Below are 70,497 nucleotides of genomic sequence, written 5' to 3' on the forward strand. Positions count from 1 at the left end.
GGCTCCGTGACCAGCGGGCCGTGCACGCTCGGTTTTCTGTGCCCTGGTGTCACTTGGCGTCGCGTATCCCCTCTCGAATGCGGTGAAAGGCTGGTGAAGTGGCTCCTGCGGCTGAACCTTTTGCTCGTCAGGGTTGGTTCTCTGCTGTCTAATACTATGGTTGAGCACATAGCTTTTCTTTCAGAGTGGTGCTGAGCTGGGGCTTTCTCTCCTCTAATGTCTTCAAGACATCTGTCGCTCTGTCAAATTCAATTAAAAGTTGATCAGAAGTCAGTAGGAGCTCAGAGAAGACACACACACACACACAGAGAGAGAGAGAGAGGAGGGGGTATTACTGCATTATTCTGATTTACTTACAAAATAAGTTAAAGATATGATTAGGACAGATGATTGAATAAAATATCTTAATGAACAAGCCATTCCCAAATGAAGTCATTCTAGTGATCTATGATAATTTGATCGGTATGGTTGTATTTCAGAGCTGAAGAGATGATTTCTCGACCGGGAAGGCGTATGAGGCCGTGATGTGACGAGGCAGAAAGAGCAGAGGCCATGGACAGCCTGGGGCTGAGCGGCCTGGAGGGCCCCCGCAGGGAGGACGGCAGGGACCTGCCACCCGCTCTGCTGCCAAAAAGCCATTACGGCCTTGGAAATACCCCCGGGCCTACTCCCACCGTGAAATGGGCCAAACACCTTGCTGGAAGGCCTCTGCTGAGATGGGTGTTTTGTGGGCAGAAATCCTCCGCAGACACCTGCCGCAGACACCAGCCGTCCCAGCACGAATGCCCGGCAATGCCAGGAAACCCGGAAACACGCCCAAAACGCGGCGGGATCCCAGGCGGCCAGCATGCTGCCCGGCAAGGAAGGCACCACCGAGGTTTTCTTTGTGCTCGCTTTCCTCCTCCTCCTCGCTTGCTTTCCGCCTGAACATCGCGACAGGCTGCAGCAAGCTCCGGGTCTTCCCTGCTCACGAGGGGAGCGCTGAAGTGAGCGAAACGTCACAAAAGGAAGGTCTAAACTGCTGAGAAATATTTCATTTAAAATAGCTTATGCTGTCGCAGGCGGCCCCGGAAAACCTACTAAAACTCACCCGCTCCGGTCCCCGTCGCCTCCCCGGACAGCCGTGCCCGCGCACAGCAAAATGCATTATGGGCTTCGGTCAGCTTATTACGCCCACAAACACATGTACCAGTTTCTGAGTGAGATCCTTAAGTACGAAGTTTTTTTTTTCCTTTTCCTACATACCTTTACATTCACGTAGGCCTCCATTGCGCCCGGCAGCGTTTCCTTAAACAAGCACTGCTGACCGCCCTCGTCCGGATTGGTGCTCTGGGAAGGAGAACTCAAGTAACTAAGGCATAGTAGATCCTGCCTGGTGGCAAGAGGAAGAACTGGTGGCTTTCTGAGCTGCCTCTGCGGCCCATTGTCTGGTATTTCTGTGGTCACAAGCAAAAAGGGCCCTCGCATTCTGCCCAGCACCATCAGTCGCAACTGCCTGCTCTTGCCCCGGGGGAGCAACGTGTCTTCAGCGCCGCGGGGTCTCCTGCGCTCCACGGAGGCACAGTTCAGCCAGCCAGCTGGCCTGCCGTGAGATCGCTCCTCCCTGACTGCTCTTTGGACAATAATTTTTTTACGTTAATAAAATACTATATGCAACCCACTCCTGGGCCACTTATGCAGACCACACTCCTGGGAAACCTCAACCCGTTGAGTTTTCAGCCTCAAGTTAGCTTGCTTCTGTGCTTTTCAGTCTGACACTCCAGATTACTTTAATGATGGAGCAGCCTGGATTAAATTAATTTCTCCCTACAAAAGCAGCTGGAATGTGTTCGACTCTCTGGAACGCTAATAGTTGCCGGGCAGGGAGGGTGAAGCGTGGCGTTGGCGGTGGGGACGCTGGCCCCCACCAACGCAGCAGCGAACTCGCCGTGACTCACCAGCGGGACGTCCACGCTGGGGGGACGCATCCGGCGTCTCTCCCGCAGCGGCGCGCGGGGTGCCGAATTATGAGCGAGCGAATGGGCCTTTCCCTTCCACAGCCATGAGCGGTTCCTCCTTGCATTTGCATTTCAATACTGAAAGTATCTTCTTGTTTTGGGTTTAATCCTGACTCCCGGCTTGCTTAGTTTCAAACGGCTGTTTTAAAATTACTTATTTTTTCCCATGTAACAATCCTGTTGCAATCTTATCCTTAATCCCTCGTACTGAGAGGGAAAGGGCTGAAGCCCGCGCTGCACGCCGCTGCGGCGCGAGCCGCCCAGCACACCGGGGCAAAGCTCGCTTTACACGGAAAAGCTTTGCAGAAACAGCCGAATTGCCCTTTCTTTTGGGAAGGTACCCACGCGTCAGAGCTCGAAACGTAAACGCCGCCTGGGTTTTGAAACCCTTATCTTTTTTTTGAAGCATGAGTACGAACGCAATTCTTTCCTCTCTTTTCCTTTCCGCAGACATATTTACTGCTGCGGGTGGGAGTGGGTTTGGGGTTTGGTTTTTTTTTTTTTTTTTTTTGAGTCTTCTTCGCAAAAACCTCTTGCTTTGTGACTTGGGATCCCGTGGGGGTTGCTTCTTGCATTCGCCAACAGGGGAACTTCTGGGAGCTACAAGAGACGGAGCAGCGCTGGGAGGGGAGCGCCCGGGGGGGGGGGAGGGGGCCGGGCCGGGGCGGTGCCGGGGCCGGGGCGGTGCCGGGGATGGGGGGGGGGCCGGGCCGGGGCCGCCCGGCGCTAGGGGCGCGGGGCGGCCCGGCGCTGGAGCGGTGCGGGGCCGGGGCCGGGGGCGATGAGCAGGGCGCGGAGGCTGCTGCGAGGGCGCGGGCGGGCGCTGGCGCTGGTGTTCGCCGCCTCCGTGGCCTGGCTGCTGTTCGACGTGGCGGCGCTGCGGCTCTCCTTCGGCGAGGGCGGCGGGCGGGCGCGGGACGGGCTCGGCCGCCCCGGGGGGGGCCCCGCCGCCGCCGCCGCCGCCCCCCGGCCTGGCCCGGGCAGCCCCAGCCGCGGCGGGCGGGCGGGCGAGAGGGAGCCCGGCAGCCAAGGCGAGCAGGGCGCGGCGGGGGGCCGAAAGACGACTGCCATGGAGGAGAGAGGCGCCAAGGCCTCCGCAGCAGCCGCCCAGGAGGAAGCGCCCAGGCCGTCAGGGAGCAGCCCGGCGGCAGAGCCGAGCCCCCGCGCCCCCGCCGCCGGGCAGAAGAGGGGCAGCGGGAGGCCCGAGGGGGCTCGGCAGACCCCGCCGGGGCCCGCCGCCCCCCCAGCCGCGGGCCGCGCTGCCCCCGCCGGGGACGTTTCCAGAAGCCGCACAGCCGGCCCGAAGGCGACGACGGCACCGACGACGGCGGCGCGCGCCCCGGGGCGTCGAAAGGAGCGCCTTCCCCCCCGCGCGCCCGCTGCCGGGCAAGCCCGGCTCGCACAGGCGAACGGGACCCGGGCCAGCGCGGCCGAGGCGCCGGGCCCGGCTGCCACGCGGCCCCGGCCTGCACCCGCCGGCAGGACGGGCCCGGCGGTGGCCCGAGGACGGCGGGGCGACGGCGGGGCGACGGCGGCCGAGCGAGCCGCCGCCGTGGCAAACCGCTTCGTCCGCGCCGGCGAAGGAGCGGGGGTGAGGACGGGCCGCCCGGCCGCCCCCGGCCTGGGAGCCGGCTCCAAGGGCAGCTTGGCCCCGAGCCCGGCCCCGCGGGCGGCCCGCGCCCCGGCAAGCCCCGGCACCCACCGGGTGTTAGCCGTGGATGTGACGCTGGCCCCCAGGGACCCCCACGCTCCCGGCCAGTTCGGGCAGGCTGTGGCCGTCCCCGCCGATAAACAAGAAGAAGCGAAAAGCCGATGGAAAGAAGGGAACTTCAACGTCTACCTCAGCGATCTCATCCCTGTGGACCGAGCCGTGGCCGACACGCGGCCTGCCGGGTAAGACCCGTCCCCCCGCACCGGGCTCCCCGGGGAGCCCTCGCCCGCGCGTTCGCGGAGGGCTCCCCGCCGCACCAGGGTCTTCGCTCCGTGCGTGCTGTCGGCGAGGGCGCCTTGTACTTCGGGCAACAGGGACTTGTTCTTAAACAAGTAAAACTGCCAGGTTTCCTTAACCAGCTAAGCCCCGCTGTCCGGAGAGATGTGGGCAGGCGAGGCGGACAGTGGGGCTCAGACCTCTCTGTGCCCGTGCCAGTCCCGAGAACGTCTTCCGCCCGTTGTCGGTACAGCACCAAACGTGGGCGCTTGTGCACCTGCTTCCCGGAGCGACTGTGCGCCGCCGCGTCAGCCCGTTCTCCCCGCCGCTGGGCCAGCTGGTGCTCTCCCGCCTGCGCCTGGCCCGTCCCTTTCCAATCGCAGTTCCTGCAGTTTCCCCACCCACGGGGTGCGTCACGCCACGACCGCACCTACCTGCAGGCGCGGCGGCGTGAGGCCTCCAAAAGCCTCCCCGGGAGCACAAAAGCTCATGCCAAAAGCTGAATGATTAACTGGCGCGCGGCGGCCTGTTCCCGATGCGGTGTTTGGGACGTCCCCGGGAGCGCTCCTCCGTTCCCGCAGGCCAGGCTGTGGGCACAGTGGGGATGCAGAGCTTTGCTTTGGGAAACTGTCCTTCGGTCTCACTGCCGTTTCCATGGGATGCGCCGCTGATGCTGCGATTTGCAGTTTTGCACTTCAAAAACCAAACCAAAAAAACCCCTGCGGTTGGCATGCAAAAGCAAAGGGTGAGATACGGGGCAGTATCTTGGCAACGGGAGGGCAGGGCATTCGAAGGGATCCCTTCTCCGAGCTGCTCTGTCGGAAAAAACACAGAGAAGGGGTCTAGGAATGGTGCAAATTAAGCCGGATTACAGGTTAACCTGTCATACTCTCACAGCTTTTCCCACTGTAAGCTCCTCTTATGGTCCCTCAGCAGGGAAGATGCCTCCCTCACCAGACCCTGTCCTGGGACAGCCCCACTTGGGCTGCTTGCAGACTGCGAGAGCAGTTGCAGGGGACTTGCATGGTGATTTCTCCCCCATCCCACAGGATATATATGCAGAATATAGAGAAATCTCTGTGTCAGTGTTGATAAGAGCTGCAGAGGAAGGAGTGGGACAGGGAGGGAGGGAGACCGCTACGGCTGGCTTCCCACGTGCAGACAGCACAGCAAGCAGAGAAGGTCCAGGCCATAGAGGCCACCTGCATACAGGAGAAGAGCCATCGCTGGTCACCAGAATTTTGTCTCAGTCTCTGGAAGAACAGACCGCGAGAGCTCAAGAGCAGAATATCTGCTCACCTGCAGACGTCTCAGAAATGCAAGATTCTTAGCAGATGAGTCACAAAGCCTTCTTGCAAGGAAAACGGGTAGCTGCTTCCTTATCACACCTTAGCCAAACAAGGGTGGCAAACGTGGGAAATAGGCTCGCTGAGCTGCAAAAGAGAGCAAGGCAGAGCTTCTCCAGCAGCGCGCCGCACGGGCAGTGACCGCGGTGCACTGCGGGCAGAGGCTCCCGTCCTGCAGCACAGATTTCCCCGGTGCATGGGGAGTAGTGCATCCGCTTCCCAGGCTGCGTTTCCCCCATTCACAGATCCCCAGGCCCTGCGAAGCTTCCCCGGCAGCGCTATCTGCTGCAGGTGGGAAACAACCCGCCACAACAGGATGCAGCAGCTGGGATGGTCCAGCTGTTGACCACAAATTAGTAATCATTCTCTTGGATGCCTTTTTGATCCACCTCAGCAAGAGGCAATCCAGACGGTGCTCGTGGTCTGTAGACAAGGAGGAAATCAGGCCATAAAGGCCAGCTCACTGCAATGAATGCTGGCAACCCTTGATGATAAAACTGTGCATTACTTTTTAGCTGCAGCCTTCCAGGCTCTCCCAGTTTAGACCCCAGTTCCTCCCCAGATCCGTGCTGGAACACTGAACTAGACCACAGGCGACTTCTCCCATCACAGTCTTCAATCTGTCTATCGCAATCTAATGACGCTGACACCTACTGAACACCGTATCTCTGCAGAAACGCATGCAGAGAGAGCCCCAGACCTTCAGAGGAGCAAGATGCAAAAGCCATGCAACTGAAGGTCTGGTTTAAACGGCACAGAGTAGCTGGGATGTTTGCCAGCGGAGCGCTCTTTGGGGAGCCAAACTCGGGAGCCAGGGTCGCTGGTTCGGCCCGCAGCTGCATGCCCATACAGTCCCTGCGTGACTGTTCAACCCCTCCCCAGGCTGCCGTTGCAGCTGCTCTGTGAAAATCAGTTTATTTGGATTTAGACAGGGACCCAGATTGGATGCTGAGCATTTCCTGGCTGGGCAGAAGGTGCATGCTACATGCCACTGTACTGCCGTGGCAGCAAATGCTCGGATCTCAGCTGCCACCTGACAGTTCGGAAAAAAGGGTCCTAGAGCACCCACGTGGCTCCAGGCTTTACTTCCAGGCTATTTCCAAACTCGTGAGCAGGAGATCTAAGGTAACAAAGCAACTAGCCACTTAAGAGCCTACGTTTTACTGATTTGAGGGTGACATCAGCAGAATATAAAACCTATGGACTATTTTTATTTAAAAGCCTGTTTTATTTAAAAGCGTGGAATTTCAGAAAGATTTGACTTCTACTTAAGATTAGCTATATAATATTAAGTATTTTTTATATATATGTATGAACACATATATATATATATATAAAATATATGTGTGTATGCCTGCATATGTATATCGCTAGCAAAGAAATGGAGCCCAGACTCACACAGAACATTTTGAAATGTCTTTAGCTATGGGTCAACAACAACAAACCCATTGGTCTCTGCCTAGAAATCCTAATTTTTTGGGCAAAAAGGAGAAAAAAGAAGTTCCTGAGTTTAAGGTTGCCTCAAAGAGCTGCTTTAAATTATTACTGCTAGCTCCATCAGTCAGACTTTACCTTGACTCCATCCTGTCTGCCGAACATCCGCTCCTCTAAGGTGAAGGCCAGGAGCGTATAAAGCTGCCTGTGTGAGCCCACGGGCTGCCTTTGCTCAGGGATTTCCCACTGCCCTCCCCAGCTTTCCAGCTGCCTGGGGTACGCACGAGTCTTGGCCGGGAGCCAAGCAACCGCTAATAACCGAACTGAAGAGTGGCTTTAAAGAGCCTCACTCTTACCAGGTACTTCCTTATTGCACACGACCTTTATGGTTTGGTTCCTGCCGGTGTTTTTGCAGCTGCTCTCACATCCCTCGCTCTGTGTAATGAAAGCTGTTGTTCTCTGCAGCTCTCTCCTGCTCTTCCTCGTCCTTCCATGAAGTGCCTCCTTGGGTTTGCTGCTAGAGCAATTACAAACTCACCTCTCTTTTCTCCTAGTCGCGTTCCCTCTTGTTATTCTCTCTCGTTCTTGTGAACGAGCTCCGCTTCCGGTCAGCCGGTACCTCCTCTCCAGCGACCACGAGAGTCCTGCAGGCACGTCCCAACCAAACCTCCTGTGCTGCAGAGAGGGTCCGCGGCCACAGGCCAACACGTGTATGGTTTCCAACTAAATCATACTAACATAAAGTAATTAACATAATTATATTCATATAATAGGTATATATATACATATTATATACCTAGAATATGTATTAACATAAACAGCAACGTCCCCTCCTGGCTGAGCCAGCCCTGACTGCTGTCCTGAGCTGAACATAGAGCAAGCCCACCACAAAATCATCCATGTGCTATAAAACGGGAAGGAAAGACACCGCCAAGGAGTGCTGCAGAGAGTAATTCTGGGGTTATTTTCATATATCCAGAGCGCTTCTGTTGAGCTGCGAAGCCCTGAAATACCTTTAAGTAAGTTTTCTCCAAAAGACCACATAGCCTGAGCCGCGTGGTGCTCCGTGTCAGCACCTAAGCCAATACCTGCTGAACCCGAGGGAGGGCTCATGTATGAAAATAGAAGGAAAAAAAAAAAGTCAATTGTCCATGCGCTCTCCTATCCATATCTGTGTTTTCTGTCTGTTGTTGAAAGCCGGGTGTTAGAGGGAACAGTGTTTTTGATTCATCAGTGAGAAATTAATTTTCTGCACTAGCACGTAGGTGGTTGCTTGTCCTGCCTGCAAGAGGTCTACCCTGGAAAGAAAAGAAAGAAGAACCCTTTATCAGGCTCCCACTTATCGATGACAGAGAGAAAGTACCAGAAATTCGTGGGTATTCTGGGATAAAATAGCGTATTTCAGGGGAGAGGAGTTCTGCTGTGAGGTGCCTGTGCTCCTCGAGATCCGCCTGGAGATAGGAGAGCTGCAGGAGCGACGTTCCCCTGGAGGCACACATCAAAGCCATAGTTGAATTGCAAATAGCAGATGAGAAAAGCTGCTCATCGACCTTTTGTTCAAACACTGAAGACACAGACCTGACCCGCCATTGCAGTTGGGCTGCCGCGGAATAAAATGACAAACCCGTAGACATGGCAGAAATTTTATCGCTCCCTCAAATCAACCGACGTGCATCTTCCCCATTTGCGAGGGATGCAGGCGCCATTCAAAGCACACCCAAAAAGGGGGAACCAGCATTCCTACTGGGAAACAGACCACTGAAACCATTATGTATATGTAATCTATACATAATATATACATATAATCCAAGACCGCGTTTTGTATGGAAAATGAACAAATCCCACTGAAATTAGGATGTTGGAACATCTTTCCCTTGCTACTATCCCTTGAGTTAGGTGCCAAAGGTAGACTGGGCGGCTTTTCTTCTCTGTATGCGTTTGCTCAGTTGTTACGCTGAGTAACCCTTTATGGAAATAGCCCTTTCCCTGCATTTTAAACATATTATGGATTTTTTTCCCCCTACTGAGCTGAGTTTCATGCAGCCTGGGATCCTGCATGCGGACACCCTGAGCATCCCAGAATAGCACCCGGCCTGCTTGTATCTCCTCCCACCCTAGGACTCGCTGGGATCTGCAAACTGCTCCCAGGAGCAAAGCTGGGAGTTTGCCTCACCCTTCCGGGCCGTTGCATTGTTTGCTTGTGGAAAGGAGAAAATAAGCAGCTATAGCTTCGGTGAGGGATTATCACATGAGGGTAGGGAGAAAACAAGAGGACACCAGTCAGAAAGGAGTGAGCCCTTCCTATTCCTGCAGGACAGCCCACAAGAAGAGGCCCTGGGACTGCATTAGGTAGTCTGTGTCCACTCCTTTTTCCACTGAAATTGCTTTATGGTTGCTTGCCTGAGTATTATACAGAGCATGCATGTTCCCCTCTCCTTGTGCATTTTCATGATAAACATGACACGGGGAGTTTTCTGAGGGTGCAGCCTGGCCCTGATGGTGACCCTGGTGTTGCTGTTGCAGGTGCTCAGAGCAGCGGGTGCACAACGACCTCCCGACCACCACCATCATCATGTGCTTTGTGGATGAAGTGTGGTCCACCCTCCTCCGCTCCGTTCACAGTGTCCTCAGCCGCTCTCCTCCTCACCTGATTAAAGAAATCATCTTGGTGGACGACTGCAGTACCAAAGGTAGATAAAACTTCTTTTACCTTAATGAAACTAATATAACTTGAGGCTAAAATACAGTTTATTCTCTGTAATTCAATTCTGAATAGTAGAAGGAAATGGCATTTTCTTCTTCTGACGTGTTGAAGTGCTTACCCGTGCTGTTACCTCTTCAGATAGGAGAGAATCGAAGACCATGGCCACGCTCGGGCCCGTGACATGCTCTTGGCGGCGGACGGAGCCTCTGGCTCAGGGGCACGTGTGTTCAGAAAGACACCGTCACCCTTTGCTGTGCAGTTTGCAGATTAATGCGTGGTTTTTTTTTTTCCAGAATTGGTGGCAGGAGAAGACTGCACTTACCAGAGTTGCTCAGGGACTGTAATAGTTGCAATAAAAGCAGCGGCTGTTTGGTTGTCTGTGCATGCACGGTGGATTGCCATGCATAGTCACAGACCCTTCAGATGATACCGAGCCTCTACTTTTTGACGCTTTGGTTCTCCACTGACTTCAGCCCTCAATAATTTAAGAATGTTGTTTTCCAACTGCTAGTTCTTCAGAGAAGGTACTGTCTTAGGTGCATATCAGAGCCTATCCCAAAGACTTGACAGTCTAACAAGAGAATAGGTACAAGAAGGAAGGGAAGAGGACTCTGTATGTTCTGTTTTAAAATAGTCATTAATACATACTATTCCCTCTGAAAAATGTCTTTCTGTTTTCCTCATTCCTTTCTCCCTGTTACTTCCCTTCGTATCTGCTCATGAGCCGGCGAGGCCCCTGAAATGCGGGGTTTGCAGCAGAAGCCGCACTATCACAGGTGCATTAAGGAGAAGCAGCAGCAACAGCATTCTGCTAACGTGTCTGCAAATGCATCACCATTGGAGGCCCTCAGAGCTTTTAACTCACTTTTGAAGTGTAAACAGTTATCTTCTCCTGAAATAAAACAAAGTGCATCTGTGAATTCCATCGGGAAGGAAGCCTGGAGGTCTCCCCCAGACCAAAGGCCAGGAGGACGGGGCTGTCTCTGGATGCCGTGCTCGGTCCCCTCTTCCCCTTGCCAAACGCACCCACAGCTGCTTTGAACTCCTGTCGGCCTTCTCCGTTGGGGGAGGGAATGGTCTAGCAAACCGAACTGCCATGGCGCTGAAATTGCCGCTGAAACGCCTTTTGCAGCTGCAATTTGTTCTGGGAATTCACTATCAGCTGCTTCCACAGCCACGTGAAACGACAGCAAATACAGCCTGAGACGTGGTGACATGCCACAATCTGCAGCTTAAACCTGGGCTGAGTCTTTAAATGTGGTGCTCACTATTGAGACGTGTGTAAAACACACTTTTTTTTTTTTTAAATTGGAAGGGAATTACGCAAAGGAAAAAAACATACAACCAGATTTTAATGGCAATTATAGTGTCATGAAGAAGAAAAATCAACTTTCAAGTCTTCGAATGACTGCTAAATACCCAAGTTTGGATCATGAAACACCCAAGTGAACCCATTAGGATTTTAACCGTAGGCTATCATTAAAAACATGTATTTTTGCACAGCCCTGCGCTTGCTATTCTGAAAGCCAGAGAGGGGCCAGGTAGCCCCTCTTCAAACATGTCCTGCTTCCAGCCGAGTTACTGCGCTGGCCAGAGCACCTCACTATCAGGTTGGCATCGACGGGGCAGAACCGAGGGAATCCTCTCCAAGTCAACAGAAACCCTAAACGCAAGAACCATACGTGTCCAGGAGAAGCTTCTGGGGAGAACCTGCCCACTACTTTTTACATCTAGAAATAAGTACGTCAGTCTCATTGTCTCATTCTTCTGTTCTTTAGACTACCTCAAGGAGAAGCTTGACAAATATATGTCGCAGTTCCCAAAAGTTAAGATCCTTCATCTCAAAGAAAGACATGGTTTGATACGAGCCAGACTGGCTGGAGCAGAGATAGCCAAAGGTAAGACGAAAGCCCCTTCACACGCCTATCTGGATCTCGACAGAGGCACTAAACGGCCCTTCTTCTATTCCTCTGTTTCTACTACTGTATTTTACTCTATTACTTCTGTCACTGTCTCTTTTATTACTGCATTTTACTCCCCTCCAGTTGAACTGGTGTTAAGGATGTCTCACTACCACACTAAACCGGAACCATTCTGCAAACAAATGTCAAGCATCTCAACAGTCCTCTTGTCGAATGGTACATTTGAAAAATAACGGCAACAATTTATAGAATACTTTCATTTGAAAATTTCCACCACCCCTCTAGCGCTGGTCTAACGGAGAAGTTGGTGACTAACAAACAAAATGAGAAAGGAGCATGTTTTCAGCACGCAAAACGCAGAAATTTCAGGGAAAGGATGAGCTGCTGATTGATTATTTGGCATCTAAAAGCAGCGTCAGTGAGTGTCAATTCAAATTTCCGGCTCTGCCTGGCCTTAGCTTCACTTTCTGCAAAAAAGCCACAGTGTTGTTATAAAAATGGCCAGTTGTGTGTGGAATTCCTCTTAAGTTTGCTTTCCATTTCGTGCTGGCTGCAAATTCGTTCAGGCAGCAAGCCAAGAGGACCTGTGAGGTTTCCTTAGGCCCTTAAGGAAAAATGTGCATTGAGTTATGGCTGAGACCTTTTCTTGGGAATGTTTTGGGGAGTGAAACGTCCTTCTCAGCGATCACCCTCGGGCGCAGAAAACCAGCCAGCCTCTGGCTGGTTCAGCACTAGCGTCCACGCATGCTTTACAAAACGCTTACCTGGAAATCATGGATCGGGCCAAAGATGCGCCCTGGTCCGCTCCGGCTTGGCTTCTCCGGAAGGGGTGTGAGGAGCGGAGAGGTTTGTTGCCCTGGCCATGCCCTCGATTTTGCCCCCAGGCGACGTGCTGACCTTCTTGGACTCACATGTGGAGTGCAACGTGGGGTGGCTGGAGCCACTTCTGGAGAGGGTCCGCCTGAGCCGGGTAAAGGTGGCCTGCCCCGTCATCGAGGTGATCAGCGACAAGGACATGAGGTAACACCACCCCAGGCTGCTTGCGTCGCTGCGAAACACGAACGTTAATGCAATCAGCCTTCGCGAAACCTCTTAACTAACTGTGACCATCGAAAGCGTCAGTTATAGGAAGACAAAGATCTAAACCTTCTAACTAGCCTTCAACAAGATTTCATAATAAGGAATACATAAAATTGCTGTACATGAGCTGTTAAAATCTCTACCAGTAGACATAGCTGCTTCATTTATCACAGACACCTTTCAGGTAGTCCATGAGTTTTAGGACAAGAAGAGGATTCCTGATGAAATTTGTTAGAATCTTGTTTTAATTATGTGCAGATGTTCATCTTCACTCATTAAGGGTGACATTTCAATCAGGAATATGAGTCAGAGTTAGTCATCCTGATCTCTCCTCTCTTTAGTTACATGACTGTGGATAACTTTCAGCGTGGGATTTTCACTTGGCCGATGAATTTTGGATGGCGACAGATTCCTCAAGAGGTCATTGAGAAAAATAAAATCAAGGAAACTGATATAATCAGGTAAAGCAAAAAGTGAATTTTTTGAAGAGTTTTGTGAGCCAACCGGTTCGTTCGTTCATGATGCAGCAGCCGAGCCACCCGGCCCGCAGGGTGCCGCTCTTGGAGGGGCTGGGCGCCGTGCTGAGCTGCTCGTGGCCGCAGCTGCCGTTTTGATGCCCACGCAGGCCAGCACATGAACTGTTTTAATATGGCACTTGTCAGCCTGCACTGAAGTGACAATGCCGGTGGCCATTGCCTTCCAAAAAATCTTCAGGCTTTTAAAAAAGTAGCAAGTTCTGCCTCCAGGGATTCTCTGCCTTTACTCCAAACGATCTTCAGCTGTTAACCTGACATTCCTGCCTCAGCAGGAGCAAATTCAGATGCTGCCCCTGAGCGTTTAGCAGCCCACAGTTGCTTGACAAGTCCTTTGCAGAAGTGAGGGGAAAGGGAGCTGCCTTTTCTGCTCATCTGTTCACAGGTGCCCAGTAATGGCAGGTGGCTTGTTCTCCATTGACAAGAAGTATTTTTTTGAGCTGGGAACATACGACCCTGGGCTGGATGTTTGGGGAGGCGAAAATATGGAGATTTCCTTCAAGGTATGTGGTTCCCAGCAGCCCGTCCCCGCGGGAAACGTCACTCCAAGTGAACGCCACATTGACGGGTTTCTGGGAAAGCGCTTGCATCGCTCCCCGCTTCCTCTCCGGCATATAATCCGAACCCACCCCGTGGGTGAGCATGTCGCCTCCCAGGAGAAGCAGGTCGTTAATCCCCCGCTCACACTGTGGAAGTGCAAGCTTCATCCCCAAAGCCACGGTGCCAGGGTTGCCACAGGGCAGGGATGGCAATGCCCCAGAGGACTTCATTGAGGGTGTCATTAAGTGTCCAAGAGAGCTGTGCTTGAGCACTGGGGCGGGATGTGCCTGGGGAGCAGAGAGTTAATGGCCTCCCTCTGCCAACCCCAGGGAGGTAGAGCCGGCCCAAGGAGACCCAGCTGGCTGCAGCCCAAGCAGCTGATGGGAGATATGAGGGGCTTTTCCACACGAGATGAGGTATGAGGTCCCTCCGTGGTCTTGATCTCAAGCCTTTCCAAACACATTCCCTTTGGAGCAGTACGGTTGCTCAGATGCTGATCCCCAACAGAACTGTCCTCAGCATGATCTCACTTGTCCGCCCGCCCCTTACAGAGATACATGTCACACTCCAGAAACCGCATTGGCCGAAAGGCAGGCCATGTCGCAGAATTAGGGCTGTGTTAACCACAGTGCAACATTTGCCAGTGTTTCCATCGCATCAATCTCTGTTTTTCAGGTCTGGATGTGTGGAGGAGAAATTGAGATTATTCCGTGCTCCAGAGTTGGACACATTTTCAGGAACGACAACCCATATTCCTTCCCTAAAGATCGGATAAGGACGGTGGAGCGGAATTTGGCTCGTGTCGCAGAGGTCTGGTTAGACGAGTACAAAGACTTATTCTATGGACATGCTTATCACTTAATCTTGAAAAACCTGGATGTCGGTAACCTAACGCAACAAATCGAACTACGGAAGAAGCTTCAATGCAAAAGTTTCAAGTGGTACCTGGAGAACATCTATCCGGACTTGGAAGCTCCTCTGGTTAAAGCTAGTGGGCTGGTACGTACCCAAATGAACAATTGCTATTGTTCATTTCAATGTATTTTCAGTGGCTAGCTAGAGACCTGGAAGCATCCAAACATAGCTGTTTGCTTGGTGTTCTTCTGAGGGGCAGAAGACCTGCCTCTGAGTCACTTCCTTTGCTCTTTCTTTGAACAATTTTGACACTTCCAACAGGCAAGGGTTTCCATCCATGTAACCAGAGAATGCATCTTTTTGAATGATATTACTGTGTTTACTTTCAAATTTCTGCTAGGTAACATTTTTGAATATTTAATATGTCACAGTCTGCATTTGCCAGTATTTTTATAAAGAAATAAGTCACAATTCCAAGAAACAAATTTCCATTAAAGAGCTTATTTAGCGTTTAAAAAACAGATGAGTCACCCACGCCCCAGTCACGGTCACAGAGAGGCAAATCCTTTTAGCTCACCTCGTCTCCAGGGCATGAGCGCTAAAATCCTCTGTATTTGCATAACTTTCTCACCACAGCAGGGGAGACAAATTCATTTTCCAATGGGATTTCTAGTGCTCCACTCATTTAAGCGTGGAAGGGATTGAGCCCATGGACTGGTGTCGCAGTGCTTTGTACTAGCGATGCATCACCACTAGAGCGCAGCAGAAATCTATTTTCCCCCTTCTGCAGCACAAGTCACATCGCGTCTGCTTTCAAACAAACAAACAAAAACAACAGAAAGTCTTAGCATTTATTCACAAGTAGGTGAAGCCTGCTCCTCAGGAGAGGAGAACCCTTACAGTGTATTTTGGATTAAAACCTGGCTCATCACAAGTCTCTGGCACTATGCTGGATGGGCGGCTGGGGGGGGTGCAACAGGGTCGGCTCTGTTTCTCCTCCCTGCCCCTCCATCCCCAGCCAGGATACTTGTGGCCTCCCCCGACACTGGTCTTACCTGTCTTACCTGCTCTGCAGGTGTTCACCCATATTAAAAAGTGAATGAGACAAGAATAAAACATGGATCCCGATTTTGGCCCAGATCGTAGCCTCAGCAGAATATCAGATGCTCCTCTGAACATTCAGAAACCTAAAATATTCTGTCCAGACAAGATATTCAACTACTTACAATTTATCTATAATTGCAGTAACATAAGTAAAATATGCAGTTTGTAAAAAAAAGATTACAGCAATGCCAGGAGTCAAAACGAGAGGATTTATTCCTTTCTCTGCCCAAGCAGTGCCTCTAAGCACGGCCGCAGGAGGAGCACTCAGAGGAAGGAGGCTGGTGGGACCCGGCAGCCGCAGCCCTGGCACAGCCAGGAGGAGCAAGGACAGGAACGGCCTGTCCCCTCCGTGCCCGCCAGCTCCCACAACCTCCAGTTATTTCACGGGCCATTCTGGAAGCAACCTTCTGGCCAGGTTTCAGGCTTGTTTGTTGGCCAAGGGTGTAACATGAAGATTCCCATTCACAGGAATCCCTAGAGATCAAGCGAGGCTGTTTTACAGCTGCTTTTTGCCAGCTGCAATTAGTGTTTTCGTTTTATGAGCAACCATAAAAACGTTTGATAGTAGCTTTACAAAGAAAATGCAGAAGGATGCCACGGTTTGGTGAAGCTATGGGATCCAGGCGACTACTCAGCACTTGTGAAAAAGTTAAAGGGAGCTTCTAGGTTTGTGCATTTTTAGATAATTTTTAGCTGCTCTTCCATTCGAAGCTTCCATTCCTCTCACTGTGGCAAAAGCCATGGTTTGCAGCTTAGAGCAGTTGCAGACAAATACTAAGACCCATTAACTAAGGCAACCATTCAGGAGCCATTATGTCCAGCTGAAAACCTATGTCCCTATATTTTCTTTAGAAAACACCATTGGAATTAGACCAAAAGCTTCAGTGAAATATCAACTCATTCAACATTGGTAGCAGACCAAATGTGCATTTATGAACCCCACCAAAGACTATGACACAATATCTCTACTTCATTCAGTTAAGTGGACAGTGTTAATTACGGTCCTCGGAGTCTGGCAGGTTAATTATAGTGCAACAGCCTCTCCTCTGTCTTGAGAATTTATGTCTTATTTTCCTATTTCTAAATTTCCATTTTGGTGCTGTTTTCTAGCTTATTAATGTAGCCATGGCAAGATGCATCACTGTGGAGAACACCACTCTAGCTTTTGAGACTTGTGATGTCAACAACAAGGTAAGGATAGCCTGATTACTGAATATCTAACCTAATTTTGAGAGCACAGCTGAGAACTTCCCCACCTTCCCACGCTGCCCTGACCTCCTCTCCAGAGCCGGTGCAATCCTTCCCACCAGGAGACACACCAGAAGATGCTTAGGAGCAGTCAGAGACAGAAATTTCCAGAGTCTGTAGCGAGCAACAACCAGAACTAGCGAGTCCAGCCAGAATAGGACAGTTAGATAAATCCATGCATGTGAGAGTGAGGAGAAGCATTTAAATACAAAGCCATATGTTGCTTGCTGCTGTAAAACGCCCAGTGGCACATGGTGTCACAGGGTGGGAAGGGGCTGCCAAGGCGACCTCTCCGTGCGCCTGGCCAGGAGGTAGGGCGCGCAGCAATGACAGCTTTCTGCCAACCCCTCTGCACAGAACCAAAAATTCAACTACACCTGGCTGAGGCTGATCCAGCACGGAGACGTCTGCGTGGCCCCGGGAGCGGCTGGAGGAGCCCTGGGTCTGCACCCTTGCGACAGCCGGAACCACGGCTTGAAGTGGCTGCATAAGTCACTGGCCGCCTTTCAGCCGGAGCTGGTGAGTAAAGTGCTGGCAACAGCATCCCCCTGCCGTGGATAAATGGGCAGATAAACCAGGAAGGGCGAGGCCTGGAGCACAGAGGAGTAATTTGCACCTTGCTGGTGATCCAGGGCTTGTGTTAGCAACAGACTCTTGCAAGTTCACAGACACCTGCAGTCTTGCGCAAGGCACGCAGAGTACCCCGGACACTCCGGTCAGGTTTTCACCAATGCAATCTTTTCGCCTAGAGATGAATTTGGTCTTCTCGTCCCCCAGCTACGCTGCCTTTCATCTTGTGCATATAAACATACTGGCTGCCTCCAGGTTGTATCACGGTTGCACAGTGAAATGCAGCCTGACTCCACCATATCGCATGTCTGGAGACCTAGACGAACACTTGCTAAAGCAAGGTGTTCACTCCAGCAGGGCTTGGCCATTTGCTGTGTGACGATAACAAAACGTCCTGGTTTTACATGGAGTCAATCCATAGTACTTATATGGGGATTACTTGGTATTGATTGACACTCAAACAATACTTTTAAAAGGAAAAGAGTGGGCACTTACATTTATTACCATCATTGAGAAAAGCAAGAAAGTCATGACTGTATCTACATTAGCCTTGTATAAGTAGTTGCTCTAAAAAGCTAAATACCAATAAAATGACATTATTTAACTCTTAATTTAGCTCTTAACTGTAGCTGTTAAGTTACAAGATCACTGTATTGACAGGCTCCCGTTCCTCTTTCTTTAGTCTCAAAAACCAAAACTTTCAAGGCCAAACACTGCTGCTCCCAGGTTTACAAAAGCCAGAATATTTTGTGAAAATATATGAAAATTGTCGTCCACTTAAGGGTCCGGTCAGCATTATGAGTCTGTTCCAGACTGAGCTCGCTTCCAGCCCGGAGTTAGATATATTTACGTATTTGATGGTCTCTGGCAGAATAGAGACCATTGGGGTCCTCTCCCCAAGCGACACCGCTCCGCCGGATGGCGTTTTAGGCGGACAGCGATGCCTGCCCGTGGCCGAGCGAGCAGCAGGACGGAGCTGGTCATTCGGGTTGCTGGAGGAGGAGATGAGGCTTGCTCTGGGGAGGGCCCGGGGCCCCACGCACGCGGTCGAGCTCTGCGGGGACACACGGCCGCCAGCACGCGTGGCCCGGTCCCCTCCTTCCCAAAACGGCCCTGCGGCACCAGCCCCGCTCGGCCCTGCAAACGCGGCTCCGGCGTGCAGCCGGAGCGCTTGAAACAGCAACAGACCGAAGCGTCCAGGCTCTTCTGTGCAGCAGTTTCACCCTCTCCCCATCGGCCACTTTTAAGCACGAACGTGACAGTCTGGGAATGAATAAGTCCATTCTGAGACAAAGTGTTCAAGTGAAAGTTACCTGAGTGAGTTTGTCCTGAATTACGGCATCAGAGTAATAATGATCCGGAGTCCAGGAAGTTTCTCTCTTAGGAGCATGTGACAAAACTTCAAACACGTATAGGCAAGAAAAAACCCTAGAAAACAAAAAGGCCCTTAAATTGCAAGAGTAGCATTTTGTAGATGAAAATTGTTATTTTTTGAAGTTGGACACAACACTGGGCATCTTCAGTTACATGGATCTTGACACGGCAAGTCCAAGGACTCAAAAGGTCTTTTCATAAAATGCGACCCTCCAGATTGGTCCTTGCAGAAGCAAAGCTCAAACGTGAACTGCTCAACGGGGAGGAGAGTAGCGGGTAGAGAAAAAGAACCTTTTACCAAAACCCTGCCAAGGGGCCCTCATGAAATGTAGACAGTCCTGCTGCCTGGAGACCTCAGGGATCTGCAGACACAGCAGGACAAAAGCCTGCTTTTTAATGCACCTCCCACCTTCTCCCTGGAAAGCTAATTTCAGAGAGATCCGTCTCAGTTACCTAAAATAACAATTAATGCAGTTGCACCAGCATTTATTGACACAAGTGATAAGAAAATTGCAGATAAAGTCAACCAATGATTAATGCTGACCACAGGAATTAGGATGCTTTACTTCATCTAATGTCACATTGACTGTGTCATTTTAATGATGTGCAGTGCATTTACCATACACAAAAAGATCCATTTTTTGCCCAGACAAAAACCCACGAGTCATTTTAGTAATATTTCATCTAGCTGTTAACCAAATGATGATGAGAAACGCTGCAATGCTGGCAGTAAAATGAAAATGTCCCTACCATTGATGGTACTTGCAGAATTGCTGGCTATGTGAGCTACGCAGATGAAGATAAGTACATGTGAAAAAGCAAAAGGATAGGAATCGCTCAAACTCTCCATTCTTTAGCAATCCAATTTACTAATCCAGCATTTGGACTTCATTACCAAATTACCTAATGTCCTTTTCATCACAGTGAATGTGCTTTTAGTTCATCAGCTAGGAGAGTGCAAAACACAAAAATCAGTCTCCTGCCATACGTTCCCCTATATTGCAAATACCATCTGGAGTTATTTCCTTTGCATGGTAATTACTATTCGGACAGCAAGAGAACTAATCCTTTAATTTCCAGTGAATTAAAAAGCCATGAAGCACAGAAGGTATAATATAATCCTAGTTCAGCAACAGGTGTAAGCTTTGGATCCCACCCAAATTTCCCTTTAAGTAAGTCTGCAAAGAGATCTTCTGCCTTAGAGAAATGCGGAAAAGGGCACATCATTAAAAAAATCAAGCTTTCTCAGTGGGAAAATAGAACAACACACTTTCTTAGGTTTCTGATAACTGTTGCTGCCTATGACCGTTTACCTAAAGTCATCTCTTTTCTCCTCAGACGGATCACATTGTTTTAGAGCACCTTCAGCAGCCGGCGTGTTTGGAAGTGGATCAGTCTCACAAAACCCTGAGGGTAAATGCCTGTGACTCCTCAAATCCTTATCAAAAGTGGCAGTTTGGAAATTACTATGCAGACTGAAGGGAGCGCAATCAAACCAGAAACCCTGTTTTTTCATCTTGTGAATTCAGCATTGACATCTGAGAGACTTGTGACAGCAATTACAAAACTGCAAGTTCATTTCCAAAGGATAATTGAAATCCATAACTTAAACCAGCACATTGAGAGATCAAAATATCAAGCAACAGCACTTCCAGTTTAATGACGTTTGAAATAGATAGGTTTTTTTTTTCACTCATTGTGGGACACTTTGGTGAAAGCTAAATTAATTTTCTTTCTTACTAAATGGAAATATCGTCTGAGGTTCCCCATCCCGCCATACGCAAGGCTTCAGTAGTTTTTTCTGGACAACAGCATAAGCTAATAGCAATACTTCCAGGACTCTACATAGAGCGTAAACAGCAAAACTAGGCTGTTTATCCTGCCACAACCTAAGAAAACGGAGGTTTATTGACTAACACATTAAAAAAATCCATCCAGCCTGGTCACAGGATCCCACCCAACCGGATCTGTTGCTGCCAACAGACGAGTAGCTGGGTTCACTTAGCAATTGACTGCTTACCAGAAAAGCCTATTTTTATTAACGGAGGGGGCGGCTCCTACCCCAAACCTCCCCGCCGCGCTCAGGATCCGTGCAAACGCCAGTGACGTCGGTGAGAGCTTTCCCCCAAAAGGACTGCAGCGTACGAGCGTGCCTGCGTGCATACGTATAGCTACCCGTGCGCGTGCGTGTGCCCGTGCGCCCCGTCGGCCGCGGCACTGGGCGAACGTAGTGAAACGACCTCCCCTGACGCTGGCCATTGCACGGAGCGAGCGGTGCTTGGGGAGCGGCCTGAGCGCAGCAAAGGCCCCGCGAACTCGCCGCTGCAGGCAGCTCTGCTCCTGCGGAGAAACCTGCCTCGTCCCAGAGCTGTCGCCGGCGTCGGAAAGGAGAGGTTTGCTAGGAGAACAAATTCCGCTGCGACAAAATTAACGAGAGCCAAGGTACGCAACAGCAAGGTTTCCCAGGAAAACCCGCGCGCGGGGACGTCGGCTTCGCCGAGCGCAGGCCCCCGGCCGTGCGCCTCCCTCTCCCCGCTTTGCAGGCGCTCACTTCTCTCCTTGGCTTTGCAGAAGGCCCCAGTATCATGCCACCTCCTGCATCGAGGATCACCGCTGATGGTGTTGGACAGGCTGCGTCTGCCAAAATATTGACTCGCCCGACAGATTGTCACAATTGGCTCCTGTTCCAACCGCCTTCCTCCATTTTTTCCTCCCTCCTTTAGCACAGCTAGCCTGCAGCTACTATCAGAGAGATTGCACAGATGTTGTTTGTGCAGTCGTGTTTCATCAGGAGCACGAATTTCATCAAATCCTGTTTGCTGACATTCAAGCATTTGTCACCGAATAGGCACGAAACGGTCGTGTGTCACGGTCACATTGCATTTCCAGGCTTGTCACTCGCCTTCCCGATCTGTGCGACTGTTCACTTCGGTGGTGGGATTATCTGTTACCCGAGATTCGCACGTGCCTTCAGGGCCTGCTGGCGCCGCCGCCACCCGATGGCACCCGGCAGCCTGGTCTTCCCGCAGCGAGCGCGTTATTCCCGCGTGCAGGGGACCGTGCGGGGGGAGGAGCGTGCCCCCGTCCCCGGGTGCCATCGGGTCGGCGTTGCCGGCGGCGGGCTCCACCGGCTCACGCCTTTGGACAACTCTGCTCCGGGCACGCGGGTGCCGCCGGCCGCCCCGTGGCCGCGTGCGGCTCCAGCCGGCCAGCCTGGGACACGGCGTGGATGATGACCACAGCCATCTTTTTAAGAGATACTCTAAATAATCTGAACGGCTACGCCCTTTTCCATGGTGGCACCGAGGGCCTGTACGCCGGGTGCTGCCACCAGCCCCTTTTGGGCCTCAGACCCCCGGCTGCTGGGAGCGCTGGGGCTTCGCGTGGTTCCCCTGCCCCGCGCTGGCGGTGCGGACAACGCTTTATCGCCAGTAATCCCCCGAGAGTGAACAGCCCCGGGACCGTGCGTGCCGCACCACAGGGACGGACGCCGACGGCTGTGCAGAGCCCCAGCAACCTCAGCCCACGAGTGAGCCACGAGGCTCCTTTTGGGGGAGCTTAGCAAAATGGCATCGCTGCGCTAAAAAACAAAACCAACGACGGAAGACTTCGATATCAAAAACCTCGCCTTCTTTGCTAAAGCGGGTAGAAATCTTAGTCTCGTTCCTAAAGAACTTAATGCTTTTTGGTGAAATCCCGCGGCAGCAGCAGCCACTGACCCTCCGTGGCCACCCGGGCACGTGGCAATAGGCACTTTACTCCCCTCTGATGAGTTGCCCCGTTCACTTACTGTTTTTGCTTAGGAAATTTAGCTGCAAATTGAGCTATCACTTACTTACCAAGAGGTTTTTCTGGCCGCGCGTTCTGCATAAACGTTAAGCAAATACACAGAGGCACTAGGCATTGGAAATACATCAGCATGAACCATGTATGAGACCTACCATCACGCCTCGTTTTGGGGATGAGAAACACGTTTTCAGAATGTGAACACATGCCCTTTGAAATGTGAACTGCGCTTGGAGACCTGGTTTGGTTTGTTTCCAAAAAAAAAAAAAAAAAAGCCCACAAAGCTGGGAATAAATGGCATTACGTGAAGCTTCTTCCCCAGAGCGTCTTGTGTTAATTCTAGTTCTAAGCGTCTTGGACTCCTTTCCAGGTGTTTTCCTACCTGATTTAGTCAGAACTGCAAAATATTAAAAACTGAAAAGCTTCAAAATGACCTAGTTCCCCTGATAAACCAAGCCTTTGGTTTGGTTTGCCGCTTAGGGCTTCGTTAATTCAGGCAGTGGAAAGGCCGACTTTGGTTGTTGTACCCAGCAGCTGTTGTGACCGCTGAAACGGTTCAGCTGAAGTACTGAATTCACAGTCAAATTCAGCACGCCGCGCTTTTAGAAACAACACCTAAAATGCGAGTCCGCATCACACGACAGCGTCAACAGAGGGTAGAAGAGAGTCACGTCTCTCAAAGAGGCCCAAGTTTGCCTTTTATTTGCCCGCCGTCCGGCGCAATCTCAACGTGCGGTGGGCTCCGGCCCTCCCGTCAGCGCAGCAGCCGCCCCAGGCGTGCGCTGCCCCGGCGTTCGGGCGCTCTGTTCGCTCTCCTGTAACGGTCCGCTAGAGGACAAGCCGAATGTTAAAAACGGAGAGAGGCAGATTTACGATAAAACAAGAAAAATCTGCCTTCTCGTCACGCACGCTGGGACTCCAGGTCAGGCTGTGACAGCAGGAACGTGCCCGGCTGCCAACAAAAGGCGGTTCAAGCCTTGCCCGCCTCAGCCCGATTATTCCCGAAGGAGGTGGGAATCGTGAACGCGGCTGGCGAGGCAAGAAAATGCCCTTCCCTTTCCGCCGGCTCTCTCCCCGCTCCCCGGGAGACAGCGGCGGTGGTTTAAACCCTGGCTTTCCATCGCCTCGGATGCTCGTGCTGCTCCTGGGACTTCCCCTTCCTGAGCCCCCGGGCGGCTCCCTCCGCCCGCTCAAACGCTACATGAAGAAGAAGCCAACGCCTTCTGCAGCAAGATGGTTGCTTCTTCCTTTCCTTGGCTTCTCACGCGGCTCAAAGGTCCCGGGGCCGTCATCAGTGTGATCCCGCCGATCCAGCCCCAGTGGCGTGGCCACGAGCAGAGGGCAAGTACCTATATATCCCCCTGACGCCAGTGGAAATTTGGCATGTGCAAATACGTGACTTTCAGTTCCTGACCTTTACCAAAATATATGCCCTTAAAAAAAAAAAAAACAAAAAAACCCAGAAAAACGGCTTCTCAGCATTGTACAAAGATGTTAGTTTTAGGCCTGGTTTTCATTTCATTTCAAGCTTTTGTCATTTTCTTCCCTATCGCCTTTTTCTAATCGCAGTGAAGCCCCTTTGTTCATGGGGATGTCAGGCTGGAGCGCGGCTGCGGCCAGCTGGGCCGGGGCCGGGACTGGGGCCGGGGCCGGGGCCGGGGACAGGGCTGGGGCCGGGGCCGGGGACAGGGCTGGGGACGGGGCCGGGGCCGGGGACGTGCGGCGCAGCTCTGGGCGGCAGCGCGGGGGAGCCGGCGCTGCGGACCTCACTCCCGGGGGCTGTTCCCGGGCCAGCTTTCGCGGGTCCGTTCATTTACGTTCAGATATTTAAAGACGAGGAGGGTCAGGTCAGAGAAGCGCTTTGCAACTCCTGACTTCAGCTCGCCACCGAACGCTATCAGCGCCCTGAATCGCACCCAGACGGGCGCAGAAAATTATCTAATCTTCACGAAGAATGCGTCACTCTTACAGGAACCGCTCGGAGGGGAGAAAGGGGGGGGTGGCTGTGCGAACAAGCCAGCAGTATACGTTCATACAAGCAAACCTCTGAATTTTCACAAACCAAAGGGCACATAAACAAGTCTGAATAGTACAATGAGGACTGTGTGTTGTTTGTACAATACAGACTTGTCATTTATTATTTTCACGTAGCCAATAAATAATTGCCTTTATGTAGAACAAAAAGTCAAAACGGTATTCGGGACTGCTGGAAACGTAAAACCAATAACTAAATGAGCCCTTATGGCTGATGGAGGCCACTACTGTTGAAGTCAAATTCTAACCTCCATCCTTACCTCCTCTCCCTTTTCCAGTTGCTCACAACTTTCCCAAACTCCTTCTGGGGTGACATTTGCAAAGCTTAGTCCCAGCTCAAGACAAATCTTTCTGTAAAACAGTTAAAAAAAAGGCTATATCAACAATATCGTAGTTGCAGAGAAAAATTTTTTAAATGGGGAACGGTTGCGTTCAGATGACAGCAAAACAAATTAGATGACAGCAAAACAAATTATGCTTGAAACTTGCCTTGTTTTGAAAAAATGCATCTGTCCACAGTTAGCCCGAAAACTGAGAAGAACATGTATGACAGCAAAAACTTGCAGCCCAAAACGGCGGCATTTGGAAAATACCGATTTCTGGTCGTGGCAGGTTTTATGAGCCGAACAGCGAAGCGTGCACAAACAGGGGCCAGGGCGCGGACGCAACGCTGGCGTGCCGTTTGCAGGAGCTACGCAGGCGCCGCTGAGGGCGTGCGAAGGGCTGCCGGCGGGGCTTTAGGAGACAGGAGTCTTCACTTCCAAAGGTCTGCAAGGATGCCAGCATGAGCTTAACTGAAGCGTGAGCGTTGCAAAAGCAAATATTAGCGTGACCAAGGCGGACGGCCCGTGGCGCTGCCCCCGCTGGCCCTAAACGAGCAGGGGCCGTCGGGTGACACCGCGGCTCGTAAGGGCACCGACGCGCGCCAGCCACGATACGCCGGCGGCGGCGTGGGGGTGCCGCGTGGGAACAGGGATCTTGGGGCCTTTATTGCCTGCTCAGGTGCAATCCTCTCTAATTTCTGCACGGCCACGTTTATCCCCGGGTGCCAACAGCGCTCCATCCCGCCGGCGCAAGGCGGGGAGGGACGGCTGCTCGCACGGGGCGCGAGACATCAGCACGAACAGACAGCCAAAGAGAGCACGGCAGTTGCCAACAGTCGTCTCTTTTATTATTCTTGCCGCGCTGCCTCGCGATACTGGCACTACCACGCCGCCAGCGGGTTACTGGCGCGACTGACGGCAGCGCACACTCCTGTCTGCCGCTACGCAAACTCCCGCTAGTTCAAAACTCCCCATTGTCCGGGCCTGGCTACAAAAATGGGATAGAAAATGAAAGGATGAACTTTGAATCAAATGGTATTAAATGCAGCAAACTGATCATTTATTTTCCTGTGCTATGAATGCTTTTGCCTGACGTCAAAGTGAAATACAGATGTTAAACTTTCACAGTGTATTATGGAATCAGTCACAGAAAGAAAACAGTGGTGACTTCCTATTGTGTGAAGAGACGTGTCTTGGGTGAGGGAGGAACAAAAACACAAGTGACCTTTCGGCTTGTTAAGTAAACTCTCCACCTCAGTTTATAAGTGCATCATGGATTCAAATTCATCAATTCTTTGTTTGGTGTTTCCTTTTCTGATTTTCCGGTAGGAGATTGTGTTGTATCGAGAATAACTGTGTCTGGAGATATCATTTTTCTTCCCCAAGCCTGGCTGCTCCCCTGGTTTCTCAGGCTGGGAGTTACAAGTGGGGCTGGTTGGAGGAGAAACCTCCTTGCCGTTTTCTTGCTTCTTTAAATGAGACTCCTCACTGTTCTCCTTCTTGATTTCTATCAACTGAACTTCGTCCTCTTCAGTGTCCTCCTCCTCTTCCGTTGTATTTTCTCTCTCCTCCAGCCGCTCTTCGTCTCCCGTGCGCTCCTCGGCGTCAGGCGCTGGGGCTCCTGCTGCCGGGCTCTCCTCGGCCTCCGCGGCGCAGCCGGCCCTTGCTGCCGCGGGCGGCTCGGCGCGCCTCGCCTCCTGCCGCTCTCCGCTGCGCGCAGGAACTCCTGCTTCGCCTGGCCCTGCAGCAACACACAATTGGCACGGGCTGAAGCTGGGCTCAACAAGATCTTTGTAATTCTGTCACGTATTCATCTAATTTAGTTTTTCATCACTTACCAGCTCCTACCGCTGAAAGCAACCATCTCCCAGCAGACTACTTTGAGTCAGCTGGGTTAACACCTCTCTAGGTAGGACATCCCGTCGACACAGATGCTTATACGTATTTTACAAAGGTTTCACACATCCACAAACTCTTTGTGCAAGGCAAATCGCCCTTGCCTTTTTCAACGACCATCTCTTCTGAGCCGTCTCTCATGCCGAGCCCTCCCTAGCACCCTCATTTGAAATGAGGCACAATGCAGATGTAGCGGTGAAGCCCTGAGGAAGAGATACAGCAAGTACAGCTTCCCACTCAATCCCCCAGGCCCCAAAAGGCGTTGTGCCTCTATACACTCATGTGCAATATCTCCTTGCACCTTCTTGGATCCACAGCTGGCAAGTGCCCTGTCTCCTACCGCAGTCCCCAGTTATTGCGCCAGCATTTTGAAGTAACTTTTCATTATTTGTTCCACTACTTTTTAAGAAAGGACAGTCCCAAAGCTCTTTGGCTATTGGCCTGTGCAGGCACTGAACGCTGAAGTGTCAATTAGCTGAATTCTCCTTTCTCAAAAAGCGCTGAAGTCATTGCTCAGGTATTTCAAGCAGTTATCCTGTGCCACCATCTGCGGGCGTGCTTCCCTCAACACGTAACTGAAGCTCACACCTTGAAACCCCGCAGCAAGGAGTCAGTGGAGGAGGGCTGCCTGCTGCCCGGCCTGGGGCATGGCCAAGGCTCGCTGGCAGCGCACCTGCGCCGCTCAGCCATCACCAAGACCCTTCCCGGCAGGTGCGGCAAGGGACTGAGCTACGGTTGCCAAGGTTGCAGGTGGATAAGGGCTGGAGATCTGCAGAAAAGACCGTCTTCGCTCTGCTCTACCCCTCTGCCGATGGGCCCTGCTCCCACGCCGGAGACTGAGGAGCAGAACAGAGCGTGCATCCAGGCCACAGCGCCTGGGTGCAAAGTCAGCCTGCTCATCCCACCCTGCTGACGGGGCACATCCACGCGGGGCTGCGGCACCTTGCCGGAGGCAGAGGGTGGCGTGCACTCGCTCCTGCCCCTGTCCCCAGCTCCACTGTGGGGCGGCAGCTTCCCACCCGGGGCGAGCAGACCGCCGGGAGCGGGGCACAGCTGGCGGGACTCTGCCACCAGCACCTACAAGCCACCGCCAACCGCGTGCAGCCGCCTGCTCCCGCAGCAGAAAGGGTCTGCCCGCGCACGCGTCCGCGCAGCCAGCCGGAGGCTGCCAGGCACTTTCATATCATGCATCCATCAGATAAGGCACAGGGAGCGGCGCTCCCCTTCGCACCGGCCTGCAGGCGTGGGCCGTCCCCTCTGTCCCCTCCTCTGCCTCGCGGCTGGCAGGGCGCCCACCGCGACCCCGCGCTGCCCCGAGGACGGCTCACGCCGCAGGCACAGCAGGCACCGCCGCCAACGGCAAACAGCGACCAACCTGCTCAGGGGCTTCAAGGAACGGAGGCAGTGACTCAGCTCAGGAAAAGCCCGGTTTCTGCCCGACCGCGTGTCCCTCGCCAGAGGCCGAGACATTTCAGAGCTCTCCGCTTAGGACACGCCACAGCTTCCCAGATCTGCCACTGGCAGAGGTGTCTAATGCAGAAGGGAGCCTGTGCGTCTCACCGGGGATTTCATTTTCACCCTGAACTCTGGAGGCAGATGTTGGAGCTAACTCTTTCTCCTAAAAACATGAGTCACTGCTACTCCCTTCACGTTCTAGCTGCGATCAGGAGCTCTCACCCAATACATTTGGGTCCAGATTTAATGTCTTCCTCCGTGAGAAGGTATTTGCGCTACATGTCCCTGCTCCAGGGGGAATCTTCTCAGTGTGCAGCACCAAGATGACATAGGGTTATCCCGACTCTCCTGGTGCAATTCACCTGCGCGGATAAAACAAGTGACTGTCCATTTGCCCAGAGGGGTAAGTCTGCAGGCCAAGGACTAGGACATTCCCCAGCAAGCTAAGAGACGTGGTTTCCAATCCCAACAGGAAATAGCTAAACCTCCATCCACTTGGGTATTGGAAACCTCTCCAGGCAAATCTCCTAACAGGGATGGAGCCAGGCGGTCGCGGTCCTCTCTGGCTCGGGGCATCCTCCCAGCACAGTGCGAGGAGGGAAGCGTGGGCAGGGGGCACTGCTCCTCCAGCTCCCCGGGCACGCACCCCCTCGCGCCCCGCAGCGTCACGGGGTGCCGCTGCCCCCACGCGCTGCCATCCCAGGACCCTCCCTGGGACCCGGGGGGCCTAGAGGGGAAGGACAGGACGGTCCCATCAGACGGTTCCTACCAGGAGCTCTGAGATCTTTCCCGTTGCTGCCTTCACTGGGCAGCAGTGACACCGAGGCGCAGCGAGGTTAAGCGCAGGTACGCTCCGGGGGGGCGCGCTCGCTGCAGGTGTCCTAGGGGACATATTTTACACTCACTCCTCTTGTTTAAAGGTGGCAGACTACACTTAGATGGCTATCTCTTATTTGTCCTACTTGGCACATCTCTTCTTTAAATGATGCTTTCATGCCGCAACCAATGGTCTATTCAACATTTTGCCTGTGGGGTCCTAAGTATTAATTAGTCTAAATTGGTTAGGTACTAAAAAGCTGCCTGCAATTTAGAGATAAAGTGCTTGTGGCTGAGACAGGGGAGGCAAGGGGGCTGTGCAAGATTACCTAATAGGGTTTATCGTGCACTTGTAAGGCAACACAGCTGGAATATAGATGTCAGCTTAAGTGGAAAAGCCTCCGTTGTGATTCACCTTCTCAAAATCTATACAGTTTCTATGAAGTATTATTTCGCCTGTGACAAATGTTCTTCTTTTTTTTTTCTTAATCAAAGCAACATCAGTTTCTGATTACAAGGCATGGCCTATATATCTTTTATAGCTATGGTCAAATGACTTTAACTTTGATAGCACTTGAAAACTACTCAGAGTTGTTAACCTGCTCTTCTCTGAGGAGGAGTTTAATATTTATGTGGCAGCTGACATACTGAAATTGCAGCCAGGCGGAGGTATAAATGAAGAAGAAAGATCGAGAGCTCCTACCCTGCACCTCCTCGAGAGCCCGGCCAGCCTCGGCACGAGCGGGTGCGGGATAGGTGTCCGAGAGCCTCCGGGGGTCTTCATGCCAAGGGGATGGGGAAGGGCAACAGGAGCTCAGAGACCTGCAGGAGGGGACCCTTCCCCAGCTACGGCCCAAACAGCCCGAGGAGCCTCGGGCAGAAACCCCCCCGCCCGGAGCAGTGCCGCCAGAGCGTGTGCCTACAGCTGGGGCATCCTGATCCTGCAGCTGTGAAACCGGCAAGGAGCCCCCGCAATGGGAAATACAGAAAACGGAGTAATGCTGAAGGCCACCCCCAGGGAAACATACCTTTCCCCCTCAAGAAGAAGGGTCTGCTTTCACCCACAGTTAGAGCATCCGGCTGGGATTTGGGAGAGCCAGGTGTGGAGCCCTCACCTCTTCAAGAGGACTTCAACCTGCAACTCCAGTGTGAAGGATCTATCCTCCAGGCAATAAAATACACCTCCTTTTTCCATGGTTGCATTTTGCATACTATGATAAAATATATTTTTATATACTCAATATATTTTAATTTACACACTGGGATTGACAGTGAGCAATACCCTACAACCCCACTTACCTAGCAGTAGAGAGAGATGCAAGTTCCAGTCCTTACTGAGAATGGTTCTTACTAGGCAATTTTTCTACTAGATAATTGGGGGTCAGGGGGATTTAGTCACTTGCAGAATTAGGCAGGAAAAAAGTTTAGGTTGTGAGGATGCGCATTTTTGACTTAAAGCCTCCCAACAAATGGGCAGGTAGAACTTACCCTTTACATGTCCCTGTAAAAAGGACAGAGCATCTCCCACCCTCGCAAGGGTGTTGGAAGACCTCATGTGTCAAAGAGCCCAGCGTGCTTCGATACCATGGTGATGGAGTTCATATACAAACCTCAGAAACAGAGATACCAGCAATGTTTCCTAAGGGGTGACAATTCTATAATTGGGAAATGAGCCACCGTTCACTATAATATAAGGGTCTGACTAAACTCCCTCCCTTGTTTGCAAAAAAATTAATAAACATGTGTATAGCATTGTCTTTGAAAGCTACTCGTTGCTATGTTTCTGAAAAACATGTCACATCACGCAGCATTTTTCATTACCTTCTTCTGATTTCTGGCCATCGGTTCTTGTGTCCTGGGAAGGGATATCAGCTGATCCGTCTTGCTGAGTCGCATCATTTTCTTCTTGCTTTTCTTTAGGAAATATAAAGCACAAGAAATGGACGCATGGTGCAGTTAGTGAGGAGGATTAGTTTTTAACAGTTACATACAGGCAGCTGATTTTCAGAACAGAATGAAAAAATTGTTGTTTCTTTAGCCACATGCTTTTCCTTTCATGCTCTGTAACTGCCAGTTCAAACTTGTCTCTAACTGAATTATTTTGAGTCATTGTTACAACTAACCGTAGGGGAGGAGTTTTGAATAACACACAGAATACATTCTATTATTCATAAGGCTATACATAAAATACAGGCTTTTCTACCCAAATATTGAAATAAAGACAAGCGTTGCACTTTACCTTCACATTGCTTCTCTCCATCAGAATCGCCACATATTGTCTTCTCTGCTAATGAATTTCTACTTTCCTCCTGAGTCTCTTTTGAAAGTGGAGCGTCAAGATCGATTTCTGCGTTTGCATAAGGAACCGTCCCGACAGATTTTGCTATTTCATCAATGATATCAATGACCTGGAGCGGACCCCCCTCCGGGGTCACGTTCCCATTGCACTCGGGTGTGCAGGAGGCGATGGGGACTTCTTCTGTCATGATCTCGGCTGTGCCCAGCTGCACACCTCCACGGAGCCCCGGGTCCTGCACCTCGGGGGGTGGGGGGCAAGATACCTTTCTGCTTTGCTTCCAGGGATTTTTTCCCCCTCCTCAAGTAGTCAACAAGCGTCTCTTCCTCTGAAGGCGCTGTAGCAAAACAGAGACCGGAGTAACAATGTCAGATTTGTCCAGCGCTTGCCAGCGGGCTCTTTGCACAGGGCGATCCAATCAGCACCTTTCTTGTTGCTTAGACTCTTCCAGTTGCGTAATTAAATGCACCATTTAAATTTACATAAACAAACAATCTGAAGCAACGAAGCTTTTGTGCTGGCGTGCAGAGCAGGCCTTTCAGCATGTCAGCCCCGTGGTAATAAACAGAGATTTTTGTATTCTTGACACAATGGCTCTGTGTGTCTTCGCCTTGTAACAGGAACAATAATTGTTCTAAACCTTTAATCCATGGAGGGTGACCACCTTTAGTAATATGACTTCCATGTAACCAGCTTAACATTCCCAATCAATCAGGTTTATATTCTGATAAACCTTGAAGTGCTGTTGGTCAGACAATGAATTCATTTTATATTTGTCAAGGAATGAACTAGCTCGTTAGAAGGGGCACATGCTTTGCACACAGAACAATGCCACTTTCTTCTGTGCTACAGCATTATTCCCACCAAGCGTATTTTACGGAGACAGGGACAAATCCCGTAAGGTGCCGACTGTTTGCAGTTACCCATTAAGTGAAATGCATCTCAAGGATCTGGCCCTCAAAGGAAAGAACTACAAGATTAAAAATTAAAGCTCTCGCAAAAGTAACAGTTTGAGATAAGAGCTGAAATGACATGGCAAGTTCTTGAGGCAGAAAAGCCAGATGACCGGACACTTCCTGCTTGACCAAGCGCATGGTGGGAACACTTCCAGCACACTCGGGCAGGTCAGCGTGGCTTGCTCCCTTCCACAGCCGCAGGATAACCTCGTCTCCCAGAAACTGGTTTTCGCCGCAGCAGAAGAAATGCTCTTTACGTTAAAAGAATACAAAGGGGGCAGCAGCATGAGACTAAAACTTCCCTAATTATCCATCTGGCCCAGGAGCTATCAGAGAGCGAGAGAGGAATTTTTTTTTTTTATAAAGGCCCTCACAAAAATTGCATGAACAGCATCAGGGGCGTTTTCTGACCATAGATGAACTTGTTTCAGCCATAGCATCCAAAGCCAAGCTTACATAAGACTGTAGTCACCTGCTTTAAATCACTTTCTGCATTCACACAATACAACATTTTTAACATCTTTGAGCTTTAGGATTTGGAATCCTCCCCTCGGGCTCAGACCTTGACTGTGCACGGACCCAAAACTTTTTGACCACTTTTGATCACCTTCACCTTAAAATCGATAACTTTGCCTTGTTATGAAAATGAGCTTGGTGTAACTGATTTTTAATGGTTGGAAAAATTCACCAAGAAAAACGAATAACATTTTGAAAGCGGGCTCTAGGTACCCTCAAGAAGAGAGGCTGGATATCTGGCAAGGGCAGATGGCTGCAGCGTGGAAGTGATTGTTTTCTATTCCTATCAAGATATTTCCATATCCCTGAAATAATCCAAGGGCCCCTTAAGATATTTTCTCACTTGACAGGTCTTGTCCCCAGTGTTTCTCTCGGCGGGGAAAGGCTACTGAAAGAGATTTCACAACTGGGATTTTCCTGAGCATCTCCACCGCCTTCATCTCCAATCTCTGCTGTTAAGGATGCCTGCGAGACCAATTAGTAGATTGCACAAGACAGTCAAAATATTGCTATTGAGTATATCTGTCTAGAAGGAGCCTCCCGCACTTGGCTGTCATGTTGCACACACCCGTCACCTCTGCACAAGCAGCAGAGTGAGACTGTGCCGGCCCGGCCCTGCCACGGGCGGCCGCTCTGTCTAACTAGTGACCTTCCCGCGGCCGCCAGCCGGCCCCCTGCGCTCCCGCCGGCCGGGGGGCCTCGGCCAGGAGGGCGCCCAAAGGCGCGTCCCTGGGGCGACGCGGGGCACGCGGCGGCACGGCCGGGGCAGCACTTCTGCTCGCGTTTGCCGAGCGACCTGTTCTCCTCCCGCAGCCGGAACAAACCGCGGTATCTCCTGGTGGCCTCCGCTGGTGGCACCGTTGGCTCGCGCTAATCCGCCTCTTCCCGAATCAGCGCTCCGCCGCCAACGGGCTGTTTGCACGAAGCTTATTCTAAGTCGTCTCCCACGCGACCTTTTAAGCACGGGGCTCCTGTTCTAGATACCCTTTTTCCAACCGTTTCCGCCGCCGGGGCGCTGCGGAGGCAGGGGGACGCGGCGGCGCAGCGCCGGCAGGGCCGAGGGGCCGGGAAAGCCCGGCGGCGGCGGCGGTCCAGGTCCAGCGCTGGGGCCGGGGGCGGCCGAGGCTGCGGGGGCGTCCCGGGACGGACGGGACAGACGTCGGAAAGGGGCCAGATGCGGTGGGGCCGACCCCAGCCAGGCCTGCGCCCCGGCACCCCCTGCGCCCCGGCACCCCCTGCGCCCGTGCCGGCGGCTCTCCCCGGCCCTCCCGCCCCGGGAGCTGCTTCCCGGCGGAAGCGTTATCCCTGGCCTGGCGTTCAGGCGGGCAGAGCTCCCAGCTGGGCTCGCAGGAGGAGGGGGCCGCGGGTTCCTGCCCCGCACGCAGCTCTCCATGAACCGCGCCGGGCAAAAACCTGCTTCAAGTCAAGCCAAAGGTCTCCCTCGCGCACACCAAGATGATCTGAGCTCTGACTTTGCAACCTTTCAGAAAATATTTCGCAATGGAAAGTCAAACCTTGCTGAAGCAATCCAAGCTGGGGGATCTTTTCCAAAAGTCTATGGCTAAGTTGTTTTACTTCTGTTCACCTCTGTGTGTAGGTAGCAAAGAGCACAGAAATAGTATATAACATACACAGAAGGCACCACATTAGTAAATTCACCTGCAACATGGAGCTGCAGACCAGCAAAGAACGAGCAGAAGGGTCAAAGCACGTTGGCGAACATGTAAGCATGACCCCAAGCGGCTCCTAGAGTGAGCAAGGAGAAACCAGCAGCACAAACATCACGTTCCTCCTCGCAAAGGACTCCTGATGCTGCCGCTCGCCCAACGTCCACCCCCAACCAGAGCGGACCTACCGACCAGGGACCCAGAGGAGCCGGGGACGGGCGAACGTTACATCGGGGAAAGGGGCACAAACTGAAACAGTGTGCTTATATCAGTGTTAACTGCGTTGTTATTCTTTTCTTCTTCTGTAACAATTAGATCTTGATTAATAACGATCCCTGAGTTAGACTATTAAGATTTCAATTACAGAAACAACAAGTTCTTGCCTTTATTTATGGATACAGATATATAAGATGTGCTTCCTCTTTGCCCGTAAGCAAGATTTTGAGCATAACGCCAGCCCCTCGCACCCAGCCCTATCCTGTGCCCCAGGGCCCAGAGAGGATTGCTGCTGGCCACGCTGGCATGGTCACTGGAAGATGTAATTCAAGAAGGACCGAGGCGAGCACGGCTGCCATGGACATTTTCTGTTGCAGTGACACTGACAGCTTTATTCCTAGACACCTCAGAAGGAAGAGCACAAGTGCTGCAGGCACGTGTAAACAGGCCCCCATTGCTCTGCAGCGGCAGGTAGGACAAACAGCAAGCCGAGACACCTACCTTTTGTGAACGTATTCTTAATGCTACTAAAGCTGGGTGCATCCAACCACAACACAATGAAATACGTCTCAAACTGCTGCATGAGAAAGGAAATGTCTGGTATGAAAGCAGAAATTAGCAGAACACAACTGCAAGCGTGAAAGCAGAAGAAATGCAGCAATCCCTGAAAAATTTGCATAAAAGTGGTCACTGAAATGATAGCTATCTACTCTGAGCCAAACTAAAATAGGACAAAACCAAGAGCACACAGAAACATGAGTCTGAGATGGTGAAATGCAGAAACTCAAGTCATTCAGTAGCTTGCAGGACTGGACCTTTAATTCGTGAGGGAAAACAGCAACAACAACAACAATAACAACAATAACAATAATAATACAACCTTGAAGCCAGAATGATTTTCCACTGTATCCTAAAACGTTCCCAGCAGAAGCCAGAACATGTCTCATGGTTTTATGGAAAAAGTTCAGCAACAGCTATCATAAGGCAAGAGAGCACAGCAAAAAAACCTGAGATATTGAAAAGGTCATAAAAGAAAGGCGAGACTGGCTGGAGAACTACAACCATGGTAAAAAGCTGAATAGGTCTGAGAAATAGCAGAAGAGGCACTTTTAGGCCCTTAAAAAACAATATGAAGATGACTTATAATTACCGCTTGAGCCACAGGAGCCAAAACTTTATTTAAACGGGCAAAATTTCTGCTGTACCACAACAAGAGCAGCAGCGAGAGCCCATTGTGGGCGCCCTGCCAGTGTCCACCGACTATTACAAATTAAATAGCATGAGGTCGCGCTGCTAAAGGAGGCACGCTTTGCCATGCCTTGTGCTGCAAATACCTCAACTCACTCTATGCTGTGCTAAGTCAAGCCCAAAGATTTAGGAATCAAACTTTTCTGTCACCTCAGGTGAGTTTTCTACCTATTTACTGCTAAACTGGGGACTGGGTACCACAACTGTACCTTTCCTGCAGTTATGCAGGGTTTCGGATTCAGGGAGGGATTGCCTAGATTTGGGCGCTGGCCTAGAACAGATTAAGCAGTTAAGAACCCTTATGAGGTCAAGCAGAACAGCAATCAGCAAATTAATTAAAGTTTTGAGTTCAACACAGAACTGCATTCTTCAGAGGAGCAGCACTTCCTTCTGTAATAAACTTGAGTTGCCCTTTTTATCCACAGGGGATAAGAAGAGAAAAGGTAATCCCTCAACTCTGAGGAAATCAAGCAAACCATTAAACCTTGTAATCAGTGAAAGCACCTCCTTTCCTGAAGGTACAGAGTGCCTTTCATACAAATCACTGCCTAGCCCTGACCCTGCGAACCACATCATTATCACACTTATGGCAAATGCCAGGGGAAGAATCGCTAAGGACTGTGCACGCTGCAGGCCTGCATTCACCCCTCACCACACAAAATATTAACGAACCAACCTTCACCTCTGCTGGTGAATTATGCATGCGGTTCAGACGAGCTTTTTCTCTGGCATACTTGACAGTTTCCCCATGCGATTCAAGCAGCAAGGGGCTGGACCTCTCACCCTGGCCTACACTGCTCGCAGCAGCACTGGCTCCCGGTTTGGGAGGTGAGCTTTCCGGCGGCAGCCCCCTTTCAGGGTGTCAGTCCCCACAAGGACCACTGACTCCCGGGTCCCTGGGGAAAATCCACAAATTAAGAGATAGCAAAAGTTCTTCTCGGCTGCTGCAGCCGAGCGGCGGCAGCTCCGAAGCCTGAGGCTGAGCTCAGACAGCTGCAGCACAAACTAACCCAACTGGCGAAGAGCAGTCCAGTCTCCTTCCAGACCCCCGCTCTCACGTTACATCTAGCAACATATCAAAAACCCCCAAATCAGTATCAAAGGCTTTGAGATCTCGCTGCAGGACTACCAGACGTTGATCTTGCGAACGCTGGTGTATTAAATGGTTCTTGTGCCAGCTTCCAAACATTTCTGAAAGCATAACCCTTCTCAACTTTTAACTAGCTACGCTCAACCATGCAAAACCATGCTCTTTTCGTAAAATAGACCTTTTCTTTCCCTAATTACTTCTGAATGATCTACATCTGTGCCCATAACTATTTTTAATAGGCAAACATTTAGAAAAATGTACATCATGTTCTAAATTAGACCTCACCACTGACTTCTACAATGCTGCTAATTCTTTCCTGACCACCAGGAAAGTACCTTTCCTGTTGCTCCGTAGAGCCCTCTCGGCACAAATACAACCCATAGCGTTCACAATGAACCACAGCAGCTGGCAGAAGAGCTTTAAGCCTGACACAAAAGGCTGGTTATAAATGCAGGGCTCCATCCTCCTCAGCCAGCAAGCATCTCCCACGCTGCACTGTTGAGCAGCCCCGTTTTTATGGACCATTTCTTTCCCTGTTCACCAGCCTTCTAGCCACTCGGTGGACGTAGGGGCAACGTCACAACGGCGTTTCCCTTACAGACGCTCTACTCTGCTGCTCCGACGGTAGCTAGGAAAAAAGTACATTGTTCCCAATTGCTCTCTACAAGAGGACACGAAATGATGAAGCACCTTTCTCATTCTTTTTGATCTTCAAGCTATTTTAGTTGTACGTACGTTCTTTCCTCCCCTCACACGTCTCAGACACTTTTTTATCTTCAACGCCTGCATTTCAGCAGCCCCACAGAGCCTGCCTATTGCCCACATCCTGTTTTTGATCAGCTGCCCAGCTCATGGCCATGAAAACGTCATGTTGTAGTCATGTGTCATGTTATGGCAACCAAAGTATTTTCTCACCATCACTGGACCAGTATCATTTATTTAATGGTCTTTCTTAACCGTGTTGGGTCCCCAGCCTCAGTCAGCATGTTCACGCTGAAAACAGGTATGTAGATTCCAAGACACAGAAAAGTAACTTCCCATTCCAAAAGGAAGCGCTGCTTTGACCTTAGAGCTGAACTAATTTCCACCAGAGATGCTGCCTTAGGGAGCGGAGTTCATATACTGCTTTAAATGCTACGTCTATAAAACAAGGAGGAGGATTTAGAATGTGACCAAAACACCATGGCCAGCCCCTGCCTCTGTCTTTGGGGGTCTATATAAATCAGCTACAACAAAGGCAAAAGGAGATTTGAATTCAAAACTTGTTTCTAAGGAGTTGTCAGAGAGAAAAAACGAAACAGAACCTGATTAGACTGATATATTGTAATCCCTTTCTGCAGGTCAGCCAGCCTAGGCTCTTTCAAGACAAAGAGCTCTGAGTTTGCCCTGCTTTTCGCACAAGTCTGCAGCGCAGGTGGGCAAAGCTTTGACCTCCAGTCAAACAAGCAGGTCTAGGAATACTTGTTTCTTCTGAAATCAATTCTTGCGAAAGTCATGAGTCCAAGTGCTTCTCGACCAGAAAGAAAAAGGAGCGTTCTTGCCCCTAAGGAGCACAAGACCAGTGGTCACTCACAGTAATGTGCAATAACTGAAAATCTCCGTGTGTTTCTGTAAATGGGCGACTTCCGAACGTTGCTTTTCCCTCCATTGCTGAAGCCTGGCACAGTGAAGCGCAGGATTCTTACACCCTGCTAACCTGAACAAAGCCAAATTTAAATATTCTTCTTCAAGTTGTATTTTTCATTTGGACACCAGTCTGATAAACTTGCACGCTAGTAAAGCCCTAAAACATTATGCATACAGCTTAGGGGAAAAGAAACGTAGCCATATGAGATCATATGCTGCACAGGTCTCTGGACTAGGTACATGAATATTTGAATCTACCACGCATGTGTCAGTTAGGCACTGGCTAACTATGCTAATTTATATGACCGAACAAAGGTCCTCCTCTGATGCCGATATGTTTTCCAGTAGGTTCAGAAAATGAGAACACACCCTCATTTGCAAGTGAAAATTAACACATCTGAGGAATTCCTACTCCATTTCTTTGCAACTCTATAAACCAAGCATGAACCTTAACCTTGCTGAAATCTAAGTATTTCAAGAGGCATAGGAGCTCTGAAATGGACTCAGAACTTTGAAAGTGCAACTTTCTCAAGCATAATTTTGTAAGAATATGTAAGCAAATTATCTGAGTTAGTTATATTCTCACTAATAAATTAGGCTAGTCACTTGGCAGGAGTTACAAGATTATCTGCCTTACCAAATTGCAAAAAACGTGACTGAGTTTAAAGCTCCTTTTAAAGTATCAAATCTGTTTGTTCTCTTTGTGGCATTAGGATAACCTTCACCAGATTTCCTGGTTATTGTGCCCACTTGGACACCCACATATCTGCCTTTACCTCCAATTTATGCCAGTAAAAATAATCTCTATTTTTCTTTCAGCTGCTTTTATTGGCAAAGAAAAGTAAAACTATATCTTGAGTCAGCAAATCACAGCCAAAAAACCTGATTTCTAGAAATGAGCTCCAATGAGGAAACTCAAGGAAGAGTCCAGACCGGAACTCAAAACACCCTCCAGTTTGGGCTGGCAGATCTGGTTTGGCTCCATTCAAATGTCAGACCAAAAGGCCACATCCAGGCCCAAGTGCTGCAGTTTGAGCCTACAGGGAGAGTGGCTCAAGCCTCTGAACTTCAGGTGGTTATTTTCAGCAGAGTGAAAGTAACATAATTCCTATACGTAAAAATGGAGCAAGAATCTCAGGATTTCCTGCAAGCTCTTTTGGAGAACTGCTCCAAAGATTACAATCTATTTAATCCTTTTAAGAAAAATTACAGAAGCCAATACAAATTCTGTTGGCTTAGCAATATTTATTAAATAGAGAAGTATTGGGAACAGGTTGTTTTTATTTTGGGTTCATCTCTGAGGGAAGTTACTGGTTTTATTTTGAGGTTTCTGAGGAAATCCTGCCATAGTAGTCGTATCTGAATTGTAAATAACTCTTTTCAGTCAAAAGACAGGCGAGTCACACAAGACATGCAGCTAAATGCATTTTAAATTAATTTAAAGTCTTTCAATTGTATTTGGAAAACACAATTAGCTTACTTGGTCTGAACTAATAATCTATTTGTATTTTGTCTGATGAGGACATAAAATGTCTCCCTTTTTCACCTTTATACCCATACTTACTCAATCATTTAATATAAACTATCAGTTTAATCTTCACTGCCCAAAATCTCTATTCTTGAAGAAATGTAAACAGTTAACTATCTTTTTTTTTCTGAACAGTCCAAATACCAGTACTGGTGTTTCCTGCAGTCTCTCAAACTGCAGAAGGAACAGTTCTGCAAAGACTTTCCCAGAGTAAGATCCAAACTTTTCATTACTTCCAAAGGCAAACCAAATCCTGTTAGCCCCTGCAGAACAACCATCTGAGATTACTTCTTTAAACTTATAGAGATCAAATTCATTTGACCTGCATATTTCGATCATTCTGTGCCCACAAGCATCTTCTTCTCCAGTCTGCTAAAATTCTGGTAAACCTATTTGACTGCAATAATCTCAAGGGCTGATGGGTGAAGACATCAAACACGTAAATGACCTGTTACTGAGTTGACCATACACACCGTACTGAAGAAACTGACTGCTTCTAAGAAGCCTGGTAAGAATTGCAGGAAAAAGTTACGTGACTTGGTTAGGGCACTGCAGAACTTAGGCTGACAAAACAGCATCATGAAGCAGAAAATACACAAAAGACCACATCCCTGTTTCATGATCTCTCTTCTGCCCTTTGACTATATTCTGTTTTCTATTTCAGTCAGTCGTTGCCACTAGATTATTCTTTTTTCTTCCATTCCAAACTAATCAAATCTACTCTAGCACTTCTCCCCCTTTTTCTCCTCTACATCATCCTTTTGTTGGAGATTACAAGTCTTTTCACACATCCGCCCAACGTTTTTGGTGTTCTCTATTTCAGTTGTCTTCATTTGTCATTGCTGTTGAATAAAAGGGCAGCAGTAATGATAACAAAGCTAACACCTCCCTGATGCTTGCTGCACAAGAAAACCACTTCCACCCTTCCGCTATGCTAAGCCTGCAGCTGTACAGCTGGGGAACATGTCTCATCTATATACCTCTTTTCATCCAAAACTCACAAGCTAGCCAAATTTCTGAGAACCACAGATCAACACTTCTCTCGTATTTTAAGATTACCACTTTCTTCTCTCCCCTCCCACCAAATCAACAGCACTTTAGGTTTTTTCGTCACTAATAGGCATTGTTTAAATGAAAGCTTCCATGAGTGATGGCAGCCAGTGTTCCTTTCATCCAGACAAACAGACCTGGTTTTTGGAACCAGGTCAGTGCAACATGAGCACAGACAGTGGGGTCTGAATGGATGAACAGAGCAGAAGAGCTCTGGGACTCTTCTATGTGTTCAAGAGTGATCATTCTATTCCACATTCCCTGCAATGATAAAGGCTTACCATGACATGTGATACCAGCTATATGCAACGGATCAGATCACAGCTGATAAAACAGGAACTATAGATTACTGGATGGTTTATAATATGGTTACTAAGAGAAGAGAAAGTGATGACAATCTAGTTTACTTTGCGAATGTCTTTTCATCCTTTAAGCATGGCTGACTGGGGGAAACTGATCACTACTTTAATGACTGGAAAGCCAATTTTAGACTTTGCAGTTTTTTTCTGAAACAAGCAACGAGCCTACGTGTCTTCGAGCCATCGCAGTTCCTAAGAATAATGGACTTCCACTAAGAGCAGCTCCGCAGTGAAACACCTGGTGCTGAGCCTGACAGCCACACTGTGCACGTACCTGAGGGGAAAGGGTCCCTTCAGACTAGCTCTAGCCTGGTCCCACGTGCCGAATGCCCGCAGGGCTGGCACATCCTCCAGCTGGGTTTCATCTGACAGGAATCCATTTCAGGCACTCCATGACCAGAAGCAGGGCATAACTGGGTGACTCCCTTCAGAAGTGTGCTCCTCATCCACTCTAACACACCCCCGTGAATCACACACAGTTACCGCTCTCTTTTCACAATATTGCTCTCTGGGGGGTCTCTCCTCATATGCTCCGTATCCCATCCTGTTTCTAACGGGACTTTGTCATTTGCCTACAACTTCAGTAACAGGAAATAAATAGCTATAACTTTTGCATACAATTAAAAACTGTTATTAACACTAAATATGCTGATGAAGTTTTGCAAAGGTTCTTCACATTTCAGAGTTAGCCATTTTTCATGATAATGAAGAGGTCCACAGTGTGCTGTGATTAATAATAATTAAGAAAAAAAAAAAAACACAGCATTTTAAATATCATCGGTCCTGTTGTAAGGTTGTGTGAGGAGAGGAAAAAAAAATGCATCTGCTATGTGTTTCTGGGTGAGATGCTGCACTCGGTCTCAGGCCACACCGTAGGCTTACTTGCAGAGTCCCAGACATCAAAGATGACATGTATGATGTCAGACCCGACTTTCTTCCTCTTCCACTGCTCGGTGAAGGCCTGGAATGAATTTCAAAAGATGCTTCCGGACACTTGATCTCCTACTTTTCCGTGGGAGGGTCCCAAAATTGTTAGGGCAGCTGCTTCCCTCCCACAAGGGAGACATGGACCCACTGCTGGCCAGGCTGATGCTTCTGTTCCTCCTCAGGGAAGACCTCCCCACAGCACTGTCATTGTCCCTGGGGAAGAAGCAATCATCATCCATGCTCGACTGACGGCTCAGGCTTTCTGCAGCAGAATCATCAAATGCACTGCTCTGGTAGAAGCTATCCTCACTGTCCACTGTCATTGAACTCAGGCGGCTTTTAGAGCTGCTTTCACTGGAGAAGCGAGGCTTAATTGGAAAGACTGGTCCTGGCATGTTAGAGCTACCAAATAAATTAGCCTCTTCCAACTCCAGAGAATCCAGAAGAACATTGTCATTCACTTCCCCTAGAAACAGATGTCAAAGAACAGCATTATGTAATGGAGTTTGTTCAAGGTTAGAGGGCAGGAAGTCCATTTAAGCAAAGATCACCTACAGCTTAGCACTGCCCTTCTTGAAACGGCATTGAAGAGAGAGGAGGCCGATATTTTTTCCCTGTTTACTTAGCTGATGTCATCAGTTTTATCTCATACAGATTTCCTCCTTCCCCCAGTCTTCCTTACTGCAATTTGGTGACATCTCTTCCAGCCGGGGGTATGAGGAAGGGTTCTGCAGCATTTTAACACCGAGGTTAAAACCTGGGACTATCGTTCCCAGCACCTCATCTCAGGCAGCAGCCTCTTTTCCTTCGTGGCGAGCTGTGTTTCTCGAGCGTGCAGTGCTCCCTACCTCTAGCTTCCCCCTGTATGTAGAATTAAAGTTGTTCCCTAGGCAAGCCACAAATAAGAGGTTTTTTGTTTAGTTTTGTTTCTAAGTCTGAAAAAAGAAATTGGAGGGGAAAAAAAACCCATTCTAAGCCACACCAACTCTTCCTAGAACTACTGCAAAAGACCCTGTGGTCTGCATTAGTCAAGTCGCATATAAATTCATTTATCCCTGAGGAAAAAACTTGCCCAGTGGTCAGCCCAGTGCCCTCATTTACAAGGGAAAGAGAAAGAAAATGAAAATCAGATGAAAAAATGTTTTTTTACTGAGCAGACAGATTTTCCACAGAAGGACTCATAGCAGTCCTGTGGTTTTCTAAGCGGAAATGAAGACTTACCATGCAGCAAACGTTGTTCCTGTAAGTGCAAAGATTGGAACTCCACCCATTTTTGCCTCAGAGTTTGCTGTGAAGGATAAAGAGAGCTATTTGTCATTCACACACTCTCACAGAAATGTAAAGAAAATGGCATATTCAAAAATACATTTCATCTAGAGGAAACAGCTGTCTGCCTCTGCTTTTACCAGTAGGACTAAGAGAATTTTCTTGGAGTTCAGCGAATGACTTCCAGAAAACATAGTTCTATTACCTTCCTGGGTGCTTTGGTCGGAGTACTTTACACGTGTGATTTGAAAAAGTAAAAGGCTTGAATTCTGGAAAGCGTGCCGCTTATATTCAGTGACTAAACTGAGAAAAGAGATTTTATTCCAGAGCTCAACACAGCTGATGTCTTTCTGAAACCTGTCTGCAATCGTACAGCTGGCCAGCCGTGAACAGGGCCACCCTTGCCTTTTTTCCTGGTTCTGGCAGGAGCAACGCGTATGGCATCATAGTTAAGAACACGTCACACTATTTTTCCCTATACCTACAAGTATTGGCATACCATTCTAATGCTCAGGAACACAAATAATGTTTTCTCTATTTCAGGTCAATTTTTGATATAACAACTATACAGTTGCACCGCTGATTCAAAAAAAAGCTGAAAGTTTATCTTGAGATGGTTGCACTGGGTACTTCCTCAATAACGTGCATGAGCTCAGTGTACCTCACACACAGCCAGATAGAGTGGCAAATCATTTACTCATGCATGCGAACTGACAGGACTAAGCTCATATGGACAGTTTCCCATCTTTCCTCTTTTCCACATCGAAGAAAAATCAAGCAAAAAAATGAAAGCCACACACCAGCTCCAGGATGGTAAAGCACAAGGATATCCTGCAAGCAGAGTCTGATGCAAAAGTCCTTGGCACCAAGGCACAGACTAAGCAGCAATCCCCATAGCAGAAAGACGGGGTAAACACAGAGTTTTTTCCTGTGGCTCACTGTTTACTAAACAGCACAGGAGCACTAGAAAATAAGCCTTTTCATATCTGCTCTTCCCAGTGAATCACTTTCTAGTGAACATTAGGCATTATAGCCAAATGCAGATGTCTGGGGCATTGGTTCTGAAAGGCACAGAGGTCAGCTGGACAGCATTTGCCACGTGAGATGTACGGCTGTACTTCCAGCTTCCCCACAAGAGTCATTCATACACCGCTGAGGCGATCTCACCTGTAGAAGGGAGCAACGGCAGCTTCTAAGGAGGGCCTGAGACTTCATTCTACTTCACAGCGCTCACTCTTGGGTAGCTACCACCAGACAGCCCAACAACTGGCGGCTGCCTCCACCCCCTCCAATGCAGCATACCTAGTCCCAGAAGAGACTCCACCTTTTAGCTGCTGCTGTCCTGCTCTGCCCTCTGAATCTGTATACAGAACTACATTGGTTTGGGAGGACGGTCACCGCCTTCTAAGGTCAAAATTGCATCTGTCGTGTACAGACGCCACATTATACTCAGAGCAGATGAAGGGAGAAGGTAGTCTGGAGAAGTTAGCTCTTAGGAGCTCTACACAGAGGGTTGAATAAACTGATTTTTTTTTAGAAATTTATAACTTGACTAAATCTAGGAAATTGTAGGCAAAAAGTGTTATGTTTGGGGAGCTGTGCAAAGATTTTCTTTATTCCCAACCAGCCCCAACCAAAAGAGCAATCACCTAGTTATGGCTTCTCCCTAATTAAATCTTAATAGCAGCTGGACTTTCAAAATAGCTGATGCATGCATATCCACTTGCTGCTGCCAAGACACCCATTCAACCGAAACGACTACCACGAGGGCAGCAGCGCACTTTAGTTACAGTGTACTCTTACGTGCTGTTCTGGTTCATACTGTATCTGCAGAACAGACCACATTTATGAAATGATTCATCAAAAACACAACAGTTCTTAGTACTTATGAGCATGCTACTGTCTAGCTGCAGTTACACGGGTTTGCAGCAACTGAACACACCCTTCAGTAAAACCTCAGATAGATGGCATTTTTACATGTATAAACAAAATTAGGTTCTTTCCACTGTACCCACATTAATGTGAAAGTGCAGGGCTAGGTCATCACCCATATTTTATTCTGTAACAACACTTTTTGCAGAGGTTTGACACTTCTGGGAAACAACTGCTTTTTAAATAACTCCCTTCCTGAAATCAGAGGATACAATACAGCAGATCTGGGGTTTATAAATTGCCTGGAAAGGGCGAGGATTGGCTTGCTTCTGTTGACTTTACCAGTTCTTCCGACAGATTTCCTAAAGGACCACACCAAAAGGCTAGTCGTGGAGCACTGGATGGGGCCTGGACGGACGCCACCCAGTGAAGCAAGCGAGAGGGCAGCAACGGGGGGAAAGCTGGCTATTCTCCTTGTTCTCATGAACAAGACCAGAAGCATTGCAGCAAAAACAAAAGTGAGCTGCTTCACACATCAGAAGAGTCAGCCTGTTTCAACCAGTGCTTTGTGCTCTCACAATGATGTGCACAGGTAGCACAACCCACAGCAACTTCACAGTGTTTCCTTTGAGTGTCAGTACTTCTCAAAGCTTTTATTTCTGGCAGATCTATCAGACAACTTACCCTGGTCTGCACGGCTAATGATCTGCAGTGGCATTCATGGCTGCCAACACAATAATCCACTGCTGCGTTCTCATTAATCACAGCGATGAAATGCCTGGCTCTGACGTTTGATTTGTTTCTAGCTGTTTCTGAACTAGATGTCCGGCCGGTCCGCGTGCTTAGCTGCCCTAATCGCCACTCTCATTACCACTCCAGCGTCCAGGGCACCCCGAGGTCACGGTCACGTGGCACCTCCGCACGGTGCGAGCAGTGTAGTTGGACACGGCAGCGCTCCCACCACGTCCTAGCTCACTAAATCCCCTTGCACAAAGGAGCAGAGCAGGACCATGCCATCTGCACTGTGCATGAGAGCACTTTCTCCCAGATCCAAACACCGAAACAACAGTGCCAGTATTACTATGGTGCTGCAGTGCTGCACCTAATAGTGAAAGATCCCTTTCTCTGGGGGTTTAAAAAAAAAAAAAAAAGCCTGAAAAGAAAAGGAGATGAAGAAGTATCTTTGCTCCAGGTCAGCAGAAAAATTTGGGAACAGCACACAGACAGGTTAATTCAGTAGCTTCTCAGGTAGCCAGCTGCCTCCCAGAGCCTACGCTTCCCTTCGCTCCTCTTCGCCGAAGGGACGCCCAGTCTTACTGCAGCTAAGGCTCTTCGGCACTTCAAAAACTTACTGCCTCACTGACATAAAATATGAAGTCATACAAAAGTCATAGCTCCTTCACAGTGAGAGGGTAGAGAGGCACAAACCTGTCTCACTTACACAAGTCTAAATCTACAGTACATTCACTTACTCTTCATTAAATCAATCCTACAGTTTTCTAACATCTCTCAGAGAGACCAAGAAACCTCAAGGTTAAAGGCAGATCATCTAGCTGTGGGAAAGGAAAATTTTAGTATTTCCAGCTGTGGAAAGCTGAGAGCATCCCACAGCCTATTGGTTAATTTTACCTCCAGCAGAGAGAAAATAACAGTCAGCTGTGGAGCAGTAACATCTGAAATCATTCCAGCTCTTTCCAAAAGGATTCTCCATAACTCAGGTGAGTTTAACGAGTTTTGGAGTACAAACTGAGTCCCTATGTGTCTCACCATGGTCTCCCAGTACTTCTTGGATTATCCTTGCCCATCTTTTAGAGTGAAATGACTTTGAGCATAACACTGCTTTTGTAGTCATTGTCCTAAGTATTCTTTCCTCACCATCCAGCTCTCACAAGCACCATTTATGTTTTCTATGTTACCAATGTCATGCAGCAAATTACAACTTCCTGAGCTGTATTCTCATACAGCAAACCAAATTAAACAAACATTGATTGAAACACGCTAAGTACTACAAAATAAAATTCCCCCCATGGCAGAACTTATATTTTATGGGCAACGGCACATATGGCAAACCTTGTTCCCCATGCTCAGCTCTGACAAGCCTAACTCATTTGTCATGAGGCTTACTCTAGCTGGATTAATTTTAATGCACTTTAGAACGTATTGCACTCTTGTGAGGAAGGTTTTGGCACAGAATTGCTGTAAGGAAATAAAACCCCACTCAGCTCAACAGAGTCACAGCTTTGCAAAGCCCCGGACTTTGCACATGGCAGCGTAACCAGATGGTTGTCTGCAGCAATACAGAGAGCAGCTCCAGAGGATCTGCGCTGAAAAGTCTTGTTCCAGAACTCAATTGCCTCAGTCTTCATTAGGGAGAACAGAAATTTTATAAGTCAGGGGTGTTGCCGGCACGGTTTCTTTAATCATTCTGAATTCTGCTTATGAAAGCTGGTCTTTGATTTTTCTGAATACAGAATATATTAAAATACACTGTTCTGTTTTTACAGAAAGAAAACTGCCTACCAACTGGGCACAGCTAGAAAAGAAATATTCGGTGACGTTGTTCGAGTATTTATCTTGCAGGTACTTTAAAGTCAAGTTAGTTGAACACAAATTATTTTTTCCTGGAAAAATACAAGTTGCCAAAATGAAGGTGTCTGCAGGAAAGGGCTGTTCCCATTAATCTTAGGATTTTATATTTTGGGGAAAAAACTATTCAAAATTGTGCAGACACCATGTTTTGACATTTTCAAAATCATTCTTAAACCTATTCTTTACTTAAAATGTTAGTTAATTTTTAATTTGAGAAAAGATAAAAAGAAGTCAAAGTTATCAAAATGATTTTTTTATTAACCTCATTAAAAAGAAACCTATGAAATTTTCTCAGGCTTGAGAATTTTTTTTTTTCCTAAATTAGGGCAGGGAAAAATCTCTGAAAGCTCGGGACCTCTGGCAGGATATAAAAAAACACTCTGACTTCTACAGAAAATGCCAAAGTTTCTGTGGCAGGACCCCTTCCAGCCCCACAGTTTAAAACCTGTGGGTTGCCTGTGTCATTGTTCATGGGTTTTCAGGGAGAACTGGACTTTCCACGTTGCTTTCCCTGAGCTCTGACGCTCGCAGCTCCAAAGCAAGACAATGGGTCTAACTCGTTTTCATTTTTCAGGGCTTTAAAGCAGATGGCGAAGGTCACGGACAGTTATGTGAGGAGATGGGGCCCCTAACGAGGCAAAGGGGGTTCTGAAGCAGTGCACCCTTCTTAAATACCTAGTCTTTATTTTTCTTGCTCGCAGTCTCAAACTAGTTACCAAACACGGGGATGGAAAAGTCTCTTACTTGCAGAGCTCCTCTCCAAAGCCAGCCAGAAAAAGCAGGTGGCCTGGGCCAGCCTTCCCGCGCAGCGCGAGGTGTGCTCACCCCCGGGCATCTCTGCCGCTGCAGACGGACGGGCCGTGCTCTCTGCAGCCCTCCGCTCTTCAGCGTTAGCCTAACTGATCTCTTGTCTTAATGTGGAATACAACTTCAGTCTGCAACAGCCTGGAGTCAGACTAGAGAGCCTTAACTAGGCCGAAACTCTGTGCAACCGCTATTGTAGCATCACAGTACTCTAGCGGGGAGGAAATCCCTACGTTTTCTCTTGCACCTCTCACGGACGTGTCCCGGATCAGCCTGGCTGGCGGGCAGGCGGGGGGCGCGGGGCTCAGGTCGGCGCCCCGGCAGCCTGTTCCCCCGTCCAGCATCGCCCACGCTCGGTGATGCAGGGTGGCCTTTCCCCTCAGCAAACAGGCTCTGCCCCGTCCGCTCGCGCAGTGCTCTCTGAGAGGTGTCCCCGCTCAGATCATTAGGACATAACAGCTTTGGAAAGAGATACCAGAATCACCCTCTGAAGGAGTACCACGACCTGTGGGGTTAGTACTGACAACAGGGAGGACTGGCAAGGCAGTAAGCAGGCATGTCTGCTATCCCTGCTTCTCTGCAGGTAAATCTATCTTCAGGAGTGTCAGACTAATGCTTTTAACAACTGATGCAGAACAGACCTCTTGCATTTGAAAACAGATTAATTATATTACCTTCAACAACTGCAGCTTAGTTTCAAGTTCCATTTTCCTCAAATACATGGCCCCATTGACAGTCTCTAACCTGTGTAAAGAACAAACATTTTCAGTACTGAAGCACACGGAAGCTATTTAAATGTTTTCAGTTCTGCTATTACAGCTAGCATTTCCCCTGCAGAAATGCCCAACGCCTAGGTGATGCACGGATAGCCTCATCGGCACAGTTGCTCTCCAGAAAAGCGTACTTTCTACAATGCTCAGTGACCTATGAAAGGTTGGAATACACCCCAATATAGTTAACAACTCTCTTCAGTTGACTGCCTTCAGCAAAAGCATTATTTGTGTAAGGTAAGTCAAACTGCTTTGGAAATTTCCAAACATGAGCGTGTGGACAAGACAAAAGAGAGGAGGAGAAAATACCGGGCTAATTTCCAAAAATGAGTCAGCAGATGAAGGGGAATCTCAAGAGCCAAGCAGAAAGGGAGGAGTGGCGCGACATTCTTGGCCAGCTGATATTCTTATACGTGTTCTGCGACAGACACAGCCAAGGAGTCAACCCCAGACCACAGCCCTGGGACAGGAAGCATTGGGGCCTGTATATGCAAAATGCCCTCGAAGAACCTGCAGCTTCATCCCTACCGTAGTTCCAAGAGCAACTCCACTCTCGCTACCTATCTGCAGCATCTCTATGATTTCCTCCCTCTTCCTTAAACTTTCACTTCAAAATAAGAGCAATGCAACTATGCAACCAAAATACATCTGGCCTTTTATATTTGAGACAGCATAAGGATTACTGGTTAGCAAGAGAAGATTTCTTGTCTTCCAGTGGGAGAGATTATTAAGCCAAAAACAGTTGGAAGAACAGATGCCTACCTTAAATAATTCCCTGAAGATTTTATCAGGTCTACTATTTGCTTGTGACTAAAACCATCAGTGCTCATTCCATTGATGTTGGCAAGGATATCACCTGTTAAAGTTAAACACAGGCTAAAATCAGCATCTTCAGCATGTGGCTTCCAGTTAGTTTTATAGAGAATGTGGAAGGAGGAAAAGTAAAATAAAGCCACCCAAAGAAGTAAAACATGAATAGTTACCAGTCTGAAGGCCAGAAAGATGGGCAGGACTTTCTTCTTGAATTTTGCAGACACAAGTACATACCTCCAGGGAGTAATCATTTTGGTGTGGAAATCTAATAGTCTGTAAATACCAAAGTGGCAATGTCACCAATATAAAAGCCACTAAAACATTTAAAAATTAAAATACTATGATATAGCCTAATTCGATTTCATGGTCCTTTTACACTTTTTTTAAATGACAAGACTGTGATGTGCAGGCTACATTACCATAAAAATGAGAACGCCAAATGTTTATAACTTAACAGTTAGAAATTGAACTCTTATGACAGAGAACAGCAGACACTAAAACTGACTGCCTGAAAGATTCTTGTACGTTGTTTTTGCAAAATGCAGTTTTAAAGCAAGTTGGTTATTCATTACCAAAAACTCAGTAACTACAATTAAGAATATCATCTATCAGCATGGATTACTTTTTGGCTCATACTACAATTGGAATGATACTTCAGGTTCCCAGTCACAACATAGTCGAGTATGACTCAGGCTGTTCAAAAGATTGATTCCTACTCAGTGTAAATGGTGTGTAAATCATGAGATGTTGCACGATAGATCAGTTAATCAGGATGACTGAAAAGCAAGAGGAGTTGAACCCACTTTTGCTCTTCTGGTCTCTTAAACTCATTATCTACATGTCCCTCCCTCGCCTCCCTTGAAAGAAGTGCTTTTTATTCTTGACTTATAATTTAAAATATACATTAAATAATTCTGTGTAAAATCTATCACCTGATTATCAACTCTGACACGTATTTAAAAATAGGGAAAAGTAGGAGATGCAACCTGGCTAGATTTGTAACACTTGCAAAGGCAGGAAATGTCCATTTGTTTATACGAAAACATCAGTATTTAACCACATTCTCCTACTAACAGTCATGACTGAAGCTGAAGTTCCTGAAAACCTAAGATAGCCAAATCTACCTCAGATATAAGAAGTCATGTTAGATTCCCGTATTTTCCCAGTCAACGTGGAACAAATAGGGATGAAGACCCAGGATGACTTCAGAGCTTATGTGGCCAAAGTGATTTCAGACTTAGCCTAAGAGTAAAACTTTCAGCTGAACTAAGAATGCCAAGTGAAGCATGACAATATTGAAGGACACACCACTGTATGTTCAAAACAGCAGGTCACACTTGGCTTTTTTCACCCTATTTCAAACTAGTAGGTCTCACCTACTGAAAGTTTAGGCCAGCTTGAGTGACAATAACTACACAAGTAGGATGGGATCCATCACACCTAACTTAAGCCACCTGAAAGGAGGTATCTAGTCATCTAGCTTTAAGTTCTCACCACAGTCACCAGAGTGAGGCTTTTTTTTCCGAAGTACGATTAATGTCCACCTCAGATAGGCAGGATGGACTTCCTTCTCTGTTCACCTTCCTATCTTCACGAACAGTGAAAGATTAGGCAATTATTAAAGAGTGGATGCCTAACTTGTAGGTGGCTAAAATGAAGGGAGAGACACACTGCTCTGAGTCTCTGATCTGCAAACATCTAGGCAGATATGGAGTTGCATTACACCAGTCTTACTTTCAGACTCCAGTTCATAAATGGGAAGTACTAGAAGAACTAGTAAAATGAGAGGAACTCTGGCATTCGGTAGACGCAGAGTATCACATCCTCTTACTCCGGTTTGCCTAAGCGTAAATCATAGTAATGACATTATGACTTCTAAATAATGGATTATCCTTAATACCAGAAAAATACTGCCTGGACTTTCTAGTGACATACTCAGAATGAATGTACATTCAGGAAGAAAATATGCCAAGAACAATTATTTTTAACCAGAATGTCACATATAATGAAAATCTGCCCTAGCAATTTATACAAAAGCCCAATAATGACTCAAAATTATCTTCACTTCTGCAAGCTCTCTACTATTAATGAGCTGAACACTTATACACTCATTAGTCACAGAATCAAATTTGAAAAAGTTAAGCTTTTCCTAATATGCTAATTCCACTGAAAATACCATTTTCCCTTTGTGCACAGATATAAGTAAATGCTTTAAAGATCCACTGCAGAAACAGTAGGTAAAATAGAAGGGGCAGTGTGGAAGATTCTCTTTCCCGCATTAGCAGGATGGAAACAGCTCCTTCTTTCATAAAACTGGTTAATATCTTGGCTAAAATATCTAGTGCTTCCTCAAGAATATTTCAAAATATGCTATTCATATATTCTACTACTATTATCCATGTTGTTTATATCATACTGTTAGCTATTTCGTAAAGGTGTAACCATCCTGTCTTTGTAATTAGACAGCAGATAAAGAATACATATGCATAAACAAATGGTAGAGAGCTGGTATGTACTGGATTCCAGCTCATTCCACCTGTCATTTAGGAGGAGTCCTCTGACCTTTTTTTATAACCAGTTAGTCATGAAAACAACATCATTTTATTCCTATAGTGATCCGATCAAAGTGTGGAAACTGACACAAGCATATTTTATAGTATTGATGTTGCTGGAAAGGAAAGAGTCTAATAGCATCCAGGTATAGTAGCTGTCAAAGCTCAACCCTGTAAAAGGAGATTTTAGCAGGCCTGCTGGTCTAGAACGTACTTCTGTGAAAAAAAAATCTATAGAACTAAAATCTATAATTACTGGTTCTCCCGATAATATTTTATTTTTCCTGTCTGATGATTTACTGACTTCTATAGGCAGCACAGAATTTATGATTTACTCAAAAAAAGACAAGCTTAGCAGTTATTTATTAAAAAAATACAAGTACGGTACAGCTACTTCTAAAATACATAGCTGTGTTTATTTTCAAGGCAACAGTAAAACTTCACTATAAGGTATTTTTTGGAGAGAGTTTTTTGACCTATACGCGTATGAAAATATTTTTGCGTGTTATTCTTTCACAAAATATTCAAGCATTCGTAATACTTTGATTATAGTGCTGGATTCTACGTTTTCTTTTGACGCTTTGGAAGACTGCCTGTAAGAGGCAGACAGAGACATTAAGGCTGTAGAGCACTGACGCTGAAGTCAGGTGGTAGAAGTCTGCCTGGATCATAGGATATCATAGCACCTCTTATCGCAAAACTGATCTTATTGTAAACAACCTCTAACAACTCCATTCAGCAAAAAAGCACTGTGAAAAGCATTTTATACTAAATACATACAGAGTCTACAAATGGAATCTAACGGGAATAGATAACGCTACTTAATATTCATATCCTACCACCATCTTCATTTTGGGGTTTGAGTTTTTTGTTTGTTTTGGGTGAGAGGGGTGATAACACCAAGGATTTAAAAGCAGTCTTATAACAGTAAGGCTGCACTTAAGGTTGTAAGAAGGTGTTGCCATTACAAGGTTCATATCTGGTTTTAGACAAGATTTCTCCTAAGTTCAGCGCTCTGGCTTCTGACAAGACCAGAAATTCTGGTTTGTGACCTTCCCTATGAAAAAAATCCCTTGAAATCCATCATATTTCTGTATTATTATTGTAAGCACTTCAAACTTCATGATGAACTGATAGATCTCTTTCCCTGCCCAATGCAGCTTTAGCCTAATGTTGACCAAGGATAATTTTGAGGATGTGGCACTTAAAGAGTTTCTGCCATATTTTATTTTCAAATGACTCCACTCATCTTTTAAGTCCTACCTGAATTTCAAATCCAAATGTCTCTTTATCTTCTTTCAAGATAGCGACTACGTGTCTGTAAGAAAAATATACAGAATTCCATGTAAACACCAAGGTGCCGCACTTCTTGCACTCTGTTTATTTGTAATGAAAATGATCCTGTCCCGTTTGTTGCCATTGCCTGTGCTAGCAGACTTATCACTGTGCATTCACTCAAACATTACAGTTCATTTCCCTTTCCTTATTCAAACTGAATTTTAAAATGTCACCCGTATTTTCCAGGTACTGGGTACCAGCCAACTTCCACTCTCTGCCTTGCTTCATTATCCCACTAGGGCTGTTAAACTGTAAGATTTCCAAGACACATATTTCATAGGAAAATCTGTTCTAAATATTTACCCTTTAATATCTACAGAAAAATGTAAGTAACAGTGATTATTATAAAAGAAGATCTTCATACCTTTGTGGCCCAGAGGAGTCCCCCAAGGAACTGGATCTGGCTAAAGCAAGCTGGAATCAGAAATCAGAGTGCAAAAAGGTCAGTCGGTTCACGATTCTCAGAGGTGTACAACCAAGACCGGCAAGTTAGAGAAAATCGCAGGGCTTGGAGTCCTGACAGCCAAGCTCACATTTAACAGATCACTTCACACCTTTGTTCGCCAAGAACTTCCATCCTTAGGAGAACGGGCTAGCTATCCTGCTGGAGGATCTGAGGGCTGTGTGAAAAGACTTGAGATGCAAAGAGAATGAGATGAACAATACTTGGTGCTTTTTCCCCCTTTAGCTAATGCTTATGCACCTGCTGAACTCTAGTCCTAATGAGCTCAATACGGCATCAGTCCGCTCGCTCTGTCACCCTGACGCTCCGCATCTGGCATGGACAGAGGGATAAGGTCATCCCAGGTCGGTAAAACTTGTATTTCACCTCCTAACTTCTCAACTGCAACGGCTGGGCAACGACGCTGCCGTAAACGTGGGCCATGCTGTTACTGCAGCCCCGTCTCCCGCGGTACTGAAACAGCGGGGAGAGCAAGGAGAGGGTGTTTGAGGAGGACGTGATGAGTCAGTGCATCCCACTGTCTCTGTGTTGTGCCATCACCGCCTGCTGTTTGATCAATAGTGGTTTCTGTCCCTTAGTAACAGAAGGTTTGGAGCTAGCTTGCGCTAAAACAACCTCTCCCTTAGTTCATTTACACCTCCAGAAACCCGCATGGCTCCTGGAAGGCAAAAGTTCGACACTTCATTGAAGGAAAGAAGACCAGAAAAAGAGACTCCCTTCGAGGACTAGGGGCCTGCCTTTCCTCCCAGCACCAGCCCCCCCGGCTCAGTTCTGAACTGTTTTTCAGAAACCTGATGGATTACATAGGACCAGTACAAAAGCACCTGTGAAACTATCCACCCCAAGAGCAAACTAGTAGGGGTGAATTAGAAGAAAGCACTCCCCATTTTGCTGAGCCACCTGCAGGTTTATTAAAACGGAAGCAGGTATGGTACAAAGAAACTATAAACAAATAGGACATAACTTGAAATACAGAATGTCACTTATTTTAAATCCACAAATCCAGGAATCCAATGAAAAATTAAACTTCCAGAGCATCAGGAACAGAAGCTAAATAAAGGACTGCAGGACAATTCACAATCATTTTGAAAGCCATCTTTTAAATGCTGGTAGCAAGCTCCACTAAGCAAAGGTAGACAGTAACAAATAGACTAATGATCCTTATGCACTCCTACCATTCCATGCAAGACATGGAAAAGGTATACCCTTTTCTACTCAAGAAAATATTTTCCCAGTGCAGTCCCTTAGTTCTGCTGTTCTTTTCCAAATGAATTAAAGAGTAATTTTATGTAGTAACAGATTTGATGTCAGCTCCCATGCAGGACATTTTGTTGGTACTGGTGCAAGACAACATTTGTGGAATTGGTGTTTATTTTTATTATATGGGAAATTAAACCCTGGAAAATGCAATACATCAGCTCTTTCATTTTTCCTAATCTTTTAAATATAAAATTGGGGCACTTCAAAGTGTTTGCTCTAACACTACAGAGCAAAAATAAGCGGGTACTCTGAGCACATTGTGATATTGCTTCAGTTGAACGCCGCCACAAAATGTTTAGGCATCCTCCCTGGAAAACAGTAATGCAGTACTGATTCAAACTGTTTTTGAAAAAACTGGCCGCCTGCTGACTATCTAATATTTTCTGTAATAAGGTAATAACAGGGAGCTGAGCTACCACCAGTCAATATAAAATGAAGCAGTGCAAGGCTTTTTTGTGCAGGGGGTGATAATTTGACATCTTAACAATTAGCTTTCAGAAACTCAAGAACACCTTCTTCAGAAGTGGAGAGAAATCTGTAAGCATAAGCAACTTGGCTGACAGATCCTTGTAGTGAGATCAGCTGAAGGATCTTGAGGCAGGAAGGTGCTATCTAGGGTGGCGAAAGAGGCTGCTGTGAAAAAAGCATGAGTACAAGTGGCAAATTTGAGGTTGAATCCCCAGAAAATCTTTCTGACAGCAAAACTGCTTGGAGCATAGAACTCTTCCCAGAGAACTGCTGGAGATTTAATTTCTTAGGGACTTTGGAAAATGGAAAGACAAGAGGCACGGCCTTTGAGAAAATCCCTGCATTCGACAGAGCATCTGAGGCAGACATCCAATTGGTCCTTGCAATGTCCATGAACCTGTTACCTTATTTTGCATGATTTCCAAAAAAAAAAAAAAAAAAAAAGGGCGGTCCTTTGCTTTCACATGTGAGAAAGAATATTCACTCTTTCCTAATAGCCTTCCTTTATTGCAATGCACTATAAAAAACAAGGGACCTGAGCCATGCAGACTGGACTATCTGCTCTGTGCTCAGCAGATCCTACGCCATGGACTGCAGATGGGCTAGTTTATCCTGAGGGGTGCAGGCAATTATATCCTTTTAAAAGGGAGAGAGGCATAATTTAGGCACAAGTCACCTGGGGCATCTTTCAAATGCGTGGTGACCTTTCAAAATCCTAACGCAAGTTATCACCCAAGATTTTGAAGGCCAGGGATTGCCATGATTTCAGTTAACACTGTAAGTATTATTTATGCAGTGCCAAAATCATGTTTCTGTTATGCTAAGACCTTTACTTCTTTGGTAGTTTTCCCCTTAAAAATCTGTGGGCATTTATAAACTTAATACCTTTCATTGCTATCAGAAAAGGTAGTAAGCACACACAAACTAAGATAACCGCAGATATTTATCTCTGCAGTTGCTTGTGGCAGCTGCACAGCATTTCCAAGAGCATACTTGCACGGTCACGACCATGAGTATTTGGGAATACTCCTCGGGGCAAGGTAGAGCTGTGCCCAAAGAGGACTCTGAAAAAAGCCAGGATCAGTATTAAACATTGATTCTTCCCACTGAACTACAAATGAGGAATTACATTATCACTAATATGTTTGTAGAGTTAGTCAATATAATAAAACATTTCTCAGGCTCCAGCAATGTAAAATCATGCCGCAGTGTGACCACCTATACAAACATCCTATTTATAAATATGCATTTACATGGGGAGAGAAAAGGAGCGAGAGCTGACATGCATAATAACAAACCGCATATAAGGCGAAAGAACTAACGCTACATATAAATATAAATGATACATATACATCTAAGCTGATCAGCATCTGCAGAACTCCTGGATTAGGCAAGCTCTTCGCAGAGCGGTTCTCATGCCTGATGTACATATGTTGCAATCTATTTTTAACAAACGTGGCCACGTCACAACCATTATCGTAAGTTTATCTCTGAACCAGGAATGATTGCCACACAAATTGTTTCTCTATCACAACCAGTTGTTACTAAATGCAATTCAGCAACGGCATCCCCAAGTTTTGTCTGGTTCTGGCTTTGTGTTACCCTCCTAGATTTTTTGTCTGGTTCTGGCTTTGTGTTACCCTCCTAGATTTGTACAAAAAGAAGGATGAAGTGCACTTCTGTTACTGCATAAAGCAAAGCCTGAAGTGCACAAATACTACGTACAAGTTTTCTGTCTGATAATAATTTATTTGAAGTGTTGCAAACATTTTCTATTTAGGCTGCTTCCTGCTAGACAAATAGACAGAAGTCAGAACTGCTTAGCTGACAATTTATAGCAAGAGCAAAAGAGAGTTTTGTTGGAATCCAAACAACAGAAACTTGCTGCCTTCTGAGTGAAAAGCAAAGACAAAAGGGACAACCAACCTAGCAACATTACTTGTAGCAAAATACTTCAAAATCCAGATGGAAATAACTCATGATAGGTGCTTTCTATCAGAGTTGCAGAGCACATGAAAGTCCAAAGAGGCCACTGTACTGAAGTAAATGCAAGTTTAAAGGAAGACGCAGATAACAAGAGCCTCTTCTGACTCACAGCACAGCTCTAAATTGAGAAGAAGTACAGCCTGGACAGGAACTCAACTGCAAAAGCACTTCGTGTTCAGAAGTCCCCTAAAGGTAGAACTCCTCTTACACACACTTGTTTCACCAAACTTGCCACGCTATGGTTGTTTTAAAGATTTCACTATAAGCCAAAAAATATGCTGAGCTAAATGCAATACACCCCACACAAATCCTTCTTACAAACTGAAATCAAGCAAGAGTTGACTCTGGCCTGTTAGATTAAGTGTTCTAAAGGGTTAAAATCACTTTAAAAACTCTGCAGTTTCCACCTATACCTGCAAATGGAGAAAAATAATTAGGTCCCCTGTCAGAAATGAGCCTTACAGAAGCTTAAAAACAAAACACATACCTGCTTGCGTCCCCGGGGTAAAGTCCCCACTGTATTTGCCAGGGTCTGAATTCTTTTACTGTCCATCTGCGAACCACACGCTGGTTCCCCGCACGGTGCGTAAGCTGAGTTGACACTGAATCCTACAAAACTGGCATTGTGATTTTGCTGAATGAGCCTTCTTAAAGACATGTTGGTGGAAGGTCATTTAAAAAAGCATTGCTAAATACTGCGGCATGACTGACGAAACTAAAACATACTCTCCTCTCTGAGCAATCAAAAAGTATGAAAACGGAAAGAAAACCATGTGACTTGTGGTTTAGGTGCATATTACATAAATCTTGCAGATCACCAGTGCTACTCAGTATGGTTTATGCTCATAGGAGAGTTAAGCATTAGGCTTGGCAATTAAAGAAATCTGCTTATTTTTCCATTCCTACACACAAGCACAATTCTCATTAAACAGTTGCTACTTTTCTGTAATAATTTGTGTTTAAAGCACTATTTGCCTTAGAAACTTGCCTGCATTCAAGTTGACCATTCTTTTACTTGCTCAGCGCCCCTTGCATTGCTCAAATTACTTTTTGGCAGGGACGGAAACAATAATGCTTTCATTGGATATTCATTTCAATTCATGACCTCCCAGTCGTGGTGAAGTAAGAACTGGAGGCTACAACCTGAAAGCACAAGCTGGAAAGGCTGCTCTGCCCTTGCCGTGCGACGCTGTTAGAAGAGCATTTGCATTTTGGTGCTAAGAAGCAATGACTTAACCAGCGAATTACGTTTGAGAGCAAACAGAAATGTAAATACAGGCCCTGAAGGCCTCAGCAGAGCCCAGGGACTAGTACAGCGCCAGGGAGAGCCTACGCTGAGTGTTACCTGAGGCCCTTCCCTGCTGGCTGGTCCTTGCTGGCTGGCAGTCAGGGCCAAAGGATCGCCGCCGGGGTGGCAGGCAGGCAGAGGGAAAGGTAGAAACGCGGCGCCAGCCTGGGCTGCCCGCGCCCGGGCGCCAGCGGCCAGGCAGAAGGGGGCGGCGGACAACCAGTTCCAGAAACGCCCCAGATGCCCATATTTCCTGACCTGCTGTCTGGCAACCACGTTGTGCAAACACACAAAGGCGTTGGCCCTGCAGCTCCCCCCCTGCCCCCCAACTAAGTGTTTGTTTTGTGCATCTCACGTGGTACAAAACTGAGACGATATCCAGTCAGCCAAAAAATTCCTACGGAGGAATAATGCTGTCAACTCTTTGTCACACCAAAGGGAACCGGGGATCTCACCCAATTTCGCATAGGCACAGATTCACTTGTATGGCTACCTGAAGGTTTAAAATCCGATTTTATGCTGGGTTCCTCTCTTAGAAAGGTTTTTGTGCCAGGAGCCAACAAATTTGAGAGGACTCATTCAACTTCGTTTTGAAATCTGGGGCTTTTCCTTCCAGTTATCCTCCTACCTGCTGTTCATTTTTAGATTGTAATAGCATTTAGGTAGATTACCTGTTCCCTGGATTTTATAGACAAGCCAGAGAGAGCTTCACAAAGTACAGTAACAAAGTCCTGATGGCTGTCTCAGCCTCCTTTTGGCTACAGGTAAGTAGTTCAAAAAGAGAAACAGAAATCAGGATCGACCATAGCAAGTCCTTCTTCTCCTCTCCCTGCCATGCAAAATACCACCTCTAAAAATAGCTCCTGCACAGGAGCTGACATTGCCATTTTCAGATATCAACAGAAAGGCAAGGTGGAAACTGGCCACGTTGCAAAAAGTCAGTCCTTTAGCCAGAGATGCTTGCCAGCTCTATCAGCCTCACCTCCTTTGCCCCGGTGAAGTCCAGTATTCATGTGGATTAAGAAATACCTCAGTGGAGCCCTGAAGCTGGTTAACAAAGCCCAGAAATCCTATGTAGCCTGCCAGGCATGACTGCTCTTCTACCAGCATTATCTGCTTCTGATGGCCCAAACCAGCTGGTGAGGTAGGCTAGATGTCCTGGTGGAACTTGTCTGAAATTCATCTTGATTTTTGCTTGAGACAGCTGGACAAAGATTGGTAACATAACTTTATAAAGGAACCAGAGTTTGTTTCAAGTGACCCTACCCGGCATTTGAACCCTTGAGAGAGAAATACAGAGTTTTGACTCCCACAACAGAACATTAACAAGGATTTGCGAATTGCGTTCATTTTTCTCAGCAGAGGCTTCTTACACACCCTTAAAAAACAATGCTATATGTGCCTAGAACATCTAACTCCCAAAAGAAAAGGCCGGTACACATGCCAGGTGGCATAGGTCACAAGATATAGGCAGGAGATTTTAAAGGATGCTGCCAGAACTGCAAGGGAGTAACATATTACAATAGGGTGAGGACTCCTACATTTTGTTTCTGCTAACCTTGTGGAAGGTCAATGAAGTCTGGTATGAGGTGTCACAACATTTTAATTCAGAGCAGATTTGCAAGCCTTTTATAATTGTTCCACATCTATAAATGATTGAGGAGGAGGTACATGTATGGGTCTCTGGCTATAGCTGGAAGTTTCTTTCTGATTCACAAAAAACGAAAACTGTTTCTCCTCTAATGCTGGAAACAGGTCCATTTTTGGACTACAGAGCACTGTAAATCACATCACGATCTCAGCAGAAACTCATGAGAAGTAAAACTATGAGCATGGAGGGATGGATCTGTCAAATTAAAAGATAAGTAAAATTTAACTTCTGACACTTTTTTTTTGCTTAGGCTGATTTTTATCATATTTCTGACATAGTAAGTCTACTTTTCTCCTGCTTTGTTCAGCCACTTCCTCTGTTAGTTCACAGAGGAGAGAAAATGCCTCACTTTCATTTCCTGTACAACTCTAGATCAGCGCATATCTGGTCACAGTATCAGTGTGGGAGAGCTGTAGGATGCTCTTTACAAAGCTCTCAGAAAGCACATCCATGTATCCTTCAAGGTACTCTTCAGTGCCTAAAAGGACAATAGACCTGGACAGGCTGGAGAGCTGGGCAGAGAGGAACCTCCTGAAGTTCAACAAAGGCAAGGGCAGGGTGCTGCCCCTGGGGAGGAATAACTCCATGCAGCAGTACAGGCTGGGGGCTGACCTGCTGGAAAGCAGCTCTGCAGAGAAGGACCTGGGAGTCCTGATGGACAACAAGTGAAGCACGAGCCAGCAATGTGCCCTGGTGGCCAGAAGGCCAATGGTATCCTGGGGTGCATTAGGAAGAGCGTTGCCAGCAGGTGGAGGGAGGTGATCCTGCCCCTCTCCTCAGCCCTGGGGAGGCCTCCCCTGGAGTACTGTGTCCAATTCTGGGCTCCCCAGTACAAGAGAGACATGGCACTACTGGAGAGAGTCCAGCGGAGGGCTGCAAAGAGGATGAGGGGACTGGAGCATCTCTCCTCTGAAGAAAGGCTGCGAGAGCTGGGCGTGTTTAGCCTGGAGAAGAGAAGACTGAGAGGCCATCTCATCAATGTCTACAAGTATCTGAAGGGAGGGTGTCTAGAGGATGAGGCCAGACTCTTCTCCATGGTGCCAAGTGACAGGACAAAAGGCAACAGGCAGACACTGAACCACAGGAAGTTCCATCTGAACAGGAGGAAAAACTTCTTCACTGTGAGGTTGACGGAGCACTGGAACAGGTTGCCCGGAGAGGTAGTGGAGTCTCCTTCGCTGGAGATATTCAAGACCTGCCTGGACGTGATCCTGGGCAATATGCTCTGCAGGACCCTGCTTGAGCAGGGGGGTTGGACGAGATGATCTCCAGAGGTCCCTTCCAACCTCAACCATTCTGTGATTCTGTGATAACCAGGAAAACATGCTTTCACGTACATTACCAACCATTATTTGTTAGGCATCTCACTATAATTTTTTTTAATACTGTGACATCTCATCCTGCCTTCCTTTTTCAAGCAAAAATTCGGATAATTTTAGGAACAAAGTGAAATATTCTGTAAGAACTACAGCAAACCGGATATTATGTGCTCTTGAGAAAACACTCATTTGTTTTAGAAACATTCAGTGCTAGAAAGGAAATAAAAAATGATGTGAAAAAAGACCTGAGTTACCTAAATTTGCATACCCAAGCAGTGAATCATTTTCCAGCCCCTTGCTAAAATACTTCACCTTCAAAAGTCTTCTCTTATAGGACTTGTAAATCCTGATGACTAAAACAGTGTCTAGAGGGAAAGCTTAACTCACAAATAGCTGTGAGGCACCAAAAACAACAAAAAGCACTCCCAGAATGTGACATGTCTTCATGAAATTTAGACACACTGGATCAGACGAGCTGATGAAGTCCACGAACAGATGGATGCTTTCAGGCAAGAGCTCACAAGTATAGTGAAATGTTTTTCACAGTTTGGGAAAACCAAATAGTGTTGGCCTGCAGAGGCCTGTCCACACCGTGCAAGTCCCATGCAGACTTGGTCTCTCCATGTCATTGGAAGAGGCCTCCATTTTTAGAGGGCCCTTTGACCGTTAGGGTAGGAGGCTGTGAATCAGAAGAGCAACTGCAGAGATTGAAACACGGAGGAGAACTAAGCAAAAACGGCCGTCACCTGATGACACACTTGACCTTCCTCCTCCAATACCCTTAAAATCTAAAAAGCAGGAGAGATCTAGTTTTGGGCAGTGGTGCTTTTGTAGCTTCACCTTCTCTTTGGGAAGGTGAAGATGGTAGCGGCAGATAGAAGCCCAGCCAGAGAGAGCTGCATAAAGTATATATGCAAGGACCACAGCACATAATATTATACACTATACATACATAACATTATAAACCATTCTTCCAGTTGGAAGGGAATCCCTTCTCCTGTGTTAACTGTTCACTTCAACCCCTCTCTCTCTGTCCTTTCAATCCCAATACCCTTCTCCTCTGCTGCTTTTCAGATTAATTGGTTTCTCCCATCCCAGCTGACTTTACACCATGTTTTGCTTTTTGTAAAAAAATTTGCTACCTTCCTATTGTTCCTTCTGCACAGACCTACCTCTAAGTCCTCTCCAGTTCTGGAGTCCTCGCAGCAGGAACTATATGTACAGAATCTTGCTCAAAGAGGTCTCATTCTTAGCTGACCCCTGGACATTACTAAAATACTAATAGTAATAACACGTCTGTTCTTGCCCCCAAATTTTTCCGTCTAGATCATACAAGAATAGCACTCAATATTAAAGCAAAAACAGTGGCTTGGAAACAAGCAATGCAAAAGTCTACAACTGTTTGCAGACCTGAACCCCATCATCCCTATCCAAGATAAAACGGTACCCATTGCTTTTTAGAAGTAGTGTGAATCTTACTGAACATTGGGTGAGGTCTTAAAGTTTCCTTCTCAGGCCTAGATGTGAGGTGAAATCACACCTTTCTGAAAGCCTCACACGAGTTGGCAGGTTAGCTGCATTAAGCGGAGAGACCTATTTCACGACTGCATGATCTAGCTCTTCTCCTTTACCACATGACAGTTTCCATCTCTCTTTAACAGTGCCCAAAGGGTGCTGATGAATCATGAGACTATGTCTGTATGTCTCAGTATTTCCATCTTGTTCGATCCTTTCGCTCATTCAGACTTTAATAAAACTGAAAATCAAGTGTCACTCACAGTGGACAGTCTTCATTCTACCTTAGTGGGCCATCTGACCTTTTCACCAGTAATTACCAATTAGAATAAGCTACTTAACAAAGTTAGGTGGAACAAAGGGAAAACAAAGCACCAGACTAGAAATGAAATAGGAACTGAGCCTTGAAAATATCTCCCCCCAAAAAATAGGCCGATATTTATGCCAAGTACAGAATGATTTTCCATTCTGTAAGAACTTAGGATTTTTTCAATATTTTCATTATCTCAAAAAAGTTTTAAAAGAAAAGTGAAATCATAAATTTTCATCAAAGAATTTTACAAAATTGAGCTGACAGCAATAGATACAACTGCACTGCTGGGGGATTCTGTTAAGGTGCACTTTCAACTGCCACCTGGTGATCCTGACTGTATGCCATCCAAAGTGGGAGAAGTATAGATCTACAGGCTTCTTATTGCCAGACAAACTTGTGTCTGACTGAAGCACCTTAAATTCTGATCTCTTTATTTGCACTTCTTAAAAGTAACTGCTAATTTAAAAACTGAAAGTGATTCTGGCCCCAAACTGAAACAGCTATTTTTGTCAAAATTGGAATACTTCAGTATCAGCAATGTCAAAACTTTTTTTAAAAGTTGAGATTTTATCAAAATTGATACTTTTCTATGAACAGTCCCTAGTTAAACAAACTAAAATTTTCTTGACCTGTCCCACCATCCACCAGAAAAAAAGAAGGGTATGCTTAATGAATTAAATTCCCTGAGGGCACCAGCTTCACAGGACTGAGGGGAAAAGACATGTAATACAAGCAGAGACAGCTTAATCTGTAGCACTAGAAACAGCTGAAGCACCATCTTTATCAACCACCCTCAGGACCACTTCTAGGAGGATATTTTGTATTACACCACCGCATGTCACATCTATGTTATACCTTAATATCCGAAAAACAAAATGACTGAGACATAGAGGCATTGCTGAGAAACAGCTTGAAACTGTTAACCTTGATGGGTAGGGTGACAGTAATTAGTGATGTGATCTTGGCATCTGATAGTCTGTACAGGATCACTGCTATTTTTTTTTTCATGGCTTCCTGCACTTCACAGGAGCGTGACCAGAGTCCCTGGTGCAGCCAGGACGCTTCTGGAACAAAGAGACAGTTCTGGCCCCGCAAGGAACCGCTTCAAGAGAAGCCTCATTTGGCTTCCGCCTGGGACACAGGACTGCCTCTTCCGCTCAGGTCCTGGCAACTCACTCAGTGCCAGCAGATGTGATTCAGAGGCTCTCCTCCTCTGCCTTGAGTAAGGTGATTTGTGCCTTTTGTATTATATGTATGCACTTGTATTATTTGTATTACATATATATGCTGCTGGATGTCCTAGACTCTTTGCCCTGCGCTAGCCATGTAACACGTTGCAAGGGGCATGTCCTTTTTCATATGGTCTGATGGAGGCAACAAACCACCTGCATCTTATTTTTTACCTTCCCATGTAGATGTCCGGGCAGCCTGCCATAGTGTCTCTGTGATACTTTTTTTCAATAAGGACCTTCATATTCTCCTCTGCTACACTTCCATTTTGCATTCTCTTTGTGAATTACATGTTTTTTCTTCTATTTTTTCCATTCTATCTGATATTTCTCCTCCTTCGTTTCATTCTATTGTTATTTCCTTCAATCTGAAAATGTTATTTATAGTTGAGATTAAAGAACTTTCCAGTAATCTGTCAAGATGTAGGCGGGCAAACAAGGGATCAAGTGGGAGGACGGGTCCAAATGAGTGATACTCAGCATTATGAAATGCTGGTATTGGCTCGATTTTCAGCTCTCTGGGGAAAGGACCAGTATTTTGTTCTGAGTTTTTATGGTACCTAATACAAGCATTTCCTTTATGAAGTGCACTTTGATCAAATTTTAAAGCTTAAAATATTACATGAAAATATACTGAATTCAGATTTTTGACAAAGAGAGGTTTCTGTCAGAGTCCCAGTCTAGACTTGTCCTAGTCCTAAACCAGAGTACAATGTCACTACAAAATTCTCAGAATAGTAACCCTGTGTGATGGGAACAGAAACAAGAACAAAATTAGTGCCTGCACAGAAGAAAATCCATTCTAACTTAATTCAGACAAGTTAATTTTAAGTAATATTAAAGAGGAAGATTTATAAAATCCATTAGTAAATCTCATTCAATAATCAACATGATTAAATTCCAAGTAAAACTGCAGAATCTAACGTTTTGCTGTCTATACTCCAAAAACAAAGATCACTTTAAAAAAAAAAAAAAAAGCATCTGTGACAAAGGCATTTCCTGAACTTAAAGCTGTAACTCTAGTGCCCAGCTCCGTGACTGTATGCTCTGTGCAGGCTTCTTCAGTGAAAGGGGTTTAGCTTTCCTGGATCTGTAAGTGGGTTTTTCTATCAACCCAGACAGACAGGACTGTTGACGCAGCAGTACATTTCCCCCCCCAGTATAAAAAATTTAGTCTAAACAAAAGTTGGGAAAAACCCAGATTTTGCAAGAGACATAGGTGATATAGCAGGCAGGAAAATATTATTTTCCCCTTTTAAAGAGGTATTGACAACATTTTGGGTACAGCCCTAAAGGCGGGGAATTTTTTTCCCCCCCCCCAAAGAAATCCTGATTTATTGTCATGAATTATCCTGTAACTCTCATAGCGAAGTATCTTCTTGGGGGCCTGGAGGAATATAACTTTTTTCTTCAGTCAAAGGTTGGGTTAGCGTTAGCATATACTGTTTAGCATAGCCAGTTAAAAATACGGCCACTGAAACATTCTTATATTTGGCAGATATTTATAAACTGAAAAAAAAAATATTCCGGCCCAAGCTTGAGCTGTTTCAGTTTGTAAGCGCCATCAGAGTGCCCCACAGAAGTTAATATTCCCAGTTAATGTTTCCTCTTTATGCTAGACTGCTTATTACTACTACATTCCTCGTGAGTTTCCCTGCTCTCTCCCCACCACACCAGCTTCAAGAGACAGTTGCAAGAATAGAGGATCTCACAGCGTCAGGAAAAGAGAGGCACAGGCCTCTGCACCCTCCCCTGGAACTCTGAAAAAAGTGGTGCTTTTCCATGGAAAACGTTCATCCCTCCAGAAACTAGCATCACGCAACAGGGAAACATTCTGTCAGAACACACAGAATCACAGAATCGTTTAGGTTGGATGGGACCTCTGGAGATCATCTAGTCCAACCTCCCCGCTCAAGCAGGGTCACCTAGAGCATATTGCCCAGGATCACATCCAGACGGGTTTTGAATATCTCCAGGGAAGGAGACTCCACTACCTCTCCGGGCAACCTGTTCCAGTGCTCTGTCACCCTCACAGTGAAGAAGTTTTTTCTCAGGTTCAGATGGAACTGCCTGTGGTTCAGTTTCTGCCCGTTGCCTCTTGTCCTGTTGCTGGGCACCACGGAGAAGAGGCTGGCCTCATCCTCTTGACACTCCCCCTGCAGATACTTGTACACATTGATGAGATCCCCTCTCAATCTTCTCTTCTCCAGGCTGAACAGGCCCAGCTCTTGCAGTCTTTCTTCATAGGAGAGGTGCTCCAGCCCTCTAATCATCTTGGTAGCCCTCCGCTGGACTCTCTCCAGGAGTGCCATGTCTCTCTGGTACTGGGGAGCCCAGAACTGGACACAGTACTCCAGGTGAGGCCTCCCCAGGGCTGAGGAGAGGGGCAGGATCACCTCCCTCCACCTGCTGGCAATGCTCTTCCTAATGCACCCCAGGAGACCATTGGCCTTCTTGGCCACAAGGGCACACTGCTGGCTCATGTTTAACTTGTTGTCCACCAGCACTCCCAGGTCCTTCTCTGCAGAGCTACTTTCCAGCAGGTCAGCCCCCAGCCTGTACTGGTGCATGGGATTATTGCTGCCTAGGTGCAGGACCTTGCACTTGCCTTTGTTGAACTTCAGGAGGTTCCTCTCCGCCCACCTCTCCAGCCTGTCCAGGTCCCTCTGAATGGCAGCACAGTCTTCTGGTGTGTCAGCCACTCCTCCCAGTTTAGTATCATCAGCAAACTTGCTGAGGGTGCACTCCGGCCCTTCCTCCAGGTCATTGATGAATACGCTGAACAAGACTGGACCCAGGACTGACCCCTGGGGGACACCACTAGCTACAGGCCTCCAACTTGACTCTGCGCCATTCACCACAACCCTCTGAGTTCGGCCATCCAGCCAGTTCTCCATCCACCCCACTGTCCACTCATCTAACCTACACTTCCTGAGCTTGCCTAGGAGGATGGGAGACAGTGTCAAAAGCCTTGCTGAAGTCCAGAAAGACAACCTCCACTGCTCTCCCCTCACCTACCCAGCCAGTCATTCCATCAGAGAAGGCTATCAGATTGGTCAAGCATGACTTCCCTCTGGTGAATCCATGCTGACTGTTCCTGATCACCTTCTTGTCCTCCAGATGCTTAGTGATGACCTCCAGGAGGAGCTGTTCCATCACCTTTCCAGGGATGGAGGTGAGGCTGACAGGCCTGTAGTTTCCTGGCTCCTCCTTCTTGCCCTTTTTGAAGACTGGCGTGACATTGGCTTTCTTCCAGTCCTCAGGCACCTCTCCTGATCTCCAGGACCTTTCCAAGATGATGGAGAGTGGCCTAGCGATAACATCCGCCAGCTCCCTCAGCACTCGTGGGTGCATCCCATCGGGGCCCATGGATTTATGGATGTCAAGTTTGGACCAAAGATCTCTAACCTGATCCTCCTCCGCCAAGGGAGAGTCTTCCTTTCTCCAGCCTTCCTCTCTTGTCTCCAAGGTCTGGAATTCCTGAGGACTGGCCTTAGCAGTGAAGACGGAAGCAAAGAAGGCATTCAATAACTCTGCCTTCTCTGTATCCTTCGTCACCAGGGCACCCGCCCCATTCAGCAGCGGGCCCACGTTTTCCCTAGTCTTCCTTTTGCTATGGATGTATTTGAGGAAGGCCTTCTTGTTGTCCTTGACATCCCTTGCCAGATTTAATTCCAACTGGGCCTTAGCCTTCCTTGTCGCATCCCTGCACGCTCTGACAACGTCCCTGTATTCCTCCCAAGTGGCCTGTCCCCTTTTCCACATTCTGTACACTTCCTTCTTCTGCTGGAGTTTTGCCAGCAGTTCCTTGCTCATCCAACACAGCTAATAAATACAGCGGGTAAATTTATAGCTGGTGTATAACGAGTCACTGTGGTCTCTGAATCTTTCCTGGTAGACAGATCTGCATACCATACGAATAAAACATGGACATTTGCAGAAATATGTCCTTCACCTCTGTACATGGGAAAGAGTGCTCAAGCAGATTCAGAGGGAACTGGGAACTGACCCTGTTCAGTTTATGCATCTTTCACCTCCTCCATGCTGCTTGTTCAGAGGGGAGACAAAAATTATGGCAGACAGGAAAGCTGTCTAATTTTTCCTAAGAAAAATAAGCTGCATCTCAGGGATGGCATCTGCTTACTTTCTAAAGCAAGCTGAGTAATGTAGAGACCACAGTGACTCAAAGCCTCTTCCTCCTTTTCTGCTCACCATCGTTTTGCTAAGTGCCTTTGAAAATAAACAAAGTGCATTTCAGTTCCTCAGGTAATCTTCTTTTACGTTTTTGAAACCAAGTGACTCATCTCCAAACAAGCTGAGAAAAGAAACAAATAAAATCTTCCATCGCAACAGACAGACATAAATTAGGCCAAGTTGTTCTAGCAACCGAGTTCTAATACCGCCTAACAGGGGGGGCACCACACGCACCTGAAGATCATTAGCACTGTTTGAGTGCTGTGAGTCCTTCCTGTGCTGCTGGGTGCCACCAGAATGGGAGCAGGATGATGCAATGCCGATGTGTGTGAGCAGCACCTCTCTGCTGACCCACTGTGCATAGGCTTTGCAGAGTGGCCCTGC

The 70,497-nt window shown here is 47.4% G+C and overlaps 3 protein-coding genes across 3 annotated transcripts; 1 reads left to right on the forward strand and 2 right to left on the reverse strand.

Annotated features, from left to right (window-relative positions):
- Nucleotides 1–2,778: 2,778 nt before the first annotated feature.
- On the forward strand, nt 2,779–23,991 carry GALNT5 (polypeptide N-acetylgalactosaminyltransferase 5). Its single transcript, XM_068949568.1, has 10 exons — nt 2,779–3,890; nt 9,228–9,394; nt 11,187–11,306; nt 12,215–12,350; nt 12,752–12,871; nt 13,329–13,446; nt 14,159–14,482; nt 16,553–16,633; nt 17,048–17,209; nt 19,973–23,991. The coding sequence occupies exons 1-10, from the start codon at nt 2,779–2,781 to the stop codon at nt 20,111–20,113; spliced, it is 2,481 nt and encodes an 826-aa protein (XP_068805669.1). The 3' UTR covers nt 20,114–23,991.
- Nucleotides 23,992–25,603: 1,612 nt separating this feature from the next.
- On the reverse strand, nt 25,604–33,739 carry ERMN (ermin). Its single transcript, XM_068949433.1, has 3 exons — nt 31,184–33,739; nt 30,766–30,858; nt 25,604–26,518 (listed from the first exon to the last, which is right to left on the reverse strand). The coding sequence occupies exons 1-3, from the start codon at nt 31,428–31,430 to the stop codon at nt 26,037–26,039; spliced, it is 822 nt and encodes a 273-aa protein (XP_068805534.1). The 5' UTR covers nt 31,431–33,739; the 3' UTR covers nt 25,604–26,036.
- Nucleotides 33,740–35,391: 1,652 nt separating this feature from the next.
- CYTIP (cytohesin 1 interacting protein) lies at nt 35,392–59,743 on the reverse strand. Its single transcript, XM_009666521.2, has 8 exons — nt 59,092–59,743; nt 54,792–54,841; nt 54,353–54,407; nt 50,708–50,810; nt 50,487–50,580; nt 49,629–49,698; nt 43,645–43,711; nt 35,392–42,889 (listed from the first exon to the last, which is right to left on the reverse strand). The coding sequence occupies exons 1-8, from the start codon at nt 59,260–59,262 to the stop codon at nt 42,417–42,419; spliced, it is 1,083 nt and encodes a 360-aa protein (XP_009664816.1). The 5' UTR covers nt 59,263–59,743; the 3' UTR covers nt 35,392–42,416.
- Nucleotides 59,744–70,497: the final 10,754 nt, after the last annotated feature.

This window comes from Struthio camelus, chromosome 6 (genome assembly GCF_040807025.1).
Source record: "Struthio camelus isolate bStrCam1 chromosome 6, bStrCam1.hap1, whole genome shotgun sequence".
Lineage (NCBI taxonomy): Eukaryota > Metazoa > Chordata > Aves > Struthioniformes > Struthionidae > Struthio > Struthio camelus.

What these genes read in the sequence shown, in the direction of transcription:
- CYTIP (XM_009666521.2), bottom strand. Translation starts at nt 59,262, where the DNA reads ATGTCTTTAAGAAGGCTCATTCAGCAAAATCACAATGCCAGTTTTGTA. An exon ending in CATTTGGATTTGAAATTCAG is followed by an intron (nt 50,811 to 54,352) that starts GTAGGACTTAAA and finishes TGGTATTTACAG; the next exon opens with ACTATTAGATTTCCACACCA. An exon ending in CTAAGCTGCAGTTGTTGAAG is followed by an intron (nt 43,712 to 49,628) that starts GTAATATAATTA and finishes TATCCTTCACAG; the next exon opens with CAAACTCTGAGGCAAAAATG.
- GALNT5 (XM_068949568.1), top strand. Translation starts at nt 2,779, where the DNA reads ATGAGCAGGGCGCGGAGGCTGCTGCGAGGGCGCGGGCGGGCGCTGGCG. An exon ending in GCCGACACGCGGCCTGCCGG is followed by an intron (nt 3,891 to 9,227) that starts GTAAGACCCGTC and finishes TTGCTGTTGCAG; the next exon opens with GTGCTCAGAGCAGCGGGTGC. An exon ending in CTTGTGATGTCAACAACAAG is followed by an intron (nt 16,634 to 17,047) that starts GTAAGGATAGCC and finishes CCCTCTGCACAG; the next exon opens with AACCAAAAATTCAACTACAC.
- ERMN (XM_068949433.1), bottom strand. Translation starts at nt 31,430, where the DNA reads ATGACAGAAGAAGTCCCCATCGCCTCCTGCACACCCGAGTGCAATGGG. An exon ending in TGGAGAGAAGCAATGTGAAG is followed by an intron (nt 30,859 to 31,183) that starts GTAAAGTGCAAC and finishes TATTTCCTAAAG; the next exon opens with AAAAGCAAGAAGAAAATGAT. An exon ending in TGGCCAGAAATCAGAAGAAG is followed by an intron (nt 26,519 to 30,765) that starts GTAATGAAAAAT and finishes GTGTTGCTGCAG; the next exon opens with GGCCAGGCGAAGCAGGAGTT.